The sequence below is a fragment of the Triticum aestivum genome, chromosome 1B (assembly GCF_018294505.1).
Source record: "Triticum aestivum cultivar Chinese Spring chromosome 1B, IWGSC CS RefSeq v2.1, whole genome shotgun sequence".
NCBI lineage: Eukaryota > Viridiplantae > Streptophyta > Magnoliopsida > Poales > Poaceae > Triticum > Triticum aestivum.
In genome coordinates, this window is record NC_057795.1 from 111,900,831 (window position 1) to 111,972,919 (window position 72,089).

General features: G+C 44.2%; 1 protein-coding gene across 1 annotated transcript; it reads left to right on the forward strand.

Moving 5' to 3' along the window:
- The first annotated feature begins 45,484 nt into the window (after nt 1-45,484).
- LOC123110856 (acyl transferase 4) lies at nt 45,485-56,077 on the forward strand. Its single transcript, XM_044531487.1, has 2 exons — nt 45,485-46,032; nt 54,929-56,077. Exons 1-2 carry the CDS (start codon nt 45,577-45,579, stop codon nt 55,778-55,780), a joined length of 1,308 nt encoding a protein of 435 aa, XP_044387422.1. The 5' UTR covers nt 45,485-45,576; the 3' UTR covers nt 55,781-56,077.
- Nucleotides 56,078-72,089: the final 16,012 nt, after the last annotated feature.

Genomic DNA, 72,089 nt, shown 5'->3' on the forward strand with positions numbered 1-72,089 from the left:
TTTTTGGGACTAACCTACTAACCGGAGGCCCAGCCCATATTGCTGTTTTTTGCCTATTTCAGTATTTCGAAGAAAAGGAATATCAAACAGAGTCCAAATGGACTGAAACCTTCAGGAGCGTGATTTTTGGAACAAACGTGATCCAGAGGACTTGGAGTGCAAGTCAAGAAGCAATCGAGGAAGCCACGAGGGTGGAGGGCGCCCCCCTATCTTGTGGGCCCCTTGGGTGTCCATTGATACGTCTCCAACGTATCTATAATTTTTGATTGTTTCATGCTACCTGTTTTGGATGTTTATGGGCTTTACTTTACACTTTTATATCATTTTGGGGACTAACCTACTAACCGGAGGCCCAGCCCGTATTGCTGTTTTTTTGCCTATTTCAGTGTTTTGAAGAAAAGGAATATCAAACGGAGTACAAACAGAATGAAACCTTCGGGAGCGTGATTTTTGGAACAAACGTGATCCAGAGGACTTGGAGTGCAAGTCAAGAAGCAATTGAGGAAGCCACGAGAGTGGAGGGTGCCCCCCCTATAGGGCTCGCCCCCCTGTCTCGTGGGCCCCTCGGGCACCCACCGACGTACTTCTTCCTCCTATATATACTCATGTACCCCGAAACCATCAGGGGAGCCACCGAAGAAATATTTCCACAATTTTAACCTTCTGTATCCGTGAGATCCCATCTTGGAGCCGTCGGCGGCGTTCTGCCAGAGGGGGAATCCACCACGGAGGGCTTCTACATCAACACCATAGCCCTTCCGATGAGTTGTGAGTAGTTTACCATAGTCCTTCGGGTCCATAGTTATTAGCTAGATGGCTTCTTCTCTCTTTTTGTATCTCAATACCATGTTCGCCCCCTCTCTTGTGGAGATCTATTTGATGTAACTCTTTTCGCGGTGTGTTTGTTGAGATCCGATGAATTGTGGGTCTATGATCAAGTTTATCTATGAGAAATATTTGAATCTCCTCTGAATTCTTTTATGTATGATTGAGTTATCTTTGCAAGTCTCTTCGAATTATCGGTTTGGTTTGGCCTACTAGATTGATCTTTCTTGCCATGGGAGAAGTGCTTAGCTTTAGGTTCAATCTTGCGGTGTCCTTTCTGAGTGATAGCAGGGGCAGCAAGGCACGTATTGTATTGTTGCCATCGAGGATAAAAAGATGGGGTTTATATCATATTGCATGACTTTATCCCTCTACATCATGTCATCTTTCTTAAAGCGTTACTCTGTTCTTATGAACTTAATACTCTAGATGCATGGTGGATAGCGGTTGATGTGTGGAGTAATAGTAGTAGATGTAGGCAGGAGTCGTTCTACTTGTCACGGACGTGATGCCTATATACATGATCATGCCTAGATAATCTCATAATTATTCGCTTTTCTATCAATTGTTTGACAGTAATTAGTTCACCCACCGTAATACTTATGCTATCTTGACAAAAGCCTCTAGTGAAACCTATGGCCCCCGGGTCTATCTTTTATCATATAAGCCTTCAATCTACTTTTATTTGCATCTTTACTTTTCCAATCTATATCATAAAATACCAAAAATATATTTATTTTATCATATTATCTCTATCAGATCTCACTTTCGCAAGTGGTCGTGAAGGGATTGACAACCCCTTTATTGCGTTGCTTGCAAGTTCTTTGTTTGTTTGTGTAGGTTCGTGGGACTTGTGAGGAGCCTCGTACTGGATTTATACCTTGGTTCTCAAAAACTGAGGGAAATACTTACGCTACTATGCTGCATCATCCTTTCCTCTTCAAGGAAAACCAACGCAAGCTTAAGACGTAGCAGGGTCCATGTGGGGCCCACAAGGCAGGGGCACGCCCTGTGCCCTCGTGGCCAAATGGTGGGTCCCTCTCATGTGTTCTCAGTGCCAGAAATTCTTAAATATTCTACAAAAAATCATACTTCATTTTCAGGGCATTTGGAGAACTTTTATTTTTTGGGTATTTCTTATTGCATGGATAACTCAGAAAATAGACAGAAAATACTATTTTTGCTTTATTTAATCTAAATAACACAAATTAAAAGGAGGGTACAGAGAGTTGTGCTTTCTAACTTCATCCATCTCATGCTCATCAAAAGGAATCCAGTAACAAGGTTGATCAAGTCTTGTTAACGAACTTCTTTTGAATAACATAAAACCGGAGAATTTTTGAATGACACTAGGTTACCTCAATGGGGATGTGCATGTTCCCAACAATAATAATATCATATTTATTTTTGATAGTCGGAAGAGGGAATTCAAAACCTCCAATAGTAATCATTGGAATTTTTCCAATAGAATTGATACTATGAACTTGAGGTTGTTTCCTCGGAAAGTGTACCATATGCTCATTACCATTAACATGAAAAGTGAAATTGCCTTTGTTGCAATCAATAACAGCCCCTGCAGTATTTAGAAAAGGTCTACCAAGGATGATCGACATACTGTCGTCCTCAGGTATATCAAGGATAACAAAGTCCGTTAAAATACTAATGTTTGCAACCACAACAGGCACATCCTCACAAATACCGACAGGTATAGCAGTTGATTTATCAGCCATTTGCAAAGAGATTTCAGTAGGTGTCAATTATTCAAATCAAGTCTACGATATAAAGAGAGAGGCATAACACTAACACCGGCTCCAAAATCACATAAAGCAGTTTTAACATAGTTTCTTTTAATGGAGCATGGTATAGTTGGTACTCCTGGATCTCCTAGTTTCTCGGGTATTCCACCCTTAAAAGTATAATTGGCAAGCATGGTGGAAATTTCAGCTTCGGGTATCTTTCTTTTATTTGTAACTATATTTTTCATATACTTATCATAAGGATTCATTTTAAGCATATTAGTCAAACGCATACGCAAAAAGATAGGTCTAATCATTTCAGCAAAGCGCTCAAAATCCTCATCATCCTTTTTCTTCGATGGCTTAGGAGGAAAAGGCATGGGTTTCTGAACCCATGGTTCTCTTTCTTTACTGTGCTTCCTAGCAACGAAGTCTTTCTTATCATAACGTTGATTCTTTGATTGTGGGTTATCAAGATCAACAGCAGGTTCAATCTCTACTTCATTGTTATTGCTAGGTTGAGCATCAATATGATCATCATCATTAACATTATCACTAGGTTCATGTTCATTGCTAGATTGTGTTTCAGCAGCAGAAATAAAAATATCATTGGGATTGTCAAGTGTGCCTATAACAGGTTCACTAGAAGCATGCAAAGTCCTATCATTTTTCCTTTTCTTTTTCTTAGAAGGACTAGGTGCATCAATATTAGTTCTCTGAGAATCTTGCTCAACTCTCTTAGGATGGCCCTCAGGATACAAAGGTTCTTGAGTCATTCTACCACCTCTAGTCATAACTCTACCAACATTATCATTTTTCTTATTATTTAATTCATTGAGCAAATCATCTTGTGCTTTAAGTACTTGTTCTACTTGAGTGGTAACCATGGATGCATGTTTACTAATAAGCTTAAGGTCACCTTTAACTCTAGAGATATAATCACTAAAGTGTTCAATCATATAAGCATTATGTTTCAATTTTCCACCAACATAAGCATTGAAGTTTTCTTGTTTAACAATAAAACTATCGAACCCATCCAAGCATTGGCTAGCAGACTTATAACGAGGGATATCACCTTCATCAAATCTATAGAGATAATTTACCTTTACTACCTGTGTCGGATTATCAAGACCATGTATTTGTTCAATAGGTGGTAAATTCTTAACATCTTCAGCTTTAATATCTTTTTCTTTCATAGATTTCTTTGCCTCTTGCATATCTTCAGGACTGAGAAATATAATACCCCTTTTCTTTGGAGTTGGTTTAGGAGTTGGTTCAGGAAGTGTCCAATCATTATCATTGCTCAATATATTATTCAATAGCAATTCAGCTTGCTCAACGGTTCTTTCCCTGAAAACACAACCAGCACAACTATCCAGGTGGTCTCTGGAAGCATCAGTTAGTCCATTATAAAAGATATCAAGTATTTCATTTTTCTTGAGAGGATGATCAGGCAAAGCATTAAGTAATTGGAGAAGCTTCCCCCAAGCTTGTGGGAGACTCTCTTCTTCAATTTGCAAAAAAAAATATTTCCTTTAAGGCAACTTGTTTCTTATGAGCGGAGAAATATTTAGCAGAGAAGTAATAAATCATATCCCGGGGACTACGCACACAACCAAGAGCAAGAGAATTAAACCATATTTTAGCATCACCCTTTAATGAGAACGGAAATAACTTAAGGATATAGTAATAGCGAATTTTCTCCTCATGAGTAAATAGGGTGGCTATATCATTCAATTTAGTAAGATGTGCCACAAGAGTTTCAGATTCATAGCCATAAAAAGGATCAGATTCAATCAAAGTAATTAACTCCGGATCGACAGAGAAATCATAATCCTTATCAGAAATACAAATTGGTGAAGTAGCAAAAGCAGGGTCATATTTCATTCTAGCATTCAAAGACTTTTCTTTTAGCTTAGCTAACAGTTTCTTAAGATCATATCTATCTTTGCAAGCAAAAAGGTCTCTAACTGTTTCTTCATCCATAACATAACCCTCAGGCACATCAGGCAATTCATATCTAGGAGGAGAATCCTCATCATCACTTTCAACAATATTATCAGTTTCAATAATTTCATTCTCTCTAACCCTAGCAAGTTGTTCATCAAGAAATTCACCTAATGGCACAGTATTATCAAGCATAGAAGTAGTTTCATCATAAGCATCATGCATAGAAAAGAGGCATCACCAATAACATGCGACATATCAGAATCAATAGCAGGTGCAGGTGTCGCAAGTTTACTCAAAACAGAAGGTGAATCAAGTGCATAGCTAGATGTAGTTCCTTACCTCCCTTCGTAGTTGAGGGGAAAATCTTGGTTCTTTCATCTTTCAAGTTCCTCACAGTGATCAGCAGATATAAATCCCAAGTGACATAAAGAATAGAGCTATGCTCCCCGGCAAAGGCGCCAGAAAATAGTCTTGATAACCAACAAGTATAGGGGATTGGAACAGTTTTCGAGGATAGAGTATTCAACCCAAATTTATTGATTCGACACATGGGGAGCCAAAGAATATTCTCAAGTATTAGCAGCTGAGTTGTCAATTCAACCACACCTGAAGGACTTATATCTGCAGCAAAGTATTTAGTAGCATAGTAGTATGGAAGTAACGGTAACGGTGGCAAAAGTAACAGTAGCAGTTTTGTAGTAATCGTAACAGTGGTAATGGAGAAGTAACTAAGCAAAGATCAATATGTGAAAAGCTCGTAGGCAACGGATCAGTGATGGATAATTATGTCGGATGCGATTCCTCATGTAACAGCTATAACATAGGGTGACACAGAACTAGCTCCATTTCATTAATATAATGTAGGCATGTATTCCGAATATAGTCATACGTGCTTATGGAAAAGAACTTGCATGACATCTTTTGTCCTACCCTCCCGTGGTAGCGGGGTCCTATTGGAAACTAAGGGATATTAAGGCCTCCTTTTAATAGAGTACAGGACCAAAGCATTAACACTTAGTGAATACATGAACTCCTCAAACTACGGTCATCACCGGGAGTGGTCCCGATTATTGTCACTTCGGGTTGCCGGATCATAACCTACAGTAGGTGACTATTGACTTGCAAGATAGGATCAAGAACTCACATATATTGATAAAAAAATAATAGGTTCAGATCTGAAATCATGGCACTCGAGCCCTAGTGACAAGCATTAAGCATGGCAAAGTCATAGCAACATCAATCTTAGAACATAATGGATACTAGGGATCAAACCCTAACAAAACTAACTCGATTACATGGTAAATCTCATCCAACCCATCACCGTCCAGCAAGCCTACGATGGGATTACTCACGCACGGTGGTGAGCATCATGAAATTGGTGATGGAGGATGGTTGATGATGACGATGGGTGACAGATTCCCCTCTCCGGAGCCCCAAACGTACTCCAGATCAGCCCTCCCGAGGAATATTAGGGCTTGGCGGTGGCTCTGTATCGTAAAACGCAATGAATCCTTCTCTCTAATTTTTTTTCTCCCCGAAAGTGAATATATGGAGTTGGGGTTGAGCTCGGTGGTGTCCCAGGGGGGCCACGAGGCAGGGGGCACACCCCAGGGGGGCGCCCTGCACCCTCTTGGATAGGGTGTGGGCCCCCTGACGTTGATTCTTTTGCCAATATTTTTCATTAATTCCAAAATGTGTCTCCGTGGATTTTCAGGTTATTCCGAGAACTTCTATTTTTGCACAAAAATAACACCATCGCAGTTCTGCTGAAAACAGCATCAGTCCGGGTTAGTTCCATTCAAATCATGCAAGTTAGAGTCCAAAACAAGGGCAAAAGTGTTTGGAAAAGTAGATACGTTGGAGACGTATCAATTTGCATGTGAAAGTTCTCTTCCTTCTACTAATCATTCATGAATTGCTTGTATGACCAATATTGTGATTTTCAAGCTTCAAAAGATTTCACTTCCTAAACCCAGTGTGAAGCTACCACTAGGCATGATATACATATATAATTTCAACTTCATGATATTCAATTCATTCAACAATTTACTCATAGGATATAAGTGAAGCACAAGAGTAAGTGACAAGCTACTCCAAAAAGATATAAGTGAAGATCATGCGAATAGTTATGTAAATGGGTAGCTATTTGAGGACTCTCTTTAATTTAAAACTTTCAGATCTAAGTATCTTATTAAAATAGCGAGAAAAACAAAACAAAATGACATTCCAAGAATAGCACAACTCATGTGAAGAAGCAAAAACTTAGGCTCAACCGATACTAACCGATAATTGTTAAAGAAGAAAGGTGGGGTGCCTACCGGGGCATCCCCAAGCTTAGATGCTTGAGAGTTCTTGGAATATTAACTTGGGATGCCTTGGGCATCCCCAAGCTTGAGCTTTTGTGTCTCCTTAATTCCTCTCATATCACGGTTTCCCTAAATCTCAAAAACTTCATCCACACAAAACTCAACAAGAACTCGTGAGATAAGTTAGTATAAATCAAAGCAAAAACCTTATCCTTATCTACTGTAGCAAATCACCAAAAATATTATTCAACATTGCATACTAAATGCCTCTGCATATTTGTACTCCTATCCTCAAACAGAATCATTAAACAAGCAAACATATGCAAACAATGCAAACATGACAGCAATCTGCCAAAACAATACAGTCTGTAAAGAATGCAATATTCATCGTACTTCCCTAACTTCAAAAATTCTGAAAAAAATTACCACGCTTTAGAAAATTTATCAGATCTTATTTCTCAAAAAGTTTCAACATTTTATCACATTCTGACTTTTCTAGGGAATTTTTGCAACAGCGATAAACTTTCTGTTTTGAAACAGCAACATGTATACTAGCAAAATAAGCATGGCAATTGATGCTCCAAGCAAAGCACATATCATGTGACAAATGAAAACATAGCTCCAAGTGAGGTTACCGATAATGTTGGAGACAAAAGAGGGGATGCCTTCCAGGGCATCCCCAAGCTTAGTTGCTCTGGTCTTCCTTTAATATTTACTTGGGAGTGCCTTGGGCATCCCCAAGCTTAGGGTCTTGTCACTCCTTATTCTCCTCATATCGACATCTCACCCAAAACTTGAAAACTTCAATCACACAAAACTTAACGGAACCTTGTGAGATAGGTTAGTATGATAAAGAGCAAACCATTCCACTTTTGGTACTGTAAAAGACAAGATTCATAATTGTTTCCACACAATTCCTACTGTAGCATATCATTTCTACAATTTATATTCAGCAATATAAGCCATAGAAACTAGGAATCAAGCAAACTATGCATTGAAAATAGAATCTGTCAAAAACATAACAGTCTGTAGTAATCTGTACTCAAACCATACTTCTGCTACTCCAAAAATTATGAAAAAAATTAGGACCACGTGAGCAATTTGTATATTAATCTTTTGCAAAAAGAATCAACTAAAAATATTTGTTAAAAATGAGAGCTATTTTTGTCAGTGCAAAAGTTTCTGTTTTTCCGCAAGATCAAATCAACTATCACCCAACATGATCCCAAAGGCTTTACTTGGCACTTTATTGAAACAAAAACAATAAAAAATGATTATTACAGTAGAATAATCATGTGAACACACAAAAACAGTAGATAAAAGTGTTGGGTTGTCTCCCAACAAGCGCTTTTCTTTAATGCCTTTTAGCTAGGCATGATGATTTCAATGATGCTCGCATAAAATATAAGAATTGAAAGATGACAAATAGCATCATGAATCACATGGCAAGCACACTTAAGCCTAACCCACTTCCTATGCATAGGGGTTTTGTGAGCAAATAATTCATGGGAGCAAGAATCAACTGGCATAGGAAGGCAAAACATGCATAACTTCAAAAATTTCAACACATAGAGAGGAAACTTGATATTATTGAGATATGTAAAAGCATATGTTCCTTTATCACAATAATTTTCAGTAGCACCATGAAGAAATTCAACAATATAACAATCACATAAAGCATTCTTTTCATGACACATAAGCATAGCAATTTTGTTACTCTCCACATAAGCAAATTTATTCTCATGAATAGTGGTGGGAGCAAACTCAACAAAATAACTATCATGGTATTGAAAATTAAAATCATGATGACAAGTTTCATGGGTATAATTATTCAATATAGCATACATGTCATCACCATGATCTCATAGATAGCTACCTTGTTCTCATAGTCTATTGAAGCCTCATCGAAAATGGTGGATTCATCATTAAATAAAGTAATCCACTTTCATCATTATAATCATCATAAATAGGAGGCATGCAATCATTATAACAAATTTGCACATCAAATCTTGGGGAACTAAAAACATCATCTTCATCAAACATAGCATCCCCAAGCTTGTGGCTTTGCATATCATTAGCATCATGGATATTCAAAGAGTTCATGCCAACAACATTGTAATCATGCTCACCATTCAAAGATTCTATGCCAAACATTTTATAGCATTCTTCTTCTAACAATTGAGCACAACTTTCTGATCCATCATTTGCAAGAAAGATATTCTAAAGATGATCAATGATATGATGCAACCTCAATTCCATTTTTTTGTAGTTTTCTTTTTATAAACCAAACTAGTGATAAAAGAAGAAACTAAAAGATCTGATTGCAAGATCTAAAGATATACCTTCAAGCACTCACCTCCCCGGCAATGGTGCCAGAAAAGAGCTTTGCTGATGGGATGTGAGTGATGCTTACCTAACCTCCCCGGCAACGGCACCAGAAAAGAGCTTGATGTCTACTATGCAACTTTATTCTTGTAAACACGTGTTGGGCCTCCAAGCGTAGAGTTTTGTAAGACAGTAGCAATTTTCCCTCAAGTGGATGACCTAAGGTTTATCAATCCGTGGGAGGCATAGGATGAAGATAGTCTCTCTCAAGCAACCCTGCAATCAAATACAAGAAATCTCTTGTGTCCCCAACACACCCAATACAATGGCAAATTGTATAGGTGCACTAGTTCGGTAAAGAGATGGTGATAGAAGTGTAGTATGAATAGTAGATATGAGTATTTGTAAAGCGAAAAATAAAAAACAGCAAGGTAGTAAATAGTAAATGGAGAACAAACGGTATTGCAATGATGGAAAATTAGGCCTAGGGTGCATACTTTCACTAGTGCAATCTCTCAACAATGCTAAAATAGTTGGATCATATGATTATCCCTCAAAGTGCAATAAAGAATCACTCCCGAGTTCCTATTAGCGGAGAACAAAAGATAGAAATTGTTTGTAGGGTATGAAACCACCTCAAATCTATTCTTTCCGATCAATCTATCCTAGAGTTCGTACTAAAATAAAAGCAAGCTATTCTTTGCGATCGATCTAATCAAGAGATCATACTAAAATAACACCATATGATGCATATCAACCAACTCTAATGTCACCTAGATACCCCAATGTCACCGCGAGTACCCGTTAATTAATTATACGATATGTATCAAACAATTTCAGATCCATAATAGTCAATCCACACAAAGAACTACAAGGAGACCCAAAGTTTCTACCAGAGAAAAGATAATAAAAACGTGCATCAACCCCTATGCATAGATTACCCCAGAGTCACCTCGGGAATCCGCAAGTTGAGTGCCATAACATATATCAAGTGAATCAAAATAATACCCCATTGTCACCATGGGTATTAATATGCAAGACATATATCATGTGTTCTCAAATTTGAACATTGATGACCCGCAAGTATACGGGATAATTGTAGCACTGCTACAAAAAGGGCTATAGATGGAATGGACACTAATGGCGCACCTGTCAGGTGGTGCGCCACTACTATATACTACTAGTGCACCCTCTGGAGATGCGCCATTAGTGTGGAAGACACTAATGGCGCACCAGAAAAACGATGCGCCACTAGTAATAATTTTTTTCCCATTGTTCCATACATACTAATGGCGCATCCAAGCGAGGTGCGCCATTACTAGTTCTAACTAGTAATGGCGCACCAGACAGAGAGTGCGCCATTAGTATATAATTTTTTTACTTTTTTGCAAAACTACTAATGGCGCACCACCTGCAGGTGCGCCATTAGTAAGCAGGCATACTAATGGCGCATTTGCTGGTGGTGCGCCATTAGTAACCTGGGACCCCAACAAGATATTTTGGACAGCCACACCTACCCACTCACTTTCCCCACTTCATTCCCTCCACCTCCTTCTCCAAACTTTTGGCTGCCTCCTCCTCCTCACCTCATTTGCACCATAGATTCATCAAAATTAAGTGGTGAAATTACCTTTTTTTGATAGGTAAGTAAGGGGAAAGCTATCTTCATGTTGTAGATCTACTTTTTTTCTCCCTAGCTCGCTCCAACAACGTGCACATGCACTTTTTGTGGCCTAGCTAGATCTATGTATGTTTGTGATGTTGCATATGTTTGTGGTGTTGCATATATGTTTGTGTTTGCAGGTACCGGTATTTGAAATGCGATAGTTGCCAATATTTTGCCGGAATGTTGATTCATTTCCGTTTCGGCGAGAATTTTGGCACTATGCATTCTTTTTGGTCCTATTTTTAGGGAAGGTCATGCCAAATTTTTTCTTGGTTCTAAAATATCGTTTTGCTCTACCCCGCAGGCGACCATGGTCCGCACGATGACCGAAGGCATCGTGAATAGGTTTTTGAGCTCCGCGAAGGCCGAGATGCTTCAAAAGAACGAGACGGAGATAAGATGTCCGTGTCGAAGATGCAAGCTGAAGAGCCTTATTGCGGACCCGGATTCCGGGCAGGTGCGGGACCACCTGCTCTTGCGTGGTTTCATGGATGGCTATCGGTGGCAAGGTGATGAAGATGACTATGAAGTCGTCCATGGGGGCCGGGCAAGAAATGAGGAAGGGCAACAAGACAACCACCGCGGCGAGGGCGGGCGAGAAGACGAAGAATCTCCAGGACATGATCACGACGGTGATGCTGTACACAGTCATCATGTAGAAGATGTCGTACATGATGATGAGGAAGATCAAGACGAAGGGCATGATCATGAAGATGAAGATGCCGGAGCAGACGACGATGGAGGCTGGGTGCAGGACCCTCATATTCAAGAGTTGCTTCTCAAGCAGACGGATAACGCAAGAGCTGCCGCCCGAGAGAAAGCCAAGCTGGATCAACTGGAGATAGACGCGGTTACTCCATTGTATGAAGGATGCAGGCCCGAGGATACCCGCCTGAAAGTAACGCTCATGGCTCTGGAGATGAAGGTAAAACACAAAATGACCGACGCATGCTTCGACGAGAACATGTCATTCTGGCACGAACGTCTTCCCAAGGGGAACAAGTGCCCGACCAGTTTCGAGGAGGCGAAGAAAATCGTGTGTCCTCTGGATTTACCGCACGTGAAATACCATGTGTGCATGAACAATTGCATCATTTATCGGGACGAGCACGCGGAGTCTACCATATGTCCGGTGTGCGGCGTCACTCGATACAAGAAGAGGAAGAAAGCTCCTCGAAAATCGGTGTGGTACTTTCCGATCACTCCTCGTCTGCAGCGGTATTTCGCGGACCCTAAGGTAGCAAAGCTCCTGCGTTGGCACGCGGATAGGGAGGAGAAGAAGCGGGAAGATGACGGAAATGATCCGGAGATAAATAAAAAAGACAAGATGCTGAGTCACCCTAAGGATGCGAGCCAGTGGCAAGCGTTGAACTTCGAATACCCAGAATTTGGGAAGGATCCAAGGAACATCGTGCTGGGCGCGAGCACCGATGGAGTCAATCCGTTTGGCAGCCAGAGAAGCACACATAGCACCTGGCCTGTGTTTGTGTGGATGTACAACCTTCCCCCTGGTTCTGCATGAAGAGGAAGTACATTCACATGAGTATGCTAATTGAAGGGCCGAAACAACCAGGGAACGACATCAATCTGTATCTGGGGCTGCTGAAGGAGGAGCTAGACACGCTGTGGAAAACGCCAGCCAATACGTGGGACGCCGCAGAGAAAGAATATTTCCCTATGAGAGCCGCACTGCTCACGACGGTGCACGACTATCTCGGTTACGGATATCTCGCGGGGCAGGTAGTCCACGGATTTTCTGGATGCATAAGGGCATGGATGACACAACGTATCGCGAGCTAGATAGAGATCCCGGGTCTTCGAAAACCGTGTTCATGGGACATCGAAGGTGGCTTCACGATGATGACCCGTGGAGGAAACGCAAGGATCTGTTCGATGGTGAAACCGAACCCCGAAAACGCCCGTGTACGAGGAGCGGCGAGGAAATAGACGAGCTGTTGAAAAATTGGAAAGACTGCCCACTGCCGGGAAAGAAGCAAAAGGCGCCAGAGCCGGGAAAGAAGCGAAAAGCGCCAGAGCCGCTGCTGAAGGTATGGAAAACGAGGTCTGTTTTCTGGGACTTGCCGTACTGGAAGATCCACCGTGTGCCTCACAGCCTTGATGTCATGCATATCACAAAGAACGTGTGCGAGAGTCTGCTTGGTACCCTGCTCAACATGCCAGAGAGGACCAAAGATGGGCCGAAAGCAAGGGCAGACTTGAAATCAATGGGCATCAGGTAGGAGCTTCACACTAATGATGATGATGATGATGATGATGATGATGATGATGATGATGATGATGATGATGATGAGGCGAAGCAGGACATAGAAAGTCGTCGAAAGGCAAAAAGGCCAAGAAGACCGGAAATGACTACCCTCCCGCGTGCTTCACTCTAAGTCAGGAGGAGATCGAGCAGTTTTTCACCTGCCTCCTAGGAGTAAAACTTCCTTACGGTTACGCGGGGAAGATAAGCAGATACCTAGACCCAGCGAAGCAGAAGTTCAGCGGGATGAAGTCTCACGACTGTCACGTGCTGATGACGCAGATACTTCCAGTTGCAATCCGTGGGATCATGGACGCGCACGTCCGTGAAATGCTATTTGGCCTATGCAACTTTTTCGACGTCATCTCTCGGAAGTCGATTGGCGTGAGGCAACTCAGAAGGCTACAGGAAGAGATCGTGGTGATACTATGCGAGCTTGAGATGTACTTCCCGCCCGCATTCTTCGATGTTATGGTGCATCTGCTGGTCCATATCGTGGAGGATATCATCCAACTCGGGCCGACGTTCCTGCACAGCATGATGCCGTTCGAAAGGATGAATGGTGTCATCAAAGGATACGTTCGCAACATGTCACGTCCAGAGGGAAGTATAGCCAGGGGCTTTCTGACCGAAGAGTGCATCTCCTACTGCACGAATTATCTAGGCATCGAGAACCCCGTTGGTCTGCCCGTCAACAGGCACCTCGGCAGGCTCGCTGGATGGGGTCACCGTGAGGGTCGCCGCGAAATGCATGTCGACTTCGAGGGTCGACTCGCCGACTTTGAAAGAGCAAACCTAGTCGCGCTACAACACATAGACGTGGTCGATCCTTGGGTGGTAGAGCACAAAACCTTTATTGAGAAGACGTACAATGACCGAGGCCAACAGAGGACGGACGGAGATATAATCAAAGAGCACAACTCATGTTTCACGCGTTGGTTCAAGCAGAAGCTTCTGTCGTACCCTTTACATGAGGATTCTTCCGTGGAAGAACAACTCATATTCGCCTTGTCACAGGGCGCCGAGCACAACCTGATGACCTATGAGGCGTACGATATCAACGGCTACACATTCTACACCGAGAACAAGGACATGAAGAGCGATGGTTATCAGAACTCCGGGGTAATGATGGAATCCTACACCGGCAACGACAAGGACAGATACTACGGAAGGATCGAGGAGATCTAGGAGCTGAGCTACGCTGGAGAGAAGGTCCCGATGTTCCGTGTCAGATGGGACAAGAGCGTCCTAAAAGAAGACCGGTATTTCACCACCATGGTTATACCCGAAGCCAAATCCAAGACCGCGGGCGCAAACGTCACCGCGAAAAATGAGCCATGGGTACTGGCTTCCCAAGTGGACCAATGCTTCTTCATTACCGACCCGCCAAAGCCCAGTCGTGTTGTCGTGAGGAGAGGCAAAAGGAAGATCATCGGAATGGATGGAGTAGCCAATGAGCAAGACTTCGACAAGTACGGCGACCCGAAGATCGAACATGACGACGACGATGAAGTAGCAGCACACACCACAAGAAGAAGCAGGACCACCCTACCTAAAGGACGTCCGTTCCACAGAAGAACTCCATTTGCGAAAAAGAAGGGCAAGAAGATTGTGAACAGATAGTAGCTAAGATCGATTGTATTTAAATCGTAGTCTTCATTTCTCGGGCACTTTTTGATATCATGAATATTTTTAAATTTCATGGGCACTTTTTGAATTCATGAATATTTTTTCAAATTTGATGATATTTTTTCATATTCAATATGAAAAAATATTGAATATTCATGAGGACACTCGATCTCGACCCCCTCCCTCTCGATAGCTATCCGATCCCCCCTCGCCAGATCCCCCTCGCCGCCGAGCACCCCCCGCACCCTCCCCCGCTCCACCGCCGCCGAGCACCCCCCGCACCCTCCCCCGCTCCACCGCCGTCGCCGACACCCCGCACCCTCCCCCACTTTTTGATGATATTTTCAAATAACAAATTTGATGATATTTTCAATTAACAAAAATTGATGATATTTTCAAAACAAAAATTGATGATATTTAATGATATCTCCTGTTCTAGTCCTCATGAAAATAACAAATTTGATAAAAAAAATTATTAGATGCAACAAGAAATAATGAAAAAAAAGTTACTAATGGCGCACCCTAGGTGGGTGCGCCATTGATGTCAGAAAAAAAAGTTACTAATGGCGCACCAGAGGTGGGTGCGCCATTGCTGTCAGAAAAAAAAAGTTACTAATGGCGCACCAGAGGTGGGTGCGCCATTGCTATAAGAAAAAAAAACTACTAATGGTGCACCAGAGGCTGGTGCGCCATTGCTATAGTGTCTAGCTGGATACCCCTTCGCCCGATCCCCCCTTCCCTCTTCCCCTCGCCAGTCCCCTCTCCCTCGATCCACCACGCCACTCCTTCCCTTGTCCCTCCCTCCACCGCGCCGCCGCCGCCACTGCCCCGACCCACTGCACCGCAGCCGCCCACGCGCCCCCGCCGCCTCCCTCTCCCCTTCCTTCCCCTCGAGCCCGCGACCTCCTCGGACGGACGGCGGCACGAGACTCCCCGCGCTCCTCGACGGACGGACGGATGGCGGCTAGCCTCGTCGGACGCGCTCCTCGACGGTGGCGCAAGCCTCCCCGCGTGGCTACTGCTCATCGACGACGGTTAGTCTCTGTCCCTCCCTCCCTCTCTCCCCCGCTCATCCCCATGCCCCCACGGGGCGGCGACCTAGGGTTAGGAGCAGGAGCTCGCCGCCGCCACCCCGTCGTGCCACTGCTGCTGCTTCTTGATCGGTTTTATTAGTTGGGGAATGCGTGTTAGGTTCTTATTAGTTCTCCGTTTCTTCTTGGGTGGTCTCGAAGTGATTTCAGCGAGGTAATTTAGTTCCCGATCCTCGGGTCGGTGCCTCTTTTAGAGAATTTGGGGATTTCTTTGTCGGTCTTGGAATGAACAGGTGGGTAATCTGAGCTTGTTTAGCGTTCTGGGTGGTTCTTGGTGGTGCCTTGGCCCTTTGCAACCAATGTGGTTGGGGAGATTAGGCCCTGACATTGTAGGTGGTGTTCATTACGACCAACGGCACCACACCATGTGTGTTCTTTGGTCCTTGAACCAGTACATAGTTTCACCGGCATTAATGCCTTTAATTGAACTAATTTGTGAATGCTGAGTTTCCCTTGACTTGTCAAGTTGGGACAGTTTGAGATTCAAAGGTTTCAGTGAGTAGACTGGATATTTTGTGTGTAGTAATGTTTTGGTGCTTATTGCTTTGGATACTTTTTGTGTATGCTTTGCTGATACTTGTCTTAGGAAAGCTGACACTGCTTTATCTAATTAAGTTCTTCGTGTCTTCCTTTTAATCTTAGAATGGCACAATCATATGTGTTTGTCAATTTCTAACTGAATGTATGTACTGATGTACGCACTAACAGGATATAGTGTTATCTTAGTCAGTGAGTATTTCTCATCTCAACTTGGAATTTCTCATTTCACTTAGTGAGTATGCATTGAAGCACACCTTCCAGTCAATACATTCACACACCAAATGTTTACATTCACTTGATAAATATTTCACATCTCTGTACATGCAAATATTCAGTACGGCTTTGCTCAGCTCGATAACACCATCGAGTAAAGCTATTTCAGACACAATAAAGTTGCAAAATTCAGATACTTCATAGACATGTGTATGTTGCTTTTGTTTCTGCTAAACTGTCTATGGTAGATAAACTGAGCGTTGTGGCCATGCTTGATGCAGGAGCTCAAGAACCTGCGGCCGCAGCTCTACTCCGCCTCCGAGTACTGCGAGAAGTCCTACCTCAACACCCACCAGAAGTAGATGTGAGTAGCCACCTCAGTTGTTCCTCCTCTCCTCCATTAGAACAGTTGATCAGTGTAAAGTAGTCTGAGTTAGAGAAATGTTGATCAGTGTTATGAGTGTTGGCCAAAAAGCTCTGTCAGTAGCTAACTGCCTCATGTTCTGCTCTGTGAACTGCTATGTGGTGCTGCTCATGGATGATGGTAGGAATTTATGCAAATATTCAGAGACACAAAATATTGAAGTTGCTGTAACTGATTACTTTCCCAAGTGAGAAAAATACATTCTATTCTACCTATTTCATACTCAGTGATTGTTGCAGCCAAGAAATGCATAGCCAATGTTAAATGGTCCTATAAATGACAGTACCCTAACAACTATTCTGCTCATGATCTTATTTTTATTTCTTTGATGAAAGTTGGTTCTTTTCTTCCCAAGTTCACAAAAAATCTTTTACATTTCTAGTGGTTGCCAAAAGCATAATATGACCAGGACAAACATAAACTTTGAGGCTGAAAGGAAATCAAGTAATGAACCACATAGGAATAGAAGGTAAACAAACTATGCTAGTTGAGAATGTACCTCAGGAGTCGATCAGAAGTGCGGCGTCTCAATATTTCCTGAAAACCCATGTTGGCTAGGATAATTTGCTTTTATTACCTTATTTACACCAAGTTTTAGTTAAACAATGATACTTGAATAATTTTGTGCTACTTCTGTTATGGTTTTGTGGACAGTATTTGACCTTATGGTAACTAGTTGGGGTCGGGTTTTGGGGTTTTGATTATTGGTATGAAGTACTGACAGAGGATCTTATTCACACCAAGTTTTAGTTAAACACTGGTACTTGAATGATTTTGTGCTACTTCTGTTGTGGTTTTGTGGACAGTATTTGAACTTAATGGTAACTAGTTGGTTATGAAAGCATGATACTGCTATAACTTTAGTAGTAAGCAGAATAGATCGTGCTACAGTAGCTCTAGGCAGAGAATGGCATGTTACTACCATAGAGGTACCCAAATATGTAGGTGTAGTTTGTGTTTTTATTTGTTCACACTGTCGTTGTATTGCTCAATTAGACAATTAGTCTTTATGAAGAAGAAGAATAAAGCTGCTGCTGCTGCTGTTATGCCTGTATTCACTGCTGCTGCTGTTGTACTTGTGATGATGTTGTACTTGTGATGATGCTACTTGTGATCTTCTGAAATGACCCATTGGGGACTTCATTACGTGGGGATAATGATTTTGCAGGTATCCCGAGCGGCCCTTGAGTTTGCCGGAATGTCGATTAACTTCCGTTCCGGCAAATTGGGGTACTCCATATGTCCTATTTTCAGCAAAGGTCATGCTGAAATTTTCCGTGAATTTTAGCATGGCTTTGCTAAAAATAGGACATATGGGGTACTTGCGACTAATGCATGGGCCGGGGTATCTTAGTACTTAGTTAAGTAGGATCAACTGCCCCGCCATTCTTGCTGCATTAAACCATAGGTGGCAATAGAGCCAAGTGATTAGGCCCAACTTAGAATTCTCCTTAGCATCGATAAACCCTAGATGATAAACCCAACATAGGTGGCAATAGAGCCAAGTGATTAGTGCCAAGTGATTAGGCCCAACCTAGGGTGCCTCGGCATCGATAAACCCTAAATGATGAAAACTTAACTTGGCTGCCCCGGATGCCTCGGTGTCGATGAGAACCTAAATGATGTACGCTTAGGCTTTTAGGGTGCCTCGGCGTCGACAAACCCTAAATGATAAAAGCTTAGCTTTTAGGATGCCTCGGTGTCGACAAACCCTAAATGATGAGACCATGATCTTGTTCCTTGACAATAACCAACTTTTTGACCAAACTGTTTTCCTATTTAGAGCGAAACATGGCCAACCACGATGAGGCCGGCGGTTCGGGCGGCAAGCAATTCTGGGAGCTGTCCCAGGAGATGGAGGAACAACCTCACCGCTATGAGGACGCCGCGGAAGACACCGATCCTGACTACACAACCCCTAGTGGCGTCGGGGATGACACCACTGATGGTGCCGCCGAGGATGCCACCACTGATGATGGCGGCGCACACACAGATGGCAGCCAACCGAAGAAGCAAAGGAAGGACCGGCGCCCGAATGCGCTCCGCACCCTCAAGGAGGAATTTACTCAAGTGGACTCCGACGGGCATCCAACGGAGCCCAAACATATAGTCAAGGGGTACTCGCTTCAGCTCGGGTGCATTCTCCGGAGCACCGTCTCGATCAACACCGAGAACCTTAGGCATAAGGACCACGGGAATTTGCGCAACCTCCTCTTCACGAAGCTGCACGAACGATACAAGTTCCCCGCCGAATTTGAAAACACACGCCTCTCAGGGAATAAAGTGAACAGTGCCGCCCTCACGAGGATGAGCACGGCCCTGTCTACTTGGAGAAGCGCGGTGAAGAGAATGATTGATAAAGGTGATAGTTATGAGAAGATCAAGGCGAAAAATCCTTCGATCAGCGAAGATGACTACAAGGAGTTCAAGATCAAGTGCGAGAGCAGCGCAACCTCCGAATCAAGTCAGTGGGGGAAAGAAATGCGGGAGTTGAACTTAGGGGAACACAAACTCGGTCCCGGCGGTTACAGAGTGGCGGAGCCTATATGGGACAAGGAGGACGCGGAGCGTGCCGAGCAAGGCCTACCGCCCCGCTTCGAGAAATACAACGGTGACAAGCAGACCAGGAACTTTGTCAGGGCCCGGTACAAGGAGGACCCGATTACCACGGATCCGAAGACCAGGGCGCTTGAGCTTGTTCTGGTAAGGAATACACCCCCGCGTAATTAGCTCCATATGGTTGCACTCTAATTAATCCCCAATATTTCTAAATGGTTCACGTTCCTTTCGCAGGACACTGAAAGCAGTAGCGCGGGGTCGTCTCAGAGCTCCCCTTTCGACACCCCTTTAAATAGGGCGTTGAACGTAATGAAAAACAAGGATAAGCTCACTAAGCCGACGTCAGCTGGTCGTGTGGCCGGCAAAGGCTTGTCCACAAAATGGGGGTCATACTATACCGCTGGTGTGCGGAAGGAGAAAAAGACCAGCTCGGAAAGCCAGACGCGCGAGGTTGAAGCACTCAAGGCACAAGTGGCGCGGATTCCGGAGCTTGTCCAAGAGCAAGTGGAACAACAACTGGGAACGAAGCTCAACGCCATGGTGCCTACGTTGATTCATGGGCTGACGACGTGGATTGCGGGCGGCCAACAGGGGCCTCCCCCGGTTCCCAGCTTCACGGCCAGCAACTCGCACAGCGCGCAGGCGGCGCCATTGGTGTCTCCGGCGGCGCCATTGGTGTCTCCGGCGGAGGCGGTATTCATGTCTCCGGCGCCGGCACGGGCATTGGAGCTTAATGCACCCGGGTGTACGCTGGTCGGCACCTCGCCAGCAAGCGCCCCCTCCGTCAGTTGCACGCCCGCCGTTGGTGGTGCCTCGACATTAGCCGAGCTCGACGACATCACGGAAACTAAGCCTCTCGGCCGATGACTTCATCTCCTTGCCTTTGACTGGGCATCCCTGACGCCCCACATGTTTTCGCAGGGCGCCGCCGACGTTCCTTGCACTCTTCTGCACTTCGTGGGCGGCGAGTTGGTCGATGTCGCCAAGGGCAGAATCGTTCAACTGAGCAACCCCATGTTCCACGGTAATCCGATGCCACCCACAGTGTATAGGGTTGAAGTGGTTCGGGTGCTGCCAGGCTTCGACGAGCTGTTACCTCCGATTCGACCCTCTGGGGCCGACGAAGAAGATGAGATAACCCTCAGCGCCTGCGTAAACTGACCCCTGCTTTGGCCGAAGAGCCAGATTCATTTGGGGGTGGGGGACACCACCCCACAGACAAGACCGCCAGTCGTGCCGGTGCCAAGCCATGGCAAGAACACCGCAACACTACCGGACCTGCCGGACATATCTATGCCGGACATCCCTATGGCACAGGATCCGGACGACGATGACAACGACGACGGTACATTTACCAAAGTAGATAAGTACTTTGCTGAACATGGGTACGCTGACGAGTTCGGCGGGCCTCTTTCTCAAGAACCCAACCAAGATGACCGCGATCTAGCTGGTACGACGAAGAAATCCAATTGCAATAGGCGTCGTCTCGCGTTCAGTTCTCAGGAGACGCCTCCAGCTCCCGCCTTCACCGAGCCTCAGATAGCTGAGGTGCGAAATATTATCAGCCCCAACACGCTCAAGAAGGCGGTCTGTGAGCAAAACTCGGTCCCATTACAAGAGATCAAGAAGAAGGGACGAAAACGAAAGACTAACAAGGGCGCCGGTGCGAGCCAGCCGGCACCGAGTTCGATCCGTGCTCAAGACGGGCCACCTTCACCTAAGGATATTTCGAGGAGGGTGCATGTGGCGGGTAGGGCGATACTACCGCCAAATATGCTCAATGCTGCAACCGGTGCTATGCGGAGTCTGCATGACAGTGTTCTTTCTTTGGAGAAGCGGCGTCTCAGAGAGAATGATGTGGCATACCCGGTTTTCGTGGCCAAGTTGCCAAAGGGCAAGGGCTTTGTGGATGGCGACATCGGGGGTACGATCGTCCTGCGGTTTGACGACATCTTTGTTATGTTTAACCTTCATCTGCTGCACTACACCTTCGTTCGGCTGTTTTCGCTGAGTATGGAGATGCGGATCATTAGAGACAAGACCCCGGACATCGTGATAGTCGACCCCTTCTACATGCGTGCCAAGCACTTGAGCAGCGCTGGGGACCGCCAAGTTGCGAGTTCACACCTCGAAGGCGTCATTCTGGCAAACCCAGATAAGGATAACTTCCTTGTGGCTTACTTTCCCGAGTAAGTCATCCCTTAACCGCCCCGTAACATATGATTTCTTAGATTTCGATCGTTCTTTTTTTTCTAACATTCCGTGTTCTGTGCAGTGACACACATTGCACACTCATCCTCTTAAGCCCGAAATATTCCATGGCCACGTATTTCGACCCGAACCGTAACTCCAAGATAGACTACACAAATGTCAAGAAAGTTCTTGATGATGTTCTCCCCGGCTACGCCAAATCTGGAGGCACCTTCACCAGGGCAGTTCGTAAGTACGGCAAGCACACCTTCTCACACAATACGAAGTTCTGCTGCGTCAAGCAGCCGCCTGGCGGTCAGAAGGATGCCTACTACGCCCTCCATCACATGCGGGCGATCGTAAGGGACCATCATCACCTTCTGCTACCAGATAATCTCAAAGATTGGGCGAGGTTGTCGGCATCCAGACGGACCCAGAAGAATTCTTTCGCATCCAGTCGGAGTTTGCGGACATCATCCATCAAGATGTCCTTCATACCTTGGGGTAGTTCTTCCTCAGATATCAACCGTCCAACAGTGAGATAGATGGAACGCTACAAATGCAGGGTGACAACGACCGCGATTTCATGACCATCACGACAGACGACGGCTTCATCCACGCTCCTGTCCGATGAGTCGAGTCGAAAGTAGTGATGTGTAGTTCTGAAACATTGATTGGCTCATGTTGTAATTAAACTTTAATGAATTTGTATGTCTCTTTGGTTTGGACAGTCATTCAACTTAGATGTAATCGATGCTATTTATTAGTAGGATCATGAATCGTGCTATTAATGTCTTGCTTTTCTCTTCCGATCCTTTTGTTGCATACTTACATATTGCTTATGTATTGTCTGTTGTCTGTTGTTTGGCTTGTGCATAGAGATGCCGTCTTATGTCGTGTACAAGGGTAAGGTTCCCGGAGTCTACGACGACTGGGAGGAGTGTCGGAGACAGGTTACTGTTTCAGCGGTAACAGTTACAAAGGGTACACCACTAGGGCGGAGGCCGAATCTAGATACGCCCGCTATCTAGCGGGAGAGAGGAGGGAGCGTTGGAGGAACCGGGTGAAGACCAGTTTGATCGCGATGATGCTCATCGTGATGACCGCACCTCTCTTCTATGTGATGGTAGTTTAGATGATCGATATCGACTTGTAATGTGAAGACAAACTCGATACTCGCGGTCTTGAGACTTGTAATGTTTTATCTTTGTTCGGTCTTTTGAATTCGGAGACTAATATGATGAATTGTATTCGGAGACTAATCTTCTATTGTATTCGATGAATCTACTGTTGTTGTGTGCTGCTGTCTATATTTTGTCCAATAATATATTTTGTAACCTGTGCAAAAATCAGAAAGGTAAAAAAACCAAATATTCATACTAATGGCGCATCACATCCAGGTGCACCATTAGTATGCCAAATGATACTAATGGCGCATCACCTTAGAGTGCGCCATTAGTATGACAAAGCACATGGTTACGTCTAGCCCCCCGGGAGGCATACTAATGGCGCATGGTCTTACATACTAATGGCGCATTGCTGGGTGCGCCATTAGTATACCAGATACTAATGGCGCACCAGTGGTGCGCCATTAGTAAAAAATACTAGTGGCGTGCTACTAATGGCGCACTGGTAGTGCGCCATTAGTAGGCAAAACCGGTGCGCCATTAGTAGGCCTTTTCCTAGTAGTGTAGCCTCTTTCGATAAGTAAGAGTATCGAACCCAACGAGGAGCTAAAGGTAGAACAAATATTCTCTCAAGTACTATCTGCCACTAATACGACTCTACGCATGCTTAGTGTTCGCTTTACCTAGAACAAGTATGAAACTAGAAGTACTTTCTTGGTGTGATAGGATAGGTTTGGAAGATAATAAAGAACACATAAATATAAAGTAGGGGATGTTTAGATAAAGATGCAATAAAGTAAATATAGCGAGTGTGGAAAAGTGGTGGTAGGAGTTGTGAAATTGTCCCTAAGCAATTGACTATGTTACTAGACCAGTAATCACTATTGCAATTCTATTTGAGGGAGAGGCATAAGCTAACATACTTTCTCTTCTTGGATCATATGCACTTATGATTGGAACTCTAGCAAGCATCCGCAACTACTAAATACCATTAAGGTAAAACCCAACCATAGCATTAAAGTATCAAGTCCCCTTTATCCCATACGCAAACAACCTACTTACTCGGGTCTGTGCTTCTGTCACTCATGCCACCCACCATAAGCAAATCATGAACATATTGCAAACCCTACAACGAGAATCCCTCACGCTTGCGCGACACGGAGAGCAATATAGGACAGCACCAATAATAAAACATGCAACTCAAACCAATCATAGCAATTCATCAATCACCGATAGGACAACGAAAATCTACTCAGACATCATAGGATGGCAACACATCATTGGATAATAATATGAAGCATAAAGCACCATGTTCAAGTAGAGGGTATAGCGGGTTACGAGAGAGTGGACCTCTGAATATAGATGGGGGAAGGTGATGAAGATGTTGGTGAAGATGGTGGAGGTGTTGGTGAAGATCACGGTGATGATGATGGCCCCCGGCGGCGCTCCCGCGCGACCGGAAGCAAGGGGGAGAGAGCCCCCCTTCTTCTTCTTCTTCTTCCTTGACCTTCTCCCTAGATGGGATAATGGTTTCCCCTCTGGTCCTTCGCTCCCATGGCGTGGGAGGGGCGAGAGCCCCTCCGAGATTGGATCTGTCTCTCTGTCTCTCTCTGTTTCTGCGTTCTTAGATTCTGCCCCTTCACCGTTTCTTTTATATCTGGAGATCCGTAACTCCGATTGGGGTGAATCTTTTGCCCAGATCTTTCCCGTAAAATTAGCTTTCTTGCGGCAAAATAAGAGCGTCAACCGCCTTACGGGGGTCCCATGAGAGTCCGGGGCGTGCATGCCTCCCTGGGGTGCCCCCTATCTCCTGGCCCCCTCGGGCACCGTCTCGCGTTGATTTTACTTCCCAAAAATCATAAATATTCCAAAATAATTCTCCGTCGGTTTTTATCCCGTTTGGAATCCGTATGATATTGAGTTTCTGCGAAACATAAAACATGCAACAAACAGGAACTAGCACTGGCCACTGGATCAATATGTTAGTCCCAAAAATAGTACAAAAAGTTGTCAAAAGTATATGAAAGTTGAATAATATTGGCATGGAACAATCAAAAATTATAGATACGACGAAGACGTATCAGCATCCCCAAGCTTAATTCTTGCTCGTCCTCGAGTAGGTAAATGATAAAAAAGATTATTTTTGATGTGGAATGCTACCTAGCATAATCTTGATCATATGTCTAATCATGGCATGAATATTAAGACACGAGTGATTCAAAGCAATAGTCTATCATTTGACATAAAAACGATAATACTTCGAGCGTAATTAATAAAGCAATCATGTCTTTTCAAAACAACATGGCCAAAGCAAGCTTATCCCTACAAAATCATATAGTTTGGCCATGCTTCATTTTCATCACACAAAATGCTCCCATCATGCAAAACCCCGATGACAAGTCGAGCAATTGGTTCATACTTTTTAACGCGCTTCAGCTTTTTCAACCCTCACGCAATACATGAATGCAAGCCATGGATATAGCACTATAGGTGGAATAGAATATGATGGTGGGGGTTTATGTGGAGAAGAGAAAAGGGGAGAAAGTCTCACATCGACGCAACTAATCAACGGGCTATGGAGATGCCCATCAATTGATTTCAATGCGAGGAGTAGGGATTGCCATGGAACGGATGCACTAAGAGCTATAAGTGTATGAAAGCTCAAACTGAAAACTAAGTGGGTGCGCATCCAACTTGCTTGCTCATGAAGACCTAGGGCAGTTGAGGAAGCCCATCGTTGGAATATACAAGCCAAGTTCTATAATGAAAAATTCCCAGTATATGAAAGTGACAACATAGGAGACTCTCTACATGAAGAACAGGGTGCTACTCTGAAGCACAAGTGTGGTAAAAGGATAGTAACATTGCCCCTTTATTTCCTTTTTCTTTTTGGGTGGGCTTCTTTGGCACCCTTTTTTATTTAGGCTTCTTTGGCCTCTCTTTTTTTCTTTTTTTCTTTTTCTTTTTTTTCATGGGGCAATGCTCTATAATGATGATCATCACACTTTTATTTACTTACAACTCAATATTACAACTCGATACTAGAACAAAGATATGACTCTATATGAATGCTTCCGGTGGTGTATCGGGATGTGCAATGATCTAGCGTAGCAATGACTATTGGGAAACATTGCAGAAAATAAAAAATTTCTATGCTTCACCAAGATCAATCTATGGAGTTCATCTAGCAACGAGAGAGAGGAGTGCATCTACATACCCTTGTAAATCGCGAGCGGAAGCGTTCAAGAGAATGGGGTTGAGGGAGTCGTACTCGTCGTGATCCAAATCACCGACGATCCTAGTGCTGAACGAACAGCACCACCGCGTTCAACACACGTACGGTTGGGGAAGACGTCTCCTCCTTCTTGATCCAGCAAGGGGCAAGGAGAGGTTGATGGAGATCGAGCAGCACGACGGCGTGGTGGTGGAAGCAGCGGCGATCTCGGCAGGGCTTTGCCAAGCTCAGCGAGAGAGAGAGGTGGTACGGGGGGAGAGGGAGGCGCTAGGGACTAGGGTGAGGCTGCCCTCCCTCCCCCTTCTTTATATAGGGGGCCTAGGGGTGCGTCGCCCCCCTAGAAATCCCATCTCAAGGGGGGCGGCGGCCTAGAGGGGAACTTGCCCCCCAAGTCAAGTGGGGCGCCCCCCCACCCCTAGGGTTTCCAACCCTAGGCGTAGGGGAGGCCCAAGGGGGGGCGCACCAGCCCACCAGGGGCTGGTTCCCTTCCCTCTTCAGCCCATGTGGCCCTCCGGGATAGGTGGACCCAACCGGTGGACCGTCGGGACCCTTCCGGTGGTCCCGGTACAATACCGGTGACCCCCGAAACTTTCCCGGTGGCCGAAACTGGACTTCCTATATACAATTCTTCACCTCCGGACCATTCTGGAACTCCTCATGACGTCCGGGATCTCATCCGAGACTCCGAACAACTTTCGGGTTACCGCATACTAATATCTCTACAACCCTAGCGTCACCGAAACTTAAGTGTGTAGACCCTACGGGTTCGGGAATCATGCAGACATGACCGAGACAGCTCTCTGGTCAATAACCAACAACGGGATCTGGATACCCATGTTGGCTCCCACATATTCCTCGATGATCTCATCGGATGAACCACGATGTCGAGGATTCAAGTAATCCCGTATACAATTCCCTTTGTCAATCGGTACGTTACTTGCCCGAGATTCGATCGTCGGTATCCAATACCTCGTTCAATCTCGTTACCGGCAAGTCACTTTACTCGTACCGTAATGCATGATCCCATGACCAAACACTTGGTCACATTGAGCTCATTATGATGATGCATTACCGAGTGGGCCCAGAGATACCTCTCCGTCATACGGAGTGACAAATCCCAGTCTCGATCCGTGTCAACCCAACAGATACTTTCGGGGATACCCGTAGTATACCTTTATAGTCACCCAGTTACGTTGTGACGTTTGGTACACCCAAAGCACTCCTACGGTATCCGGGAGTTACACGATCTCATGGTCTAAGGAAAAGATACTTGACATTGGAAAAGCTCTAGCAAACGAACTACACGATCTTGTGCTATGCTTAGGATTGGGTCTTGTCCATCACATCATTCTCCTAATGATGTGATCCCGTTATCAATGACATCCAATGTCCATAGTCAGGAAACCATGACTATCTATTGATCAACGAGCTAGTCAACTAGAGGCTTACTAGGGACATGTTGTGGTCTATGTATTCACACATGTATTATGATTTCCGGATAACACAATTATAGCATGAATAACAGACAATTATCATGAACATGGAAATATAATAATAATCATTTTATTTTTGCCTCTAGGGCATATTTCCAACAGTCTCCCACTTGCACTAGAGTCAATAATCTAGTTACATTGTGATGAATCGAACACCCATAGAGTTCTGGTGTTGATCATGTTTCGCTCGCGGAAGAGGTTTAGTCAACGGATCTGCGACATTCAGATCCGTATGCACTTTGCAAATATCTATGTCTCCATCTTGAACATTTTCACGAATGGAGTTGAAGCGACGCTTGATGTGCCTGGTCTTCTTGTGAAACCTGGGCTCCTTGGCAAGGGCAATAGCTCCAGTGTTGTCACAGAAGAGAGTGATCGGCCCCGATGCATTGGGTATGACTCCTAGGTCGGTGATGAACTCCTTCATCCATATTGCTTCATGCGCTGCCTCCGAGGCTGCCATGTACTCCGCTTCACATGTAGATCCTGCCACGACGCTTTGCTTGCAACTGTACCAGCTTACTGCCCCACCATTCAAAATATACACGTATCCAGTTTGTGACTTGGAGTCATCCAGATCTGTGTCGAAGCTAGCGTCGACGTAACCCTTTACGACGAGCTCTTCGTCACCTCCATAAACGAGAAACATATCCTTAGTCCTTTTCAGGTACTTCAGGATATTCTTGACCGCTGTCCAGTGTTCCATGCCGGGATTACTTTGGTACCTTCCTACCAAACTTACGGCAAGGTTTACATCAGGTCTGGTACACAGCATGGCATACATAATAGACCCTATAGCCGAGGCATAGGGGATGACACTCATCTTTTCTCTATCTTCTGCCGTGGTCGGGCATTGAGCCGAGCTCAATTTCACACCTTGCAACACAGGCAAGAACCCCTTCTTGGACTGATCCATATTGAACTTCTTCAATATCTTATCAAGGTATGTGCTTTGTGAAAGACCTATGAGGCGTCTCGATCTATCCCTATAGATCTTGATGCCTAATATGTAAGCAGCTTCTCCAAGGTCCTTCATTGAAAAACAGTTATTCAAGTAGGCCTTAATGCTGTCCAAAAGTTCTATACCATTTCCCATCAAAAGTATGTCATCTACATATAATATGAGAAATGCTACAGAGCTCCCACTCACTTTCTTGTAAACGCAGGCTTCTCCATAAGTCTGCATAAACCCAAACGCTTTGATCATCTCATCAAAGTGAAAGTTCCAACTCCGAGATGCTTGCACCAGCCCATAAATGGATCGCTGGAGTTTGCATACCTTGTTAGCATTCTCTGGATTGACAAAACCTTCCGGCTGCATCATATACAGTTCTTCCTTAAGATAGCCGTTAAGGAATGCCGTTTTGACGTCCATCTGCCATATCTCATAATCATAGTATGCGGCAATTGCTAACATGATTCGGACGGACTTCAGCTTCGCTACGGGAGAGAAAGTCTCATCGTAGTCAACCCCTTGAACTTGCCGATAACCCTTAGCGACAAGTCGAGCTTTATAGATGGTAACATTACCATCCGCGTCCGTCTTCTTCTTAAAGATCCATTTGTTTTCTATCGCTCGCCGATCATCGGGCAAGTCTGTCAAAGTCCATACTTTGTTTTCATACATGGATCCTATCTCGGATTGCATGGCTTCAAGCCATTTGTTGGAATCTGGGCCCGCCATCGCTTCTTCATAGTTCGAAGGTTCACCGTTGTCTAACAACATGATTTCCAGGACAGGGTTGCCATACCACTGGTGTGGAACATGTCCTCGTGGACCTAGAAGTTCATTAGCAACTTGATCCGAAGTACCTTGATCTTCATCATTAATTTCCTCTCCAGTCGGTGTAGGCACCACAGGAACATCTTCCTGAGCTATACTACTTTCCGGTTCAAGAGGTAGTGCTTCATCGAGTTCTACTTTCCTCCCACTTACTTCTTTCGAGAGAAACCCTTTCTCCAGAAAGGACCCGTTCTTGGCAACAAAGATCTTGCCTTCGGATCTAAGGTAGAAGGTATACCCAATGGTTTCCTTAGGGTATCCTATGAAGATGCATTTTTCCGACTTGGGTTCGAGCTTTTCAGGTTGAAGTTTCTTGACATAAGCATCGCATCCCCAAACTTTTAGAAATGACAGCTTAGGTTTCTTCCCAAACCATAATTCATACGGTGTCGTCTCAACGGACTTAGATGGTGCCCTATTTAAAGTGAATGTGGCTGTCTCTAAAGTGTATCCCCAAAATGATAGCCGTAAATTGGTAAGAGACATCATAGACCGCACCATATCCAATAAAGTGCGACTACGACGTTCGGACACACCGTTACGCTAAGGTGTTCCAGGCGGCATGAGTTGTGAAACAATTCCACATTTCCTTAAGTGCGTACCAAATTCGTGAATTAAATATTCTCCTCCACGATCTGATCGTAAAAACTTTATTTTTCGGTCACGTTGATTCTCTACCTCATTCTGAAATTCCTTGAACTTTTCAAAGGTCTCAGACTTGTGTTTCATTAAGTAAACATACCCATATCTACTTAAGTCATCAGTGAGGGTGAGAACATAACGATAGCCACCGCGAGCCTCAACGCTCATTGGACCGCGCAAATCAGTATGTATAATTTCCAATAAGTTGGTAGCTCTCTCCATTGTTCCGGAGAACGGTGTCTTGGTCATTTTACCCATGAGGCATGGTTCGCACGTGTCAAATGATTCGAAATCAAGGGACTCCAAAATTCCATCTGTATGGAGCTTCTTCATGCGTTTGACACCAATGTGACCAAGGCGGCAGTGCCACAGATATGTGGGACTATCATTATCAATCTTACATCTTTTGGTATTCACACTATGAATATGTGTAACATTACGTTCGAGATTCATTAAGAATAAACCATTGACCAGCGAGGCATGACCATAAAACATATCTCTCATATAAATAGAACAACCATTATTCTCGGATTTAAATGAGTAGCCATCTCGCATTAAACGAGATCCAGATACAATGTTCATGCTCAAAGCTGGCACTAAATAACAATTATTGAGGTTTAGAACTAATCCTGTAGGTAAATGTAGAGGTAGCGTGCCGACGGCGATCACATCGACCTTGGATCCATTCCCGACGCGCATCGTCACCTCGTCCTTCGCCAGTCTTCACTTATTCCGCAGCTCCTGTTTTGAGTTACAAATATGAGCAACTGCACCGGTATCAAATACCCAGGAGCTACTACGAGTACTGGTAAGGTACACATCAATTACATGTATATCACATATACCTTTAGTGTTGCCGGCCTTCTTGTCCGCTAAGTATTTGGGTCAGTTCCACTTCCAGTGACCCTTCCCTTTGCAATAAAAGCACTCACTCTCAGGCTTGGGTCCATTTTTTGGCTTCTTCCTGGCAACTGGTTTACCGGGCGCGGCAACTTCCTTGCCGTCCTTCTTGAAGTTCTTCTTACCCTTGCCTTTCTTGAACTTAGTGGTTTTATTGACCATCAACACTTGATGTTCATTTTTGATTTCCACCTCCACTGATTTCAGCATTGAAAATACTTCAGGAATAGTTTTCACCATCCCCTGCATATTGTAGTTCATCACAAAGCTCTTGTAGCTAGGTGGGAGCGACTGAAGGATTCTGTCAATGACCGCCTCGTCCGGGAGGTTAATGTCCAGCTAGGACAAGCGGTTGTGCAACCCAAACATTTTGAGTATGTGCTCACTGACAGAACTATTTTCCTCCATCTTACAACTGTAGAACTTGTCGGAGACTTCATATCTCTCGACCCGGGCATGAGCTTGAAAAACCATTTTCAGCTCTTCGAACATCTCATATGCTCCGTGTTGCTCAAAACGCTTTTGGAGCCCCGGTTCTAAGCTGTAAAGCATGCCGCACTGAACGAGGGAGTAATCATCAGCACGTGACTGCCAAGCGTTCATAACGTCTTGGTTCTCTGGGATGGGTGCTTCACCTAGCGGTGCTTCTAGGACATATGCTTTCTTGGCAGCTATGAGGATGATCCTCAGGTTCCGGACCCAGTCCGTATAGTTGCTGCCATCATCTTTCAGCTTGGTTTTCTCTAGGAACGCGTTGAAGTTGAGGTTGACATGAGCGTTGGCCATTTGATCTACAAGATATTTTGCAAAGGTTTTTAGACTAAGTTCATGATAATCAAGTTCATCTAATCAAATTATTTAATGAACTCCCACTCAGATTAGACATCCCTCTAGTCATCTAAGTGATACATGATCCGAGTCAACTAGGCCGTGTCCGATCATCACGTGAGACGGACTAGTCATCATCGGTGAACATCTCCATGTTGATCGTATCTTCCATACGACTCATGTTCGACCTTTCGGTCTCTTGTGTTCCGAGGCCATGTCTGTACATGCTAGGCTCGTCAAGTTAACCTAAGTGTTTTGCATGTGTAAATCTGTCTTACACCCGTTGTATGTGGATGTTGGAATCTATCACACCCGATCATCACGTGGTGCTTCGAAACAACGAACTTTTGCAACGGCGCACAGTTAGGGGGAACACTTTCTTGAAATTATTATGAGGGGTCATCTTATTTACTACCGTCATTCTAAGCAAATAAGATGCAAAAACATGATAAACATCACATGCAATCAAATAGTGACATGATATGGCCAATATCATATAGCTCCTTTGATCTCCATCTTCGGGGGCCATGATCATCTTCGTCACCAGCATGACACCATGATCTCCATCATCATGATCTCCATCATCTGTCTCGATGAATTTGCTCGCCAACTATTACTTCTACTACTATGGCTAATGGTTTAGCACATGGCGTTTAATCATTGACACGCAGGTCATACAATAATTAAGACAACTCCTATGGCTCCTGCCGGTTGTCATACTCATCGACATGCAAGTCGTGATTCCTATTACAAGAACAAGATCTCATACATCACATATATATATCATTCATCACAACCTTTTGGCCATATCACATCACAAGGCATATGCTGCAAAAACAAGTTAGACGTCCTCTAATTGTTGTTGCATGTTTTACGTGGCTGCAATAGGGTTCTAACAAGAACGTTTCTTACCTACGTAAAAGCCACAACATGATATGCTAATTTCTATTTACCCTTCATAAGGACCCTTTTCATCGAATCCGATCTGACTAAAGTGGGAGAGACAGACACCCGCTAGCCACCTTATGCAACTAGTGCATGTCAGTCGGTGGAACCTGTCTCACGTAAGCGTACGTGTAAGGTCGGTCTGGGCCGCTTCATCCGACGATGCCGCCAAAACAAGATAAGACTAGTAGTGGCAAGAAAATTGACAACATCTACGCCCACAACAAATTTGTGTTCTACTCGTGCAAAGAAAACTACGCATAGACCTAGTTCATGATGCCACTGTTGGGGAACGTTGCAGAAAATAAAAAAATTCTACGCTTCACCAAGATCAATCTATGGAGTTCATCTAGAAACGAGAGAGAGGAGTGCATCTACATACCCTTGTAGATCGCGAGCGGAAGCGTTCAAGAGAACGGGGTTGAGGGAGTCGTACTCGTCGTGATCCAAATCACCGATGATCCTAGTGCTGAATGAACAGCACCACCGCGTTCAACACACGTACGGTTGGGGGATACGTCTCCTCCTTCTTGATCCAGCAAGGGGAAAGGAGAGGTTGATGGAGATCTAGCAGCACGACGGCGTGGTGGTGGAAGCAGCGGCGATCTCGGCAGGGCTTTGCCAAGCTCAGCGAGAGGGAGAGGTGGTATGGGGAGAGAGGGAGGCGCTAGGGACTAGGGTGAGGCTGCCCTCCCTCCCCCTTCTTTATATAGGGGGCCTAGGGGGTCCGTCGCCCCCCTAGAAATCCCATCTCAAGGGGGGGGCGGCCTAGGGGGGGAACTTGCCCCCCAAGTCAAGTGGGGCGCCCCCCACCCCTAGGGTTTCCAACCCTAGGCGTAGGGGAGGCCCAAGGGAGGGCACACCAGCCCACCAGGGGCTGGTTCCCTTCCCTCTTCATCCCATGCGGCCCTTCGGGATAGGTGGCCCCAACTGGTGGACCGTCGGGACCCTTCCGATGGTCCCAGTACAATACCGGTGACCCCCGAAACTTTCCCGGTGGCCGAAACTGGACTTCCTATATACAATTCTTCACCTCCGGACCATTCTGGAACTCCTCGTGACGTCCGGGATCTCATCCGAGACTCCGAACAACTTTCGGGTTACCGCATACTAATATCTCTACAACCCTAGCGTCACCGAACCTTAAGTGTGTAGACCCTACGGGTTCGGGAATCATGCAGACATGACCGAGACAGCTCTCTGGTCAGTAACCAACAACGGAATCTGGATACCCATGTTGGCTCCCACATATTCCTCGATGATCTCATCGGATGAACCACGATGTCGAGGATTCAAGTAATCTCGTATACAATTCCCTTTGTCAATCGGTACGTTACTTGCCCGAGATTCGATCGTCAGTATTCCAATACCTCGTTCAATCTCGTTACCGGAAAGTCACTTTACTCGTACCGTAATGCATGATCCCATGACCAAACACTTGGTCACATTGAGCTCATTATGATGATGCATTACCGAGTGGGCCCAGAGATACCTCTCCGTCATACGGAGTGACAAATCCCAGTCTCGATCCGTGTCAACCCAACAGATACTTTCGGGGATACCCGTAGTATACCTTTATAGTCACCCAGTTACGTTGTGACGTTTGGTACACCCAAAGCACTCCTACGGTATCCGGGAGTTACACGATCTCATGGTCTAAGGAAAAGATACTTGACATTGGAAAAGCTCTAGCAAACGAACTACACGATCTTGTGCTATGCTTAGGATTGGGTCTTGTCCATCACATCATTCTCCTAATGATGTGATCCCGTTATCAATGACATCCAATGTCCATAGTCAGGAAACCATGACTATCTATTGATCAACGAGCTAGTCAACTAGAGGCTTACTAGGGACATGTTGTGATCTATGTATTCACACATGTATTACGATTTCCGGATAACACAATTATAGCATGAATAACAGACAATTATCATGAACAAGGAAATATAATAATAATCATTTTATTATTTCCTCTAGGGCATATTTCCAACAATGACATCAAAAAATGGACAAGCCATGAAAACATCATGCTAGCTATCTTACGATCATGCAAAGCAATATGACAGTGAATGCTCAAGTCATGTATATGATGATGATGGAAGTTGCATGGCAATATATCTCGGAATGGCTATGAAAATGCCATAATAGGTAGGTATGATGGCTGTTTTGAGGAAGATATAAGGAGGCTTATGTGTGATAGAGCGTATCATATGACGGGGTTTGGATGCACCGGCGAAGTTTGCACCAACTCTCGAGGTAAGAAAGGGCAATGCGCGGTACCGAAGAGGCTAGCAATGATGGAAAGGTAAAAGTGCGTATAATCCATGGACTCACATTAGTCATAAAGAACTCATATACTTATTGCAAAAGTTTATTAGCCCTCGAAGCAAAGTACTACTACGCATATGCCCCTAGGGGGATAGATTGGTAGGAAAAGACAATCGCTCGTCCCCGACCGCCACTCATAACGAAGACAATCAAAGAAACACCCCATGCTTCAAATTTGTCACACAATGGTTACCATACGTGCATGTTATGGGACTTGCAAACCTCAACACAAGTGTCTCTACAATCCACAACCACCCACTATCATGACTCTAATATCACCATCTTTATATCATAAAACTATTGCAAGGAATCAAACATATCATATTCAGCGATCTACAAGTTTATGTAGGATTTTATGACTAACCATGTGAATGACCAATTCCTGTCATCTCTCTAAATAGATATAAGTGAAGCAAGAGAGTTTAATTCTTTCTACAAAAGATATGCCCATGCTCTAACAAATATAAGTGAAGCAAAAGAGCATTCTACAGATGCCGGTTTTCTATGTGAAGAGAAACACGCAATCCAAACTTCAAATGATATAAGTGAAGCACATAAAGCATTCTATAAAGCCATACTAAAAATATATAAGTGAAGTGCAAAGATCATTCTATAAATCAACCAAGGACTATCTCATACCAGCATGGTGCATAAAAGAAAAGTGAAAACTAAATGCAAAAGACGCTCCAAGACTTGCACATATCGCATAAACGAAAGGAATTCGAAAACATACCGATACTTGTTGAAGAAAAAGGGGATGCCTTCCGGGGCATCCCCAAGCTTAGACACTTGAGTCTCCTTGAATATTTACTTGGGGTGCCTCGGGCATCCCCAAGCTTGAGCTCTTGCCTCTCTTCCTTTTCCTCATATCGAGACATCCTTGATTAGACACTTCAGCCACACAAAACTTCAACAGAAAACTCGGTAAGATCCGTTAGTATAATAAAGCAAATCACTACTCTAAGTACTGTTGCAAAATAATTAATATTTTTTTTGCATGTGTCTACTGTAATATAACTTTTTCATGCCTTAAATCCACTGATATAAATCGATAGATTCATCAAAACAAGTAAACTATGCATCAAAAACAGAATCTGTCAAAAACAGAACAGTCTGTAGCAATCTGAACATTCACCATACTTATGGTACCCTAAAAATTCTACCAAAATTATTAAACATAAAAAATTTGTACATCAAGACAGTTCAAAAGGAATCAGAACCATTTGAAGTTCCAGCAAAAAATGTAAAATCGAGCACTACAGCCAAAGTTTTTGTCCTGCACCATACAAACCAACAAGCATTGTAAACATCCTAAAGGCAAACCTTGGCACATTATTTTTATAATACAAGGGGATAATTATTTTTGATTAAAAGTTTCTGTAATCAAGATTCAAAAAGTTTCCGTGAGCATGAACAAAGTTCAAGGAGCTCTCCCACTTCAACAATGCTTGTCTTTCTCACTTTCACTTTCCTTTTGGAAAAGTTTTTAGGTTCCCCTCTTTATTTTTTTTGTTTTTATACTATATAAAAGCACTCAACAGAAATAAATGACTCTCTAAAACTTCCGGGTTGTCTCCCTGGCAGTGCTTTCTTTAAAGCCATTAAGCTAGGCATATAGTGCTCAATTAATGGATCCACCCGGATCCCAAGGTATATCAAAGACAATTTCAATTAAAAATGATTTGTAATTTAGTAGTGAGCACAAAGTAACATCTATCATGCAACAACGAATTCTAACTCTCTTCCTATGCATCGGCATGTCATAAAAGAACAATTCATACACACATAGTAAAGGCCAATGCATAGTATAAGCAGTTTCTTGCAATTTTATCATATTGGAAACATAGAGAGATGGATATGTAGTTCCTCTCTCATAATAATTGCAAGTAGGAGCATCAAGCACATTCATATTATATCTATCAAAATTATCATGTGTAGTAGTAAAACGCAACCCATCAATATAATCCTTAGTAAGCACAAACTTCTCCGATATAGTGTAGTTGGGAGAATTCAAAAAGATAATAGAACTATCATGCGTGGGTGCAGTAGCAAAAATTTCATGTTTAGCATAAGGAACTATAGCAAGTTCATCTCCATAAGCATAATTCATATTGGCATCTTGGACACAAGCATAGCAAGCATCATCAAAAAGGGGTAATTCAAGAGAATCAACGGGATCATAACAATCATCCTTTGGTAAGCACGAAGGGAAATTAAACAATGTATGAGTTGAAGAGTTACTCTCATTAGAAGGTGGGCACGGGTAGCTAATCCGCTCTTCCTCCTTTTGTTCTTCGCTCTACTCATCATCTTTTTCATCCAATGAGCTCACAGTTTCATCAATTTCTTCTTCCATACACTCCTGCAAAATATTAGTCTCTTCTTGGACAGCAGAGACTTTCTCAATAAATGCATCAATATCGTAATTGTATTCATAATTCTTATAACAATATTTAAGTATAGCAAAATTTTCAGGTCTATAAACTGAATCATCAAAATCATCAAACTCTTTAAACATAGATTCAACCTCATAAGCACCCATAAAAGCAACAAATTCTTCTATTTGTTCCACATCATAGTAATCATATACACCATTAGCATAAGAAGCTAAGGTTTTATTATCATTGAATTTGCATGAAAAGGGAAGGTGTGGAGCCTTCATCCTAGAGCAACAAGTATAATCATGTATCAAGCATAGTTGACTAGCATACCAATACAACATATAAATTTGATCCCATAATAGTTTCCCTTTTTGTGTCAAGCGATAATCCCCAAAGTATTCAAGTTGATCCAACATGTCTCCCATAACATAATTGAATGGGGTTTTCTCAGGATTATCAAAGTAGTACATAATTTTTTCACATCACGAGCATCGAGGGTTTTAGGAGGTTCCCCATCTCCATGAGTAGCAAGTACACCTAATTTTTTTGGTATTTTGTGTTCCATATCCATAACTAGAGATAGAGAACAACTAAGAACAGCAAATAAAAATTACTTAGTGATAAAGCAAACAAGCACACATGAGAATATTCAGCCGACGCTATGACTCCCCGGCAACGGCGCCAGAAAAAGGTCTTGATGACCCGCAAGTATAAGGGATAATTGTAGCCTCTTTCGATAAGTAAGAGTGTCGAACCCAGCGAGGAGCTAAAGGTAGAACAAATATTCTCTCAAGTCCTATCTGCCACTGATACGACTCTATGCACGCTTAGTGTTTGCTTTACCTAGAACAAGTATGAAACTTGACGTACTTTGTAGGTGTGATAGGATAGGTTGCAAGATAATAAAGAACACGTAAATATAAAGTAGGGGCTGATTAGATAAATATGCAATAAAGTAAATATAGCGAGTGTGGAAAAGTGGTGGTAGGAGTTGTGAAATTGTCCCTAAGCAATTGACTACGTTACTAGACCGGTAATCACTATTGCAATTCTATTTGAGGGAGAGGCATAAGCTAACATACTTTCTATTCTTGGATCATATGCACTTATGATTGGAACTCTAGCAAGCATCCGCAACTACTAAAGATCATTAAGGTAAAACCCAACCATAGCATTAAAGTATCAAGTCCCCTTTATCCCATACGCAAACAACCTACTTACTCGGGTCTGTGCTTCTGTCACTCATACCACCCACCATAAGCAAATCATGAACATATTGCAAACCCTACAGCGAGAATCCCTCACGCTTGCGCGACATGGAGAGCACTATAGGAAAGCACCAATAATAAAACATGCAACTCAAACCAATCATATCAATTCATCAATTACCGATAGGACAACGAAAATCTACTCAGACATCATAGGATGGCAACACATCATTGGATAATAATATGAAGCATAAAGCACCATGTTCAAGTAGAGGTTACAGCGGGTTGCGGGAGAGTGGACCGCTGAATATAGATGGGGGAAGGTGATGGAGATGTTGGTGAAGATGGTGGAGGTGTTGGTGAAGATAGCGGTGATGATGATGGCCCCTGGCAGCGCTCCGGCGCCACCGGAAGCTAGGGGGAGAGAGCCCTCATTATTATTATTATTCCTTGACCTTCTCCATAGATGGGAGAAGGGTTTCCCCTCTGGTCCTTTGCTCCCATCTCGCCCCTCCGAGATTGGATCTGCCTCTCTATCTCTCTCTGTTTCTGCGTTCTCAGATTCTGCCCCTTCACCATTTCTTTTATATCCGGAGATCCGTAACTCCGATTGGGGTGAATCTTTCGCCCAGATCTTTCTCGTAAAATTAGCTTTCTTGCGGCAAAAGAAGAGCATCAACCGCCTTACGGGGGGTCCAGGAGAGTCCAGTGCGCGCCTGCCTCCCGGGGGCGCGCCCCCTATCTCCTGGCCCCCTCGGGCACCGTCTCGCGTTGATTTTACTTCCCGAAAATTATAAATATCCCAAAATAATTCTCCGTCTGTTTTTATCGCGTTTGGAGTCCGTTTTATATTGGGTTTCTGTGAAACATAAAACATGCAACAAACATGAACTAGCACTGGGCACTGGATCAATATGTTAGTCCCAAAAATAGTATAAAAAGTTCCCAAAAGTATATGAAAGTTGAATAATATTGGCATCAAACAATCAAAAATTATAGATACGACGGAGATGTATCAAACATTCAATCCAACAAGACAAAACTTCAAAGGGTAAAGACTCAATTCATCACAACAAGTGTAGAGAGGGGAGAAACATCATATGATCCATCTATGTTAGCAAAGCCCATGATACATCAAGATCGTGACCTCTCAAGATCGTGCACGAGAGAGATTAAACACATAGCTACTGGTACAAACCCTCAACCCCGAGGGTGGACTACTCCCTCCTCATCGTGGTGGCCGCCGGGATGATGAAGATGGCCACCGGAGATGATCTCTGGCAGGGTGCCGGAATGGGGTCCCGATTGGTTTTCGGTGGCTACAGAGGCTTGCAACGGCGGAACTTCCATTCTAGGGTTATTTCTGATGGTTTCTCTATTTATAGGAATTTTTGGCATCGGTCTCACATTCAGATGGGCCTCGAGGTGACCATGATACACCGAGGCACGGGCAAGGGCCCAGGCGCGCCCCAGTGGGTTGTGCCCTCCTCGTGGCTCTTCTGGCCCTCCAACGAAGCTTCGGGGGTCTCTTTTGGTCCAGAAAAATCGTCAAAAAAGTTTCAGCTCATTTGGAGAACTTTCGTTTCTGCACAAAAAATAACACCACGGTAGTTCAACTAAAAACAACATCAGTCCAGGTTAGTCCCATGCAAATCATACCAAAACCATATAAATTATTGTAAACATGGCATGAATACTTCATAAATTATAGATACATTGGAGACGTATCAACCTTCAAGCACTAACCTCCCCGGCAACGGCGCCAGAAAAGAGCTTCGTTGACGGGATGTGAGTGCCGCTTACATAGCCTCCCCGGCAATGGCGCCATAAAAGAGCTTGATGTCTACTACCCAACCTTCTTCTTGTAGACGTTGTTGGGCCTCCAAGTGCAGAGGTTTGTAGGATAGTAGCAAATTTCCCTCTAGTGGATGACTTCAGGTTTATCAATCCGTGGGAGGCGTAGGATGAAGATAGCCTCTCTCAAACAACCCTGCAAGCAAATAACAAAGAGTCTCTTGTGTCCCCAACACATCCAATACAATGGTAAATTGTATAGGTGCACTAGTTCGGTGAAGAGATGGTAATACAAGTGCAATATGGATGGTAGATATAGGTTTTTGTAATATGAAAATATAAAAACAGCAAGGTAGCAAGCGATAAAAGTGAGCGAAAACGGTATTGCAATGCTTGGAAACAAGGCCTAGGGTTCATACTTTCACTAGTGCAAGTTCTCTCAACAATTATAACATAATTAGATCATATAACAATCCCTCAACGTGCAACAAAGAGTCACTCCAAAGTCACTAATAGCGGAGAACAAAAACAAAGAGATTATTGTAGGGTACGAAACCACCTCAAAGTTATTCTTTCCGATCAATCCATTGGGCTATTCCTATAAGTGTCACAAACATCCCTAGAGTTCATAGTAAAATAACACCTTAAGACACACATCAACCAAAACCCTAATGTCACCTAAATACTCCAATGTCACCACAAGTATCCGTGGGTTTGATTATACGATATGCATCACACAATCTCAGATTCATCTATGCAAACCAACACAAAGAACTTCAAAGAGTGCCCCAAAGTTTCTACCGGAGAGTCAAGATGAAAACATGTGCCAACCCCTATGCATAAGTTCACAAGGTCACAGAACCCGCAAGTTGATCACCAAAACATACATCAAGTGGATCACATGAATATCCCATTGTCACCACAGATAAGCACATGCAAGGCATACATCAAGTGTTCTCAAATCCTTAAAGACTCAATCCGATAAGATAACTTCAAAGGAAAAACTCAATCCATTACAAGAAGGTAGAGGGGGAGGAACACCATAAGATCCAACTATAATAGCAAAGCTCGCGGTACATCAAGATCATGACATATCAAGAACACGAGAGAGAGAGAGAGAGACAGAGAGAGAGAGAGAGAGAGAGAGAGAGAGAGAGAGAGATCACATAGCTACTTGTACATACCCTCAGCCCCGAGGGTGAACTACTCCCTCCTCGTCATGGAGAGCATCGGGATGATGAAGATGGCAACCGGTGATGGATTCCCCCTCCGGCATGGTGCCAAAATAGGCTCCTAATTGGTTTTTCGTGGCTACAGAGGCTTGCGGCGGCAGAACTCTCGATCTTGGTTCTGTTCTGGAAGTTTCTATATTTATAGGAATTTTTGGCATCGGTTTCACGTCAGGGGGGGTCCCCGAGTCAGCCATGAGGTAGGAAGGCATGTCCAGGGGGTAGGGCGCGCCCTCCACCCTCGTGGTTGGCTCGGGACTCTTCTAGCCAAACTCTTTTGCTTCGGGGGCTTCTTCTAGTCCATAAAAAATCTCCGTCAATTTTCAGGTCAATTGGACTCTGTTTGGTATTCCTTTTCGGCAATACTCAAAAACAAGGGGAAAAAACAGAAACTGGCACTGGGCTCTAGGTTAATAGGTTAGTCCCAAAAATTATATAAAATAGCATATAAATGCATATAAAACATCCAAGATGGATAATATAATAGCATGGAACAATCAAAAATTATAGATACGTTGGAGACGTATCATGGTGCGCCCCCAGGTCCTCACCCTGCTCCCTCCCTCCCCGCCACCGCCAGCTGGAGCCGCTTGGACAAAGACCCTCGTGGTGGCTGGTGGCGGGGCAACTCTCTCCTTCTTGTGTGGACGCCTGGTGCGGGGCAGGCGCGTCCGTGTGGGAGCGCCGAGATGCGCGGGGCTCGGCGGCGTGGTTCCCGCTATCTTCCTGGCATAGCGTGCTAGTGGCGCATCAGTGGCGGGGCAGGCGGGTTATGGCGTGGCCGTTGTGTGGTCCTGCTCGGTGGTTCTCGTGAAGGTGGTCTCGAAGGTGGTCGGTGGACACCCCGCATGCGTGCGGGGTGGTGTGCGGCGGCGGGTCTGGGCTCGGTGGCGGCAGCGGACGATGATGGCTCACGTGATGGTGTTGCGGAAGCGAGCTTGGGTGTGCTCATGCTTGGGCAGGCACCAGATCTACCTTGTCCTTCCTTTGGCAACTCTCCTCCCCATCTCGGAGGAGGGGTGCTTGGGCTAGGCTATGGCTAGCGACAGCCGGGAGGGCATGCAGGGCACTCGGTGGCTGATGGTGTGCAGATCTAGGGTTAGGTTGCCGCGGGCTGGACCGATTCCGGCCCTTGGAAGCTCGCCGCTCCAGTGGCCCGTCTTCGAGGGTTTCCCTAGCAACGATGTCGGTTGGCCCCAGTGATCCACGCCACAGGCCTAAGTGGGGTTCCTTGCGCATGGACTGGCATCGTGGATGTCCGGCCCGACCAATGGTGGTTCTTCTTTGTTGTTGTCCATTCCCTGGTGCGTGGCTCTTGATCGTCCTAGTGTTCTGATGGTGTGGGTTCATCTTGGATGTCGGGCCAGCTATCCTGGGTGGTGCATCTGCATGGTTGGCTCTGCGGCATGGCAACGGGGGTGGCGTCTCCGCTTGGCTATGTGGGTAGCAAGGGGAGGGGTGGAGGGTGGCCCTGGTGTCGTCATGGCTTCGTCTGAGTGATCCAAAAATGGATTTGGCCTAAAGTTTCAGGATATGTCCAACCAAAGATTTTACCCACCCAATAGTAAAATCCAGCAAGATCTGGAGGACTTCCATCGGCGGTCGCGACCCTCTCTTTGGGGTGGGCTGGCAACTTTGAGTCTGCTGGTGGTTTTTGTGTAGGTCCGAGTGAAAGCTCTGTGCTCCGGCGCCGACAACGGCGGCACCTAGGGGTGTCACTTCTCTCTTGGGGGCGTCGTTGTGGGTTCCTACATGGTGCCAGGGCTCGAGGGTAAAAACCCTTGTCCATCCTCTCGGACTTGATGACGGTGTCGTCTGGCGTCATCACCTTCTTGAGGGCATAGTTGTGGAGCCTCGATCTCTCTCAGTTCCAGATGGCCTACGGCGTCGGGTGTAACTCTCCCTGGCTTTTCGCGTTATCAACTCTGGCGAAGTGGTAGTTTAGTGTTCTTCTATCTCATAGACGTGTCCCCGTGGTCTTAGTTCTCGGTCCTTGATGTCTCTTGGCAATCACGGAGCTCCATGGCCCGAAGCAAGGGGGCGGCCTCAACAGCGAGGCGGCCCCTTCCCGAGACGGCTTGGTGTGTTCGGTACCACAAGGAGCGGTGGTCTCGAGGCGACTCGGCTAGTGTCTTGTCTAGTAGTAGTTGGTGTCGTGTGTTAGGGGTGGTTTCTCCTGGTTTCATGTTCGCTGTTGGGTTCGTGGTCCTGCCACTTGCTCGGTGCCGTTTTATTTTCTTTGACCTGCTTGTATGAGGATTTTCTCATCATTTTGTATCGGTTCAGCCATTTGTGCCTTTAATTATAAAGGAAGGCGAAAGCCTGTTTCGAGAGAAATCAAACAACGTCTCTCACGACCATCTAATACTGCCGTTCAGGCTACGAGGACAATTTTTCTTGTGATCACGTGCCTAGCATACCAGCTTATACATTGGCTACCTAGTAATGTTTTTATATAGGACCCTAATAAGTGACACACATGTGGCAAGAACACATGGCAACTCTGAACTTTTTTATGGCAAGTGACACGAGAATGCTAACTTTAATTGTCAAGTATAGCAACTTTATTTTCGGATTATAAGTTTCAGTTTTTTTGGATTTGTTTTTCTTTTCGGATGGTAATTTTAGTTTAAAAAACATAAGGACCAGAGTGCTTCGTGCCACGGTGACACTTATCATTTGGGTTTATATATTAGGTCCGGGTTACTCGTGTTTGACTCAAAGATCTAACTCTCCGTTGATTAGAAGTCCAATTGTAGCCAACTTCCTACACATATTCGACATAATGCCAACACTACCCACCGCTCTAGCTAGGAGATAACCTACTACATCATCATTGAAAAACCACTCTGACTTGTGCGTGGACTAAAAGACTTGAAAAGTTATTTCTTCGCCCGTGGTTAAGCAGATATCAACCTGTGGAAGCAACTTTTGCAAATTTCTTCAAGGCATGTAATGCGTAGCTTGAAATGGACCTATCATAGACTAATACATAAATAGCTACGGAACAACTTGCAAGTTACCTTGAGTCCTTGATACGAACACTCAAACTAGCTAGAGATCTTTTGATCCTAGAGTCTTACGATCCTATCTCTAGCTAAACAAGCAAAGTGGACTTAACAACCACTTCAAATGAAAAAGCTACAAATTAATTGACGATGCTCGATTTTTTGCTTTTCACGACCTGGATATGCAAATCTGACGATTAGATTTACTTAACAATTATGACTAACATTTAGAAAAGAGAAGAAAAAAACCGACCTACAATGAGCTAGCTTTTTTTTTTGAAAATAAACGCAGGGGAACTGAGCACATTCAGAAGGAGCGGCTGATAGCCAAACTGTACAGGGGGTACCAAGAGGTACTAAAAGGGAAGAGAGAAGAAAAACCATGCCTCATGACAATTACTCGCGACAGGCTACGTGACGGGCCCCCGCCAACACCCAGGTACGGACTTCGTCCGAGATCAGTTCCAGCTCTTGGCCAACGGAGAGTTCAGTCTCGCGGAAGATGCGCGCGTTGCGCTCACGCCAAACAAACCAGATGATCAACAGCGCCAGCGACCGTGCCCGCTTCTCCATGGTTGAGGCGGAATGAGCTAGCTTTTGGTACGCAGTGGATTTCCTTTTCTCCAATGATAATGATGGCGTACACAATGAAGTAATTAACCACCGTAACAACAACATGCACAACGCGTATGCGATTCCATGGAGGCTTTGCATCCACCATGCACATGGGTGTACAAGAGATACGATCGAGCCTGGTCAAGTGCATGTAGGGCCCACCATTAATCCTTCCTCATTTCACCTACTACCAACGAGAAGCAATCGTCTATATATACACAGCTACACACACATGGCTTGCACACGCACACGCACACACCTCGCATATAACTAAGCACGCGTGCATTAACCGAGCAACGAAACCTTAAAGTAGAAGAACCAGGGCTAGGAATCGGTAGCTATGGGGTTCGCGGTGACGAGGACGAGCAAGTCGCTGGTGGTGCCGACGTCGCCGACGCCGGCCGGGGAGACGCTGCGGCTGTCGTCTCTGGACCGCGTGCCGGGGCTGCGCCACCTCGTCCTGTCGCTGCACGCGTTCGATGGCGCAACGCGGGTCGACGCCGCCGTCGGCGAGGGAGAAGTTGCCGCCAGCCCTGCAAGGGTGGTGCGGGAGGCCCTGGGGAAGGCGCTGGTGGACTACTACCCGTTCGCCGGACGGTTCCTGGAGCCGGAGGTGGAGGGCGGCGAGGTGAGGGTGGCGTGCACCGGCGAGGGCGCGTGGTTCGTGGAGGCCATGGCCGCGTGCAGCCTGGAGGACGTGAAGCACCTGGACCACCCGATGGTGATCCCCAAGGAGGAGCTGCTGCCGGAGCCGTCGCCCGACGTGCCGGCGCTCGACATGCCGCTCATGATGCAGGTACGCAAGTGTACGTACGTATATTTGCGTGCACGACATGGAAAGGAGAACGTAACTAAGTAGTAATTGTCTATCGAGTACACAAATATTCGAACATCAGTTGATTAAGGCTTGCACGAAGATGGCGAGTCGTACGTTCCTCAAAAAACCTCATTAATTCTTTTTCTACCGTGGCGAACCTCGATCATTAGCTACACTCCAACTAGGTTATGCCTATGCGTGTTCCTCTCACGCGTCTACAAATCCATCCATTAACCACACGCATTTGACAGCTACTGGTGTTCAATTATGTTAGCTTTGATTTTAAGAAATCTTAACGACGTGACGTGCAAATAATCTTAATGCTACCCGCAAAACAAAATGCGTAAGTACAAACTAGCCTGCTACGTACCCATGGCCCGATCGAAAAGCTGAGGTTTTTATACATAGTCCGGCCGGCCTTATGTCTTCAGAACACAAGTTTGAATATTAGTGTTTCTGTTGACACATACGGGGTAGTATTAATAAAAGAATTACTCGAGGCAAATCTATATGATCTTCATCAAGCAACAACTCTTTGGGGAGAGAGTGGTACGTACTATAAAATCGAAGAATTAAACCATAGCGTGTAGCAGGTGGCAGCACTGGGACAATTTTGTGCGTGCTAGCTACTTTCTGACATGCAGACAGCGACGAGAGCACGGATAGATCAGTCGTGGTACTATACATGCTTTTGATGTTGTAGCGCTCGGTTGTGCGATCCGTGGTACCTCCACGCCAATGAACATGGTGCCGGCAGCGACGCATGAAATATAGTATATCAATATATGTATGGGTATAGGTGAGAGATGATCGATATCATCACGACCGGCCACCCGATCTCGCGCAGACCTTTGGGAGCGTTCGGAGTCCCTCCGCTCCAGACTCAGCTCGCGGAGCTGCATGCTGGAGCTGGAGAATACGCGCTCCACATATCCGCGGAGCTGGCGGAAAGCCGGACAGGCATAAAAGCGCTGTCGCTCTCGCTCTATATACACATATGTAGGAGACATTCCATGCGGCACGTACCGACGTACGAGTACGAGCACAAAGCGATGGATCAACCTACCTGCCAAGAGATCTTCTGCTCGTTTCTTAATCGAGGTAGGAAACTTGGTGGACCACTCCACATCACAGCAGGCCGATCTGGAAAATATATGCGTGGTGCAAGTCGATCGCTGGCTTGGCGGGAAAAAGATGCAACATGTGAATGAGGCTCCACTCGCACAGTACTGAGACGGGGAGTAACCTTTTTTGGTGGGCAAGGCATGCAGGAGATGGGAGCTCCATCACGGCAAGCTAGGCATAGTGGAGTAGGAGATCGCTTCGCCAGAGCGAGTGACAGAGTGTATACTCGATCGAGATCGAGGTCAAGCGAGCACCTACTACCACGCACTACCTTTTTCCTTTTGAAATATATATAACGGATGATACGGATCTTTTTTCTGGTAAAATGCCAAAAAGGATGCACACGATATGCAGCTAGTATGCACCACAACTAGCAGCTAGTCTGCACCACAACTAGCCTGTTAAGATAGGACTGCCCATCCACCGGTCCCACGAATCATCATAGCTAAGCAGTAGCAGTATATTCTCGTTGGGTATAGGTCAGTTGGTATGTGTCCAAAGGCAGGGCACATGCCTGATGCACGCGCGCACAAGGTACATGCCACATTTGTCACCTGCACGCGGCATGCAGATCTCATGCTTGCGTGTTCTTACTATACTTAGCTAGTACTCCCTCCTTCTTGACCGAAGTCAAACTTTACAAATTTGATCAAGTTTATTAAAAATAATCTGAACTTTCAAAATAACAAATATATAGTATGAAAATATATTGGATGATGATTTGATTTGGTATAATGGAAGTATTTTTTGTATAAATTTTTATAGATTTTGACTTGAGATAAAAGCTAATATGCGAAGTACATAAAAATGTGTGGAGTACTACTATAGTACACCAGGGCCTTCCTTCAGCCGTGAGGTCGTTGTTAGCGTTAAGTTCTAACTGGCGACGCTATATGGTCGATGGCTAGCTGTACACGCTTTTGTGGTTTTTGGTTTATGCGTTGGTTGCTTTCTATCAACTTTGTTTACTCCCTTGGGCAATATCATATCAGTGCCTACTTTTCTTGAGCACGCATGTCACCTGTGTGCCAAACAGCCGGTTTTCTCTCACGTCTTCTTCTACGTACGTGTTGGGCTAATCGTGAACCATGATTTACTAGGTTGACCTTAAAGCCAGAAAGTGCAACCATGTCATGGGGAGATAAGATTCCAGCTAGCAGGTGCTTGGGTAGTTTTCTTTAATGAATTAGAGGGAATGGATTGCCACTATTGACCATGTTAGTGTTACCATCAAAAGTCTTTACTCAATCTATATCCAGCTAGTCCTGCCTGGCTTGACTAAGAAGACTACCAGTACTGGTGGCTCCAAGCTGCTAGTAGTTTATAGGTTGTAAATTTTAAAAAGTGGACCTTGCTTGACTTGGGATCGGAGCACAGGATCTAGGTAGATCATGCTTAAAGCTGGTGGTGCGGGAGTAGTTGCGTCGGTGAAAAGGAGCAAGGTTTAACCACCCGTTTTGATCAGTCGGCAGTGCACGCGCCCACGGTATCTTATTGGGTCACATTCTTGTATGACTAGCTAGTAGGTTGTAATGGACAACCAGTAAATCGATCAAGTAGCTTTCATTGACCCCGGGTGGTGTCTTCTCTAGCGCGTACCACCAACCATGAACACGGCAAAGCCGGCCACTTCCTAGCTGTCACATATTGGTCACGTTAATGACATATCACTCTGTTTCAAATTAAAAGATGTTTTAATATTTTAATATAAAGTACATGCAGACTGAACTGGGTTTTTTTCAAAAAGGGGGACTCCCCGGTCTCTGCATCAAAAAGATGCATGCGGCCAACTTATATAAATAAGCAAAATGGTTCGATAAAGGTCTTACAGTCCGAACGAAAGGAAAAAAGCTCACAAAGAGCAAAACAAAGTAAGCATACATGAGGCCACAACCGGCTGGCAAAAGAAAGATAGGAAAACTAATTGCCTATCATATTACATGACCGTCATCCAAACCGGTTGAAAATAGCCCGAGCTACCATCTGCCACCGGATAGATCCAGTAACCGAACGCTCCCTGGCCTTCGTCGGAGTGAGTAGCGACCTCATACGGATCAACGCAGTGGCTCGGAAGATAACGTGCAAAAAATGCATATTTATTGTTCTGTTAAAAACTAAATCATTTATGCAGTTCCAAACTGCCCATAATGAAGCACATACTCCTACGCGAATGTGTCTTGCTGTTTCGCGATCTATCCCGTTAAGCCACGTCCTAAATAACGTGCTAACAGAATTCGGAGGAGTAATGTTAAACGCTATATGAACCGACCGCCATAAATTTTTTGCTAATGGGGGCAATCAAGAAAGAGGTGTTTGATGGATTCATCCATATTACAAAAACTACATCTTGTAGGTCCTGTTCAGTTGCGTTTTGTCAGGTTGTTCTTAGTTAAAATAACTTGTTTATGCACAAACCATATAAACACTTTAATTTTCAAAGGAACGTTGACTTTCCAAACATGTTTGGAACTAAGAATAGAGTTAGAATTGATAACATCCATATACATGGATTTAACCGAAAACTCTCCATTTCTAGTAAGCTTCCAGCGCAACTGGTCGGGCTGTTGAGACAGCTGAACCTCCATCAGTCTACTCACAAGATGGATCCAGGTTTCCCAACGGCTTCCGGCAAGCGTCCTCCTGAAGTGAATATTGAGGGGTATGGACTGAAGCACTGATGCAATGGAATCGTCCAGTTGTTGAACAATGCGATACAGGGACGGATATTGAAGCGCTAGGGGTGTTTCCCCTAGCCAAGAATCCTCCCAGAATCTCGTGGTGGTACCATTTCCTAATATAAACTTTGTCCTATTGAAAAAAACCAATTTAACTCTCATCAGTCCTTTCCAGAAAGGCGAATTCGTCGGCCTCACTGTTACCTGAGACAAAGTTTTGGAGTGAAGGTACTTACTACGGAGAATTTGCGCCCATGTGGCCTCCGTTTCAACAGATAACTTATACAGCCACTTACTGAGAAGGCACATGTTCTTCACTTCAAGATTCTCAATGCCAAGACCCCCTTGGTCTTTTGGTCTACAAATAATGTCCCATTTGGCTAGCCTATATTTTCGGTTTAGTTCATCACTCTGCCAGAAGAATCGGGATCGATAGAAGTCCAGCCTTTTCCTAACTCCAACTGGAACCTCAAAAAAAGACAAGAGAAATATAGGCATACTCGTGAGAACTTAATTAATAAGAATTAATCGGCCTCCATATGACATGAGCTTGCCCTTCCAGCAGCTCAGTTTCTTCTCAAATCCGTCCTCAATGCACTTTCATTCTCTGTTTGTTAGCTTACGATGGTGAATTGGTATACCTAAACATGTAAAAGGTAAAGCCCCCAATTCACACACAAACAATTGCCTGTAAGCCTCTTGTTCCTCATTGTCTCTTCCAAAACAGAACAATTCGTTTTTATGGAAGTTAATCTTTAACCCGGTCAATTGTTCAAATAAGCATAACACCAGCTTCATGTTTCTTGCTTTTCCCAAGTCATGCTCCATAAAGATGATAGTATCATCGGATACTGTAAGATAGACACACCTCCATCAACTAGATGAGGCACCAGGCCACCTACCTGACTAGCCTCCTCTTCCTATTAGAATTTCCAACATATCAACAACAATGTTGAACAAAATAGGAGACATCGGATCACCTTGTCTCAGGCCCTTATGTGTGTGGAAATAATGACCTATGTCGTCATTCACTTTAATTCCAACAGTCCCTTTTTGCGTGAAAGATTCTACCTGACGTCGTCATGCTTGATCAAAACCTTTCATACGTAAGGTCTGTTGAAGAAAGGGCCATTTGACTTTATCATACGCTTTCTTGAAATCCACCTTGAAAACAACTCCATCTAGTTTTTTCGTGTGAATTCCGTGGAGCGTTTCATGAAGGACCACAACCCCTTTTAGGATGTTTCTGTCCGGCATGAAAGCAATTTGGGAATGCTGCACCACAAAATATGCAATCTGCGTGAGCTTATTAGTCCCTACCTTGGCGAAAATCTTGAAACTAACGTTAAGAAGACAGATCGGCCTGAACTGCTAATTCTCACAGCCTTTATTTTCTTAGGAAGCAGAGTTATCATTCCAAAATTCAGGTGAAACAATTGAAGTTGTCCAGAGAATAAATCATGGAACATCGGTATCAAATCCCCCTTAATAATATGCCAGCACTTTTTATAAAACTCCACCGGAAATCCATCCGGCCCTGGAGCCTTGTTGTTTTTATCTGTGAAATGGCTTCAAACACCTCTTTCTCCGAAAATGGGGCTGTCAAAATATCATTTTCATCTGCAGCAAGTTGAGGAACATCTTCAATCCTAGACTCATCCAGGGATACACAATTATCCTCCGGAGGCCCAAACAACTGCTTGTAGTATTCGGTTATGTATAATTTTAGGTTTTCCTATCCTAAAATCGTTCCTTCGTCTTGCTCAAGCTGAAAGATTCTTTTCTTTCTGTGCTTGCCATTAGCGATCATATGAAAGAATTGAGTGTTCACGTCCCCCTGGACAACTTTGCGAACCTTAGCTCGCAACGCCCACTTCAATTCCTCTTCACGGAGAAGTTCTTTCCATCTCATCTCCGCATCAATTTTAGCATGAAGCTTTGCGGTCTCTAGAATTGTGGACTCGGCTTTTAAATCTAGGGACTGAATAAGTGTAAGGAGCCTTTCCTTTTCAGCCTTATAAACCCCACTAAGATGTTTAGCCCACCCACGTAAGAAGCTTCTCAAGTGCCTAATCTTATTCTGCCATCGCTTAACGGAGGTCCGACCTCCTGCATCTTTAGCCCATTCCCTGGCTATCAGATCCAAAAAGCCTTCTCTTTCGGATCACGCCAATTCGAAGGAGAAAGTATTTTTGTTCCCATAAGCGTTGCCTCACCAGAGTCAACCAGTAGGGGGTGTGGTCAGAGATTTCGCGCGATAACGCTTAGACTGTTACCAGGGGAAATTCCGTGAACGATATCCTGAATCTTAAAGCGGAGCGCGCTTTAGAAATGATTCGAAACTTAGCAGCGGTCAAACCTATGAATGATTCTGACATAGATGCGTTAGGAGTCTATTGAAATACCGTAGAACATTTTGTTCTACGGTCTGGGCCTAAATTTTTTGAAATAGATGCTTGGGAGTCTATATACGTCAAATTCAAAAATAATAATTTGAAGATCCTATAACTCGAAACAGAGGCTTAGCTAACACTAGACATGTAATGATTTTTCTGGTCCATTGAAATACCGTAGAACATTTTGTTCTACGGTCTGGGCCTAAAAATTTTCTGGTCCATTTCATTAGACCGAACTAGCAAAGGTTACATCCGTATTGATTGCTTACGCACACAAGTCCATTGCTAACAAGAACAGAAAGAGGTGAGCACCAAAAACTCCTAAAAAAAAGAGGTGAGCACCACGTCAAAAAAAGAAGAAGAGGTGAGCACCAGAGATAAAAAAGCACAACACTGGTACGTACAGTTGCGAGCTTGCGACACTTGAGTGAAGGTGCCAAGGCCTATGGGCAGGCATGCAGGTCCATCACAACAAGTTGCTAGCTAGCTAGCCGGCCTTCTGCTGGTGGATATCCACTTCACTGGATGGAGATTTGAGAGTGCGGGCTCGAGATCGATCGAGCACCTACCACCACCTCCTCCCTTGTTCATTTCCTTTTCAACATACTCTAGTTAATTGGTCGCATAGAAGCCAAAATAGGGATTGACTACCGGTTATGCCTTGCTATTGCTAGGCAGTACTATATTTTTGTGGCTAGCTAGCTAGGGTGCAGGTGCAACGAAAACAGGCAGTAGTACTTCCACACAATGGGTTGCAAACGTGGACGCCCGCCCAACTGTAGTACTACGCGTGTAGGGTCAATGATGCATGTCTCTAACCTGCTATAGCTTGTAGCTTGAGTTGCACCTTGATCGATGTGCACCTATTACTTTATAGTACCGGAGGCGATTTGATCGAAAGGATGTCGCCGTGTTTGCAGTTTGCACCCAGCTAGACAGCATCCGTACTGTTGGTCGCTGTAGCCATATGGTGCAGTACTAGTGGTGGATCGATCGTTTTCGAGCCATGTAACTATTCTGCCAACTTGTTGCACCAAATGAGAGAGATGTTGCACTAAGTTTCTTGAGCACGCAAGGTCACATCTCCTCTCTCATACAATATTCTACTTCTTGCGTGCTGCGTTAATCATCATGCATGAACTAATGGACCATGATTTGTTTGGCCGGCATTGACCTTACGTTCAGTTAGTGCTCCTCTATTTAGAAACTATGTGGATTAGTAGAACAAAATCTCTGCTCAATAGACCATATTGGATTCTCTCTTGCCAAGTTCAAGCACTATTGAATTCTATAATAAATGGTTGGCCGTACGGGTTCATAGCAATGCAAAGGTGGATATACTTGCTTCTCCCATTACATAAGTAAATACAATACATATAGTTACAGTCGCATTTAAGTATAGTCAACTCGATTGGGATTAATTTGGGTTCAGTTTACGGTTGTTACATTATGTTGTGACATGCTTATTTTATAATCTGCTGTGAAAATTTAGACATAATAGTAGGGTTGAAAATTTCAACGAAATTTCAGTGAAATTTCGCATATTTCGGTGGGTCCAAAATATTTTCAACCCTAAAATTTCGAGGCGGATTCAAATTGATTTCAAAATAAATTTAAATTATGTCTTAATTCATTAAAATTAAATAAAGTTTCGAAATTCAAAATACTTTCTGATTTTTTGCATATTTCGATGAGATCCAAAATTATTTTGTTTCTGAAATAAAAAAAACTAGCTGAAAGCGAGCCACAGAAATGGTAATATAGAGAAAGAAAGGTGGAGCAAACTGGGTTACCGGAATCTATTTCAATGTCAAACGCAAGCATGGTTTTGTGTGAGTGTGTGTGTGTGTGTGTGGAGGGGGGGGGGGGGGGGGGGGAGCACAAATGGGAGCACCGGAAGGACACATGTTTTGTTATCTTAAAGTAATGTTGCACTTATAGACTTACTTTACGGAGGTGGAATCAACGGATTAGAATTGGTGGACGCACAAACTGAAATTCAGGAGATTAGTGATTGGGTCAGTGAAAAGAGGGAGCAGGATTAATTAAGTGAGTTATAGGTCAGATGAGTCAATCGGTAAGTAGCTCTCATTGACAAGTGACTTGTAACACGACCACGACAGATCTTATCTGCTCCTAGTGTCTGCTACCACTTTCCGTTTCTTTGACAGCACCGTGCTACCAACCGTGGACATACCACCGATAAATTTTTTTTTTTGATTTTGCTGAGTTAAACCGAAAGGAAATTCTTGCATGCCCATATGTTTTTCTTTTTAATTACCATCTGCTAGATAACATGGAGGCCCAGTCGAATGCTACATTTATATTTTCTATTCTAAATTATCGACGGTTCCTTTCGTAAAAATGAAATAAAACAATCAACATTGATCACATAACTCTTAAGAAAATGATCCCAACCTTCATTTTTTTTAACACAGTACAGAAGCAAGCCTTCATATACACACGCATACACTCATCCTATAAATATACACACGCACACTTTACTTCTATGAGCATTTTCTAGATACTAAGAACGTCTTCTCCCACTGAAAGCGCATCGCCGAAAATTCTAAAATAAAAATAGGAATAATGTGAGCACTAGATTTGAACTCTATTGGGCTGAGGATACCACTGTCCATCTAAACGTTCATTTTGGGCTGATGATTGTTTGACGTGCAGGTGACGGAGTTCACGTGCGGCGGGTTTGTGGTGGGCCTGATCTCCGTGCACACGATCGCCGACGGCCTCGGCGCCGGGCAGTTCATCAACGCGGTGGGGGACTACGCGCGCGGCCTGCCCAAGCCTCGCCTGTCCCCGGTCTGGGCGCGGGACCTCATCCCGGACCCTCCCCGGATGCCGGCCCCGCCGCCGAAGCTGGAGCTCCTCGACCTCCGCGAGTTCACCGTGGACCTCACCCCGGACCACATCGCCAAGGCCAAGTCCGACTTCTTCGTGTCCATGGGACAGCGCTGCTCCGCCTTTGACGTCTGCGTCGCCAAGACGTGGCAGTCCCGCACCCGCGCCCTCCGTCTCGCCGGGCGCCTCGCCGACGACCACCCCGTCCACGTCTGCTTCTTCGCCAACACGCGCCACCTCATGCTCGCCGGCGTCGCCGAGGGGTTCTACGGAAACTGCTTCTACCCGGTGACGGTGACGTGCAGCAGCGCGGAGGTGGCGGCGGGGGAGGTGGTGGACGTGGTGCGCGCGGTGCGGGACGCCAAGGCGCGGCTCGCCGGCGACGTGGCACGCTGGGCGGTGGGAGGGTTCGCGCAGGACCCCTACGAGCTGAGGTTCACGTACGACTCGCTGTTCGTCTCCGACTGGACGCGGCTCGGGTTCCTGGAGGCGGACTACGGGTGGGGCGCGCCGACCCACGTCGTGCCCTTCTCGTACCACCCGTTCATGGCCGTCGCTGTCATCGGCGCGCCGCCGGCGCCCAAGATCGGCGCGCGGGTCATGACCATGTGCGTCGAGGAGGCGCACCTGCCAGAGTTCCGGGACCAGATGAACGCCTTCGCCGCTGGCAAGTAATTGATCGTCGTCGATCGACACCCAACCAAGTGTGCAATGCAAGCTGTTAATTTCTACTTTTAATCTAGCTCTTTATACTTGTCGAAACGGCCGTCACGGTTCGTGTGGGTGTGTAATTTGGTTTGCTTTAAATTTCCCTAATCAATCTGGCGCAATTAGCGTTGTGCTTGTACGGACTTGCCCAAGGCTGCCATGTACCGGGAAGAATATCTCAAGGTGCAATCGATGAACGATGGAACAATAAATGACCATCATTTGTTTTTATATAATATGAAATGACCATCATTTGTACTTCAATATCTCTATTATTAAAGGAGGATCGAACGTCGTGATGGTTCGACCTCCTTCTTCCCACCTATGACGATCATCTTCCCCCTCGCATGGTCCCTCACGTGATTTTTTTTTTTTGCCAAAAACCCACGTTTCAAGCAAAGGAAAAGCTAAGGGGAAAAGCCATCGACCGAAAAACTCCCACAGGGCCACGATCGCACCACACCAAAAAAAAGGCATCTCAGCCCACGTACGAGATTCATCCAACAGCCGCCCTACTCGCGCACGTCCCGCACCCCTATCTCCCCCAATCCCCAACCCCCTCTCGATCCCATCTCTCTCCCGATTTTTTTTGGCAACGCCGGCCTCCTCTTTCATCCCCCATGGCGACAGGGTAGGTAGATCCATCTCGCCCACTTCTTCCTGCCGTCGTCATCGTCCTCAACTCGACATGCTAGCTTCCGTGATTTGGATGCCTCCCCTACGAGGAATCGGCGCGTCGTAATCATCGCAGGTGGCGGCGGCCATTGGCAAGGGCTCGTTTGGAAGAGCAGGTGACGTACAAGGTCGCGTCGAGGTCCAACGACCGGAATATCGGCTCCATAGAGAACGTCGTCACAGGTGCGTCGATCTCAATCTTCTCCTCCATTGTCGTTGTCTTCGTTACCTGTGCGTGTAGCAGGTATGCTCTCACACTCACGAATTTTCAGTACGCGACGGGTTCTTTCTAATTCACATCTTGCTTGCCTTGTCGTGATATCTTCTTTGCCATGGTAAGCACACTAGCACAGCATGGTTCGTTCACCCTCATAACTTTTGCTATGACATTAATGTTGTTCAGAAAGCAGTTTTAGTGAAGATCGAATGGTTTTTAGATTAAGTAGAAAACACAGGAGTACTCTTCTGTAGTGTATTGTTGTTCAACTGAGACATATGCAGTGGGTTTGATGGCCGCAGGATAATTAAAGCCAAGGTAAAGACTATACATTCACAATTCCTATAGTTATAAACAAGAAGAAAAAAGATATAGGCAAGTACTATTGTTTTAGATGCCGGTAAAATGGACTAGAATTTCATGAGCTGTTTAGTTAGTATGCTACCGCTCATCAGTGGCGGAGGACCAACATTTTTCGAGGTAGGACAGCCGAGATTACAGCCCGTGAGACTTCCTCGCTGCTAGCCTCTAGCGCCAGGGTGTGCGTCTCCACCGTCCACTTTGGCATCCAGCACCAGCACTCCTGCTGCCTGCTGATAGCCGCTAGTCCGCTGGGGTTCGCGCATGGCATGCGCATGGGCTCGTGGTTTGTGTTCTACTGTTCTTCTTCGTACCTTCGTGATGACTGGTTCGATACGTCATGTGTGTGTGTGTCGTATGTGCAGCTATCAGGCAAGGGCATGGCCCATGTCACGGCCCAACATCAAAGAGAACTCTTCCCTTCAGTGACTTGTTGCACCTGTCATCCGTCGATCGAGCGTGTTTGCCGAAAATAAAGGTTGGGCGTGAAGGAAATATGCCCTAGAGGCAATAATAAAGTTATTATTTATTTCCTTATATCATGATAAATGTTTATTATTCATGCTAGAATTATATTAATCGGAACTTAGTACATGTGTGAATACATAGACAAAACTGAGTGTCACTAATATGCCTCTACTTGACTAGCTCATTAATCAAAGATGGTTATGTTTCCTAGCTATGGACAAAGATTTGTCATTTGATTAACGGGATGACATCATTAGGAGAATGATGTGATTGACTTGACCCATTCCGTTAGCTTAGCACTTGATCGTTTAGTATGTTGCTATTGCTTTCTTCATGACTTATACATGTTCCTATGACTATGAGATTATGCAACTTCCGTTTACCGGAGGAACACTTTGTGTGCTACCAAACGTCACAACGTAACTGGGTGATTATAAAGGTGCTCTACAGGTGTCTCCGAAGGTACTTGTTGGGTTGGCGTATTTCGAGATTAGGATTTGTCACTCCGATTGTCGAAGAGGTATCTCTGGGCCCACTCGGTAATGCACATCATTATAAAGCCTTGCAAGCATTATAACTAATGAGTTAGTTGCGGGATGATGTATTACGAAACGAGTAAAGAGACTTGCTGGTAACGAGATTGAACTAGGTATTGAGATACCGATGATCGAATCTCGGGCAAGTAACATACCGATGACAAAGGGAACAATGTATGTTGTTATGCGGTCTGACAGATAAAGATCTTTGTAGAATATGTGGGAACCAATATGAGCATCCAGGTTCCGCTGGTGGTTATTGACCGGAGACGTGTCTCGGTCATGTCTACATTGTTCTCGAACCCGTAGGGTCCGCACACTTAAGGTTTCGATGACAGTTATATTATGAGTTTATGCATTTTGATGTACCGAAGGAGTTCGGAGTCCCGGATGAGATTGGGGACATTACGAGGAGTCTCGAAATGGTCGAGACGTCAAGATCGATATATTGGACGACTATATTCGGACTTCGGGAAGGTTCCGAGTGATTCGGGTATTTTTCGGAGTACCGGAGAGTTACGGGAATTCGCCGGGGAGTATATGAGCCTTATTGGGCCATACGGGAATAGAGGAGAGAGGCCGTAAGGAAGGAGGCGTGCAGCCCCCCTCTGGTCCGAATTGGACAAGGGGTGCAGCCCCCTTTTCCTTCCTCCTCTCCCCCTCTTTCCTCCCTTCTCCTACTCCAACAAGGAAGGAGGGAGTCCTACTCCCTCGGAGTAGGACTCCCCTTGGCGCGCCCCCTCCTAGGTCGACCGCCCCCTCGCCCCTTGCTCCTTTATATACGGGGGCAGGGGGGCACCTCTAGGCACAACAACAATTGATCCCTTGGATCTCTTAGCCGTGTGCGGTGCCCCCCTCCACCATAGTCCTCCTCGATAATATTTTAGCGGTGCTTAGGCGAAGCCCTGCGATGGTAGAACATCAAGATCATCATCATGCCGTCGTGCTGACGGAACTCTCCCTCGACACTCGGCTGGATCGGAGTTCGAGGGACGTCATCGAGCTAAACGTGTGCTAGAACTCGGAGGTGCCGTAGTTTCGGTGCTTGATCGGTCGGGCCGTGAAGACGTACGACTACATCAATCGCGTTGTTCTAACGCTTCCGCTTTTGGTCTACGAAGGTACGTGGACACACTCTTCCCGCGCGTTGCTATGCATCACCATGATCTTGCGTGTGCGTAGGAAATTTTTGAAATTACTACGTTCCCCTTTAGTGGCATCCGAGCCTAGGTTTTATGCGTTGATGTTATATGCACGAGTAGAACACAAGTGAGTTGTGGGCGATATAAGTCATACTGCTTACCAGCATGTCATACTTTGATTCGGCGGTATTGTTGGATGAAGCGGCCCGGACCGACATTACGCGTATGCTTACGCGAGACTGGTTCTACCGACGTACTTTGCACACAGGTGGCTGGCGGGTGTCAGTTTCTCCAACTTTAGTTGAACCGAGTGTGGCTACGTCCGGTCCTTGCGAAGGTTAAAACATCACCAACTTGACAAACTATCGTTGTGGTTTTGATGCGTATGTAAGAACGGTTCTTGCTCAGCCCGTAGCAGCCACGTAAAACTTGCAACAACAAAGTAGAGGACGTCTAACTTGTTTTTGCAGGGCATGTTGTGATGTGATATGGTCAAGACGTGATGAGATATAAGTTGTTATATGAGATGATCATGTTTTGTGGAAGTTATCGGCAACTGGCAGAAGCCTTATGGTTGTCTCTTTATTGCATAAGATGCAAGCGCCAAATAATTGCTTTACTTTATCGCTATGCGATAGCAATAGTTGCAAGAGCAATAGTTGGCGAGACGACCATGTGACGACACATTGATATAGATCAAGATGATGGAGATCATGGTGTCATGCCGGTGATGATGGAGATCATGACAATGCTTTGGAGATGGAGATCAAAGGCACAAGATGATGATGGCCATATCATGTCACATATTTTTGATTGCATACGATGTTTATCTTTTATACATCTTATATCGTTTTGATTGACGGTAGCATTATAAGATGATCTCTCACTAAATTTTAAGATAAAAGTGTTCTTCCTGAGTATGCACTGTTGCCAAAGTTTGTCGTGCCAGACACCACGTGATGATCGGGTGTGATAAGCTCTACGTCCATCTACAACGGGTGCAAGCCAGTTTTGCACACGCGGAATACTCAGGTTAAACTTGACGAGCCTAGAATATGCAGATATGGCCTCAGAACACTGAGACCGAAAGGTCAAGCGTGAATCATATAGTAGATATGATCAACATAGTGATGTTCACCATTGAAAACTACTCCATTTCACGTGATGATCGGTTATGGTTTAGTTGATTTGGATCACGTGATCACTTAGATGATTAGAGGGATGTCTATCTAAGTGGGAGTTCTTAAGTAATATGATTAATTGAACTTTAATTTATCATGAACTTAGTCCTGGTAGTGTTTTGCAAATTATGTTGTAGATCAATAGCTCGCGTTGTTGCTTCCTTATGTTTTTATATGTGTTCCTAGAGAAGACTATGTTGAAAGATGTTAGTAGCAATGATGCGGATTCGATCCGTGATCTAAGGATTATCCTCGTTGCTGCATAGAAGAATTATGTCCTTGATGCACCGCTAGGTGACAGACCTATTGCAGGAGCAGATGCAGACGTTATGAACGTTTGGCTAGCTCAATATGATGACTACTTGATAGTTTTGTGCACCATGCTTAACGGCTTAGAATCAGGACTTCAGAGATGTTTTGAACGTCATGGACCATATGAGATGTTTCAGGAGTTGAAGTTAATATTTCAAGCAAATACCCGTGTTGAGAGATATGAAGTCGCCAACAAGTTCTACAGCTAAAAGATGGAGGAGAATTGCTCAACTAGTGAGCAAGTGCTTAGATTGTCTAAGTACTACAATCGCTTGAATCAAGTGGGAGTTAATCTTCCAGATAAGATAGTGATTTATAGAGTTCTCTAGTCACCATCACTAAGTTACTGGAACTTCGTGATGAACTATAATGCAAGGGATGACGAAAACGATTCCTGAGCTCTTCGTGATGCTGAAATTGACGAAGGTAGAAATCAAGAAAAGAGCATCAAGTGTTGATGATTGACAAGACCACTAGTTTCAAGAAAAGGGCAAAGGGAAAGAAAGGAAACTTCAAGTAGAATGGCAAGCAAGTTGTCACTCCCGCGAAGAAGCCCAAAGCTGGACCAAAGCCTGAAACTGAGTGATTATACTGGAAAGGAAATGGTCACTAGAAGCAGAAATGCCCTGAATATTTAGTGGATAAGAAGGATGGCAAAGTGAACAAGGGTATATTTGATATACAAGTTATTGATGTGTACCTTACTAGTGTTTATAGTAGCCCCTGAGTATTTGATACTTGTTCGGTTGCTAAGATTACTAACTCGAAACAGGAGTTACAGAATAAACAGAGACTAGTTGAGGGTGAAGTAACGATGTATGTTGAAAATGGTTCCAAGATTGATATGATCATCATCATACTCTCCCTACACTTTTGAGATTAGTGTAGAACCTAAATAAATATTATTTGGCGTTTGCGTTGAGCATGAATATGATTTGATCATGTTTATTGCAATACGGTTATTCATTTAAAGTTAGAGAATAATTGTTATTCTGTTTACATGAATAAAGCCTTCGATGGTCATACACCCAATGAAAATAGTTTGTTGGATCTCGATCATAGTGATACACATAATCATAATATTGATGCCAAAAGATGCAAAGTTGATAATGATAGTGCAACTTATTTGTGGCACTGCCGTTTGGGTCATATCGGTGTAAAGCGCGTGAAGAAACTCCATGCTGATGGGCTTTTGGAATCACTTGATTATGAATCATTTGATGCTTGCGAACCGTGCCTTTTGGGCAAGATGACTAAAACTCCGTTCTTCGGAACAATGGAACGAGCTACTGATTTATAGGAAATAATACATACTGATGTATGCGATCCAATGAGTGTTGATGCTCGTGGCGAGTATCATTATTTTCTGACCTTCACAAGATGATTTGAGCAGATATGGGTATATCTACTTAATAAAACACAAGTCTGAAACATTTGAAATGTTCAAATAAATTCAGAGTGAAGTGAAGAATCATTATAACAAGAAAATAAAGTTTCTGCGATCTGATCGTGGAGATGAATATTTGAGTTACGAGTCTGGCCTTCAGTTAAAATAATGTGGAATAGTTTCACAAACTCATGCCACCTGGAACGCCACAGCGTAACGGTGTGTCCGAACATCGTAACCGCACTTTATTGGATATTGTGTGACCTATGATGTCTCTTATCGGTTTACCATTATCGTTTTGGGGTTATGCATTAGAGACAGTTGAAGGAAATATGCCCTAGAGGCAATAATAAAGTTATTATTTATTTCCTTATTTCATGATAAATGTTTATTATTCATGCTAGAATTGTATTAACCGGAAACATGATACATGTGTGAATACATAGACAAACATATAGTCACTAGTATGCCTCTACTTGACTAGCTCATTAATCAAAGATGGTTATGTTTCCTAACCATAGACATGTGTTGTCATTTGATTAATGGGATCACATCATTAGGAGAATGATGTGATTGACATGACCCATTCCGTTAGCATAGCACTTGATCGTTTAGTATGTTGCTATTGCTTTCTTCATGACTTATACATGTTCCTGTAACTATGAGATTATGCAACTCCCATTTACCGGAGGAACACTTTGGGTGCTACCAAACGTCACAACGTGACTGGGTGATTATAAAGGAGTACTACAGGTGTCTCCGAAGGTACATGTTGAGTTGGCGTATTTCGAGATTAGGTTTTGTCACTCCGATTGTCGGAGAGGTATCTCTGGGCCCTCTCGGTAATGCACATCAATATAAGCCTTGCAAGCAATGTAGCTAATGAGTTAGTTACGGAATGATGCATTACGTAACGAGTAAAGAGACTTGCCGGTAACGAGATTGAACTAGGTATTGGATACCGGCGATCGAATCTCGGGCAAGTAACATACCGATGACAAAGGGAACAAAGTATGTTGTTATGCAGTTTGACCGATAAAGATCTTCGTAGAATATGTAGGAGCCAATATGGGCATCCAGGTTCCGCTATTGGTTATTGACCAAGAATAGTTCTAGGTCATGTCTACATAGTTCTCGAACCCGCAGGGTCCGCACGCTTAAGGTTTCGATGACAGTTATATTATGAGTTTATGAGTTTTGATGTACCGAAGGAGTTCAGAGTCCCGGATGATATCGGGGACATGACGAAGAGTCTCGAAATGGCCGAGATGTAAAGATCGATATATTGGACGACTATATTCGGAGTTCGGAAAGGTTCCGAGTGATTCGGGTATTTTTCGGAGTACCGGAGAGTTACGGGAATTCGCCGGGGAGTATATGGGCCTTATTGGGCCATACGGGAATTGAGGAGAGAGGCCGAAAGGAAGGAGGTGCGCAGCCCCCCTTTGGTCCGAATTGGACAAGGGGTGCCGGACTTCCTATCTGCCGCATTATGCGGCAGAATGTCCAGGCTTCGCATATGGCAGTCCCTCGACTGGGCTGGCCCAGGAAGGCAGCGAGCAGTGTAAAAAATAAATGATTAAAAACGCAACGCTTCAGCCAGGATTCGAACCGCGACCGCGAGACTGTAGACATGCGTAGCTAGCCACTACGCCAGACTTTGTAAAATGGTGAAATTGCAATGCGAGTCCTTTAGACCTACGATATCTAAAGAATCGGATTATTTTTCCTTTTTCCTATCATTTGTTGTAAATTCTGAATATATTGTTTGAAAAGTACGAACGTTTTTTACAGAACACAAACGAGTTTTGAAAAAGTTTTAGCAATTTCTCGAACTTTTAACCGAAATTGAAAAACAGGAACAACTTTGAAGTTGTTGACAAATATTGAAAAACAGGAACATTAATTAAAATTATGATCATTTTTTATAAAAAAAATGTTCTTAGAAAATGTGAAAAAATTTATGAATAGTGATTTGTTTTAAAAACATAAACATTTTTGAACTTGTGAACAAATCTTGAAAAGTAGGAACATTTTCTAAATTTCGAACATTTTTTGAATTCAGAGAACAAAATTTTGAAATTGAGAACAAAATTTGAACATAAATATTTTCTAAAAGTAGGAACATTTTTTGAATTTTGAGAACAAATTTTGAAACGAAGAACAAATTTGGACAATTTCTTAAAGCATGAACATTTTTTGAATTTTGAGAACAAATTTTGAAACAGAGAACAAATTTGGAAGCATGAACAATGTATTAAAGCACGGACATTTTTTGAATATTTAGAACAAATTTTCGAACAGAGAACAAATTTGAAAATATCAAACAAATTTGGAAGCGCGAATATTTTTTTGAACAATTTTTGAAAAATGCATACATTTTTTTAATTTGTGAACAAAATTTGAAAACACGAATTGTTTTCAAATTCTGAACATTTTTGTAAAAGCGCGAACATTTTCCAAAAAATGCGAACATTTTTTTGAAAAAGAAAACATAAACTTGAAAAAAAAACGTAACAAAAATAGAAAAAGAAAGAAAAAAACCGGTTTAGGAACCTTCTAGAAGGTTCCCAAAACCGGAAAAAACCAGCTGGAAACCTCTAGAATGTTCCCAAAACCGGGAGCGCTGGAACCGTTCAACGGGCCGGCCCATTGCGTCGCTGCTCGGTCGCTCGCCTGTGCGAAGCGTCAGCAGTTTGACGCAACGAGCGGCATATAGGATTTTCCAAGGGGTGCAGCCCCCTTTTCCTTCCTCCTCCTCTTCCCCCTCCCCTTCTCCTACTCCAACAAGGAAGGAGGGAGTCCTACTCCCTGGCGCGCCCCCTTCTAGGTCAGCCGCCCCCTCCCCCCTTGCTCCTTTATATACGGGGGCAGGGGGGCACCTCTAGGCACAACAACAATTGATCCCTTGGATCTCTTAGCCGTGTGCTGTGCCCCCCTTCACCATAGTCCTCCTCAATAATATTGTAGCGGTGCTTAGGCGAAGCCCTGCGACGGTAGAACATCAAGATCGTCACCATGCCGTCGTGCTGATGAAACTCTCCCTCGACACTCGGCTGGATCGGAGTTCGAGGGACATCATCGAGCTGAACGTGTGCTAGAACTCGGAGGTGCCGTAGTTTCGGTGCTTGATCGGTCGGGCCGTAAAGACGTACGACTACATCAACCGTGTTGTTCTAACGCTTCCGCTTTCGGTCTACGAGGGTACGTGGACACACTCTCCCCGCTCGTTGCTATGCATCACCATGATCTTGTGCGTGCGTAGGAAATTTTTGAAGTTACTACGTTCCCCTACAGGGCGGACACCCTGCCTCAGTATTTCTCCCACTTTTTCTGCTGCATGTGTAAATGTAGTTACAATTGAGAAAGCGAGAAATATTTGTTTTGTGAAAAAATTGACATATCTTTGTTATCTGGATATCAAAATTATTGCAAATTATTGTTGAATTCATCTTCATTTGAGAAAACGTGGACGGCCACAGGAGAAACATAAACGTTGTCATATAAAGTTGGAAGTGTTTAACTGCTCAAACTTTCTACTTTGCAAACAAATAAAGTGATGCAAGGTATTCAGATGTTTGTGGTTGATGAGAATTTACATTGAGTTCAACATTAAATTAGTATTTAATTGTTGCCTTTGTGATTGCTACTGTTTCATGGTTTTAGAAACATGTCTACCGTCGACTGTTTCATAGCTTATGTTTTCCAATCCGCTATCTACATATATCTACCTCGTGTTAATGCACTATCAAATTTGTCTCATTAATTCTTGTCACTTTCTCAAATAAAATTGATCCTTTGCCTAGCTTGCCCCAAATTTTATAAATCCTGTCATAATTCTAAAATTTATTTCATATGCAGAACTCGAAGAATTCCAAGAAAGATCATTCCTTCAAGGTTTGCAGCGGCCACAACATAATTGACATCAAAACTAGATCTGGGTCCTACATATCCGGTCTTGCTCGATTATATTTCTTTTTTCCATTCCATTATATACCTACGTATGTGATTGGTTCGCTACATGAGGTAGCGACGAAATCACCTGACACAATGTGTTTACGACTCTCATCAGAGTGATTAATCATAGTAAACTATGTGCCAGCTTATGTGAGTCCAATCGATCTATCTTTTACTGGCATTACCCATTGTGTAGAATTGGATTATCAGCACCAACCTTCATAGACTCCTAAAACTATCCTAGGATTCTAAGTTTCTCAAACAATTGAAGTTGCAGCCTATGTGAAATCTTTATTGCCTGATATGGTAGCACTAATTTTTCTTTATTTTATGAATCACAGTCTAAAGGCTCAAAAGCAGTTGATCATTACCTGTCACAGTATACAAAACACCTATCTAATATTGGGGAAAATGTATATATTTTCTCAAGCAGCTATGTGGATATAGGTCTTGTTGAAAATTTGTAACTGAGCTTATAATCTTAACAATTGTTGTGGAACAGTCAGCTGATATGTTCTTATGTGAATCATCCACCCAATTAGCTACAATGCTTTCCAAGGCCAGTACCATACCAACATTGGAGCCGAAAGAGCATGTGGTAACATCAAATGGTATCACCTTTCACATGACATTTTTTTTCATTCGAGTATGATATTTGTGGATCTAGATTGGTTAAGTATGTGCTTGGTAGATTGGTCATTATTGAAACTACATAACATTGTTTTGTGCCTTTGCATTGCCCTTACTCTTGGATTGGCCTGGCTTGATATTACTATTCTACTACTTTGCTTATACTGTTGTCTTGTGTGCTTGTATTCTATAACATGGTCTTAAGAAGAGCAAGAGATTATGTTGCCAGAAAAAATCAATTTTCTTAATATGTAAAACCACATACAAAGCCAGAAAATGTTTCAAGAACTTCCCTACACTTGTAAGATGCTTCCAATAGTCACTGATGATGATATAACCGCAAACTGCTACGGAATCTGGTATCGTACTGAGGTTGGATGATATTTAAATGACCATTTTTCCTTCTATACTGTTGATGATCTCTTAATGCACAATATCAGAATTTTATTTTTTGCCATCTTCACCTATTTCCTATTGTTTCTTTTCAATGTACGTTAATGCAAATTAATTCGAAGTAAATTATTCTTGGTAGCCAAATTGGACACATACATACGGTATGAAAATTTACGTAGAAGAGAAGGGCCCATCACTCCAGAGTCTAGGAAAGTTGGGTAAATGTAATCTTTTTATGGTACGTGATTTGATCTCGATCAAGTCTTACAGTATTAAACGTGGATTTTTTATTCAGTTTTAGAACTTTTTTTTGTTTGAAAATAATTAAACAGGAATTGAAAATAAGCATTAGTTTGCTTAGGCACTTAATAGTATTATTTTGGTAGCAAGGTATTCATTTCCATCTTTATATATTCTGTTGTCATGTTTTTTTCTTCCTATTTCTGCTTAACTGGACACATACATATATACATAAACACCGGTTCTGCAGAAGAGAAGGGACACTTTACTCGAGGAAAGCTGGGTAAATGTAATCAGGTACATAATTTAATCTCATGTAAGTCTCACAGGATTAAATGTATAATTTTGCTTTGGTTTAGATTTTCTATGTGTCCAAATAGGATTAAACATGAACTAAATAGAAAATATTGTGCTTCCCTATAGTTTTGTGTAGTAACACAGTATATATGCGCGTGTTGGGCTGTCCTATGTTGCCAATGGAGTCCCGCCGATCGATGTTGTTCTTTACTTGGTGCACTTATAAATTGTTCTCCGAGCCTGACTAATTGAACAGTCCTTATAATCATAATGGTGTTCCTTTGGTCTTTACAATTGGCTGATATTGTCTGCAAAGATTGAATGTAAATGAAGTTCTGATGTTGTGTTTTTGTCTGCAAGGATTATGTGTAAAACAAGGGGCAAAAAAAAATATGCAGTTTAAAACTATTAATTGTTATCCATTTAAGTCTATAGTCTATCTGATAGCTTGGTTAAAAAGCATAAAAATGAGCAGTTGGTATTTCCACAACCATGTTTATACTTGTTTTGATGCATTGAGCTGACCCATAGTGCTCATACTATCACACTAGTAGAAAAATGGCCTATTGTCCCGGTTCGTAAGGGCCATTTGTCCCAGTTTTCGAACCGGGACTAAAGTGTCGTTACTAATGCCCTAGACTTTTAGTCCCGGTTCTTACATAAACCGGGACAGATTGGCCTCCACGTGGCCGGTGCGGCGAGCCCAGGCAGGAGGCCCTTTGGTCCCCCCTTTAAAAAAAAACAAAAAACCCCAGCCCCTGAAATGCCGACGCGTGGATGCCTATATTGTGTTAGCTAGCTAATTAATAGAGAGAAGTGTCCTCTCTTATCTCCGTGCTTGGTCGACGGTACATACTATACGTATAGAGAGGACTAGACACGCTAGCTAGTAAGCAAATGAAGGAAACAGAAGATCGTCATGAACATATGCATACAGAGAGGAGTGATATCGACCACCTCTCCTTCTATGAGAGATTGGTCGAACAACAAGTTCTACATATATACAATATAATTATCTCTTACAATATAATTAATTTCTCCTAATTCGATACGAACTCAGGGTCCACATGGTATTCTCTGTCTTTATCGATCACGTGGTCAAGAAAGAATGTCGCCAATTCCTCTTGAATTGCTCGCATACGATCTGGTGCTAGAAGTTCATCCCACATCTGAAATATCTAATTTGAATAAGGGGGTCAATACATATATATGAATAAATGAAACTCAACACAAATGATGGTAATAAAATAAAATTGTGAATATTATTATGTACGCACTTCATATTGTTTGTCAGAGTAGCCCCGCTCACAAGTCGTGTGGCGGATGGACTCGCAAATGTAGTATCCGCAGTAATTAGTCCAGGATTCCTGCCACAACCACTTTACAACAAATAGAGGTCAATCAAACTGATAAGTAATCATGCTAAATGGTATTGATTAAACTAGCGCTTGAATCACTAGAAGATGCGCGGAACATGCTACTATAGTACTTACTTTCGAGTGTTCAAATTGCAGCTTGTTCGGCAGTCCCGGAGTTTTTGAGGTGAATTTTTCCCAAACCCTGTAAGACAAAGAAAACAATTACTTGATATGAGGAAATGAACAAATTGAAGTTGCCGATATGGTGCGATAATGATCGATTTAACTTACTTCTCTAGAATTTCAATCTTGTCCGCATACTCTTTGGGATCTTTTCGTCTCGAGTCTAAGACGGTTACTAGTCCCTGCTCAAGCTTAATCTGTAGGAAAATATAGTGAAAGCTGCGCACACATGTATAACTCATCAATTACATTACTATAACCTCGACTAATAAGGGAAACCGAATATGCACAAGACAGTAACACTCACTTGAAGTTGTAAGAAAAGAGTATTATAACTTTGTTTTGATTTAATACAAACGATTGTAGTAGCTTGGCCTCGGTATCTCTAGCATGAAATTTAACCATATATGCATCTATGAGATTTGTGTTAATGAACCCAATATCATCGATTTGTCTTTTCTTCAATTCGGCGATCTTCGATCTGCATAATATAGTGAGGATAATTAAAAATACATGCAATGAAAGAGCTGACCTATATATAGAGACTCAATGACAGAAGTAATACTAAATAGTAGCAAGTGACCATTAATTTATCGATCGCTTTTTGATTGAAAAACGCGAAGAACTCCTCAAATGGAACATTCAACAGTTCAATTCCAACGAGGTCATGCTCCTCTCTAACTCTCAGCGTCAAAGTATTCCTCCCCTCAGACTCTCCGCAGGTTTTCATGTACCAATTATGGAATCTTCACATCATCGTTATTAGAGATCTTTCATCTTTGACGAGAGGCTTCCCATACTCGTATTTGTGTTCGTCCACCTCCAAAAAATCATAATGTACATCGTCGGGCAGGTAATCTCCAACATCGTTATAATCGGGCACAATCCACGGATCATTAGCGATGATGCTAGACACCTGGAGCGGGGGGAATGATTGGTTCACTTGTTCGCCGAGCTGGGCAATTTTTTTCCCAGCTCGTCGTTCTGCTAACCTTTGATCATCGACAGTACTTCCCAACCGCTCCGCTTCGATAAATGACTTATAAAGAATGCGCTCATAGTTGCCTTTCGCCAGAGACTTTGGTGGTTTCTTCAGGGCAGCCAGAGTACGCTTCGCTTTTACCGGATCTATCTTCTCCTCTGGAGATGGATGTTTCTTTGCTTTCACCCCTTCAAAGAAGTTGTTCACTACGGCTTGCACGATCTTCGTGTTTTCCTCCTGGCTCCTCTCGAATGGTAACTTCTCTGGAGTCTTCAAAGAAGGACTGTATTTGTATTGCCTGCCTCTGGCTGTACTGCTAGACGCCGGAGCAGACGGAGCGGCTGCGGCTGTCTTTCCTTTCTTACGAGGCGGAGGAGAAGGACGACGCGCAGGAGCAGCCGAAGCGGCGGCGGATCTCTTCCGCCCTTGTTGACGATGCGAAGAAGGAGGAGGCTGGCTTCTCGGGCGCGCCGGCGTAGGCGGAGAAGGAGGCGGAGTGCCACCATGGGCCGGAGAAGGAGGCTGAGTGCCCTGATCACTCGCTGGAGGAGGGGGCGGAGGAGGAGGCGGAGTGCCCTGACTCGCCGGAGAAGGAGGAGGAGGCAGAGGCGTCAAGTTCGGAAGGTTGATGAGCTCCTTCCGCCATAGGCATGGAGTCTTCAGAGAAGAACCCAGCCGAATCTCCCCTTCACCCATAGGGTGGTCAAGCTCAAGGTCCTCAAATCCGTCTGTTATTTGATCCACATCATCCTAGCATATCCTTCTGGAATCGACCGACCGTGGTAGGTTGTGCCAGATTCAGTAGGTAAAACAGAGCCAACAGTCGCCTTGACTTTCAATATCATCCATCGCGTCATAAGGTGGCAATGTTGAGACTTCGTGATAGCATCCACGGGGTAGCTAGCAGGAGCCGGGAAGACATGCTCCAGCTGCTGAGTCTACTCGGTGGAAGCCACACTTCTTCCCCGCTGAGATGGCGGGGTAGCTTCAGGGGAAGCTTCGGCATGTCGTTTGCTGCGATCTGCTTCTCGTTCCTCTAGCCCTTGTACCCTTTCGTGCAGCGCCTGCAATTGGCTATGCTCCACTTTCTTCCTCCTCTCCTGGCATTTGTAACCCCCTGCGTTCGGAAACCCAGCATTCCACGGAACGGAGCCTGGCATGCCTCGTGTCCGTCCAGGGTGCTCAGGATTCCTGAGGGCCATTGTGAGCTCGTCCTTCTCTCTGTCTGTAACGAACGTCCCTTGCTGCGCTTTCTCGATATACTCCTGAAGCCTCGTGACGGGTATTCGCAGTTGCTCATCTACCCAAACGCACTTCCCTGATACAGGGTCCAAGGTTCCGCCAACCCCGAAGAACCAAGTCCGGCAATGGTCTGGCCAGTTGAATGTCTCTGGTTTGACCCCTTTAGCAATCAGGTCATTCTCAGCCTTGTCCCACAAAGGTCAGGCTTTGAAGTAGCCACCTGACCCCGTGCGATGGTGATGCTTCTTCTTTGCAGCATTTTTCTTGTTTGTTGTTGATAGCTTCTTACTCTTTTCTGATGTCTTATGGGCCACAAATGCGGGCCAGTGATCTCTGATCTTCTCAAACCGACCGATGAATTCTGGTGTAATTTCTTTGTCGACACACGTTTTCAGCTCATTCTTCCACCTCCTAAATAGTTCTGCCATCTTCTTAAGAGCATGAGACTTGTCGACAAAAGGTTTCAAGTTGGCATGGTATCATCATTTCACCCACATAGCATGTGCAAGAAAGTAGAGAGGGTTACGGCAAAAACTGGATGCACTTCGTGTACAAAACGGACAATCTCTTTCGAAGTATCAGGTTTTCATACGTAAACTCGTCTGTTACAAAGGGATTTCATTTTTTTGAACTTATTTGAACTCCATAGTTCTGTGTTCAAAATCCACCATTCAAAGCCACATCATCAATTTACAACCCTTTCTGACTTCATTTGT

Bases quoted from the DNA above. Each gene is read 5' to 3' on its own strand.
- LOC123110856 (XM_044531487.1), top strand. From the start codon at position 45,577: ATGGGGTTCGCGGTGACGAGGACGAGCAAGTCGCTGGTGGTGCCGACG. The intron at 46,033-54,928 runs GTACGCAAGTGT...TTTGACGTGCAG, and splicing joins ACATGCCGCTCATGATGCAG to GTGACGGAGTTCACGTGCGG.